Source organism: Sorghum bicolor, chromosome 3 (assembly GCF_000003195.3).
Source record: "Sorghum bicolor cultivar BTx623 chromosome 3, Sorghum_bicolor_NCBIv3, whole genome shotgun sequence".
NCBI classification, from domain to species: Eukaryota; Viridiplantae; Streptophyta; class Magnoliopsida; order Poales; family Poaceae; genus Sorghum; species Sorghum bicolor.
The window spans coordinates 56465633-56536985 of NC_012872.2; the positions used below are offsets into that span (position 1 = coordinate 56465633).

Here is a 71353-nt window from a genome sequence, read left to right on the forward strand (position 1 = left end):
TGTCTGGTGGCTGGCAAGTTTTTTCTTGCGTGGAGTCCATGGAGTTTATGTTCCGAAAAGACTTGTAGATTGCTTTCTCTATGTTCCTTGCCTCTTTCTGACTTCCATGAACAGTGATCACCCCGTGCAAAGCCGGGATTTTCATGCACAGGTATCCCATATGAGCAGCCGCATTGAACCTGTTCAAGAACCCCCGCCCGAATATGGCATTATATGGGCAATGTAGGTCTACCACGTCGAAGGTGATATATTCTGTTCTTGCGTTTTCCAAAGTGCCAAAGGACACAGGTAAGGCGACCTTACCCAGAGCGTGTATCTGCTTTCCTCCGAATCCGATCAAAGGTGATTCCGAAGGTTGGAGCTGGCTTCTGCTGAGCTTCATCTGGTCGAAGGTTCCGGCGAATATTATGTCTGCGGAACTTCCTGAGTCTATTAGGATCCTGCTAACTCCCCAACCCGCAATATTCGTTGTTATGACCATTGCATCCGTATGTGGGTAGCTTTCCAACCTTAGATCTTCCTCGGTGAAGGTTATTGGGGTTCTGGACCAATCGGTGCAGCGGACCGGTCCCTGAACTGCAACATTATTGACGAGTCGAAGGTGATCCTTCTTCTGCTTCTTTGTCTGGAACTCCATCGAGGACCCTCCAGCTATTGGCAAGATCATCCCAATCTTGGGCAGCGGTGTATGGGGGCCGATCTGGTTGTCGGGATGGGGTTCTGGTTTTGGGTGAGTTGGAGCTTGGATTAGCTGTAGTTGGTTTGGTGGAGGAGGTAGCGTTTGTTGGTGGGGTTGCGGGGTTTCAATGTATGTAATCTGAGGGGGTCGTGGAGGAGCATAGGTTGGTTGCAGGTTATGCTCTGCGGGCTGCTGCACTGGGCGCCAAGCTGGTAGGAAGCTGGGGTAATAAGCGGAGGCTAGGGTGCTGGGCTGAATTGGGGCTGGGTGCTGCTGGCCCGATCCTCCGACATATGAGTGGTAGAAGGTCTGTGGGAATGTGTGATTCACCTCCCGAGGTTGCGCGACTAGCGGCGGAGGTTGCGGAGCCGACCTGCTCTTGATCCTTTCCTGAGTTTCTTTGGTGTCTGGGCAATCTCTAGTGGAGTGACCCTTCTCCTCCCCATGAAAGAAACAATATTGCTTCCGCTGCCGCTGCTTCTGATTCTTTTGCCATCCTCTATTCTGACCTCCTCCTCCGACTTGATTGGGTCCGCGTTCTGAGTTTCGCGGTTCAGCTGGTGGGCGGCTATGCCCCGGCTTGTCGTTCCTTGGTTGCTCAATGTTCATCATCTGCCCACTAGCCTCTCGCTGTGGGCGGCGCTCATCTTGGCTAAGGTTCTTCTTCTGCGAGTTCCTGTCGTTGCCCTGCTTCTTCTGAGAGTTCTCCTCCTCCAACCTCTTGCGGAAGTCGTTGTCTGACTTGCAGTACTTCTCGAACTCGTGGTACAGCTCGTGCATGGACGCTGGCTTTTCTCTGGCCAAGTGAGCTACAAAGGGCCCTATGCGAAGGCCCTTAATAGCAGCCTCTATGGCAACCTCCTCTGGCACGCCGGGTTCTCTCGGAAGAAGCAGGAAAGAAATACCTTTCAAAAAAGTAAAGTGGGCACACTTCACCAGGAAAGAAATCTTTTTTAATTTAGAGCACCATGCATTCTTCGAACAACCTGCTTCTTCGATGTCAATGTTGATCAACTGTCTTTTGAGTTGGTCAAAATACCGTTGCAACTGTTCGGGCAACTTTTCTGAAGACGTCAAGCCTCACTGATCGAAGAAGCTCAAGACGGCGTGTTACATCACAATACATGGTGCTCGGGGACTAACTGTGGGGGTATAAACCCCTATACCCTTACGGCTAGACTTGGGCCAGGAGGCTTGGCCCATTACGAGACGAGTTCAAGGCTTGATTCGACAGCTTGGAGTTTTGCGCAAGGAAACAAGATGTGGAGATCAAGTAGGATTCTAGTCGGTTAGAATAGGAATTGATATCGAATTATCCATGGCAATTGTAACCGACTAGGATTAGTTTCTAGATCTGTAACCCTGCCCTCCAGACTATATAAGGAGGGGCAAGGGACCCCCCTAGGGCAGATTATCTCTCAACACAAATCAATACAATCAGACGCAGGACGTAGGTATTACGCCAACTCGGCGGCCGAACCTGGATAAAAAGCTTGTCCGTGTCTTGCGTCACCATCGAGTTCGTAGTTTGCGCACCGTCTACCGATAAACTACTACCGTGGGTATACCCCAAGGTAGACTGCCGACCAGCTTTCGTCGACAGTGGCGCGCCAGGTAGGGGGTGTGCGTGCAACTTTTCCGACGAACAAGATGGCCATCATCCCCGACTTCGCGGCCATGGTGGGCGGCTTCACGTTCACCGTCAGCTTCAACAGCTTCACCACCACGACCGCGAAGGAGGCGTAGATCCAATCTGTGTCGATCACTTCTTCACCGACGTCGGCTGGAGCTCCAACCACGCTGGCTACGGCTTCGACCACACCAGCAACGTCTCCGACCACGCCGACAACGCGTCGCCGCTTCTCTGCTACAAAGGGAGGCAGATCGACGACACCGACCTGCTCCGGCTATCAACCAAGTTGTTTGGCCTACTTGCTCTGACCACGAGTCGCAATAATAATCACCGCGAAGAACGGCGCTACGACAACCGCGACCACCGTCACGACAACAAGTCCAAAAGCTCGAGGGCCACACAATTTTATCGTCACCGACCAGACTTTCGTCCAAAGATAAGTGCACTTCTAATATTTTATTTATTTTTGGCATAATATTTTTTATCCTTCAAAACAACTTTTTGGTTAGCCGACTAGTTTTTTCTCCTACACGAGCTTTCCAGAGCCGGTACTGTCTCCGACTCCTCCCTACACGTGCACGAGATCCGCCCTCTGCGTTCCGGGTGGTCGGCAGTAGCTCTCTGGCGAGGCTGGCAATTCCACGCGTGTCTAGGTTCCGCACCTCATGCTGATTGTTGGCTAGACCAGAGCTGGTACAAGCTCTAGGACGAATTAACTACTCGTGCTAATTTTATAACAAAAAATCTAAAACTTATCTTAGTACTGATTTTCTATCTAAAGGTTATTTATACATCATGTACTACCAATTCTTTATATTTATTTTTCAGGGGTTTGGCCCAGTCGACAAGCTACGCTCGGGAACTCGTCGACTATTCCCTACGCTGTGCCCGGGGACTGCTCCGACCACCGAGCACGTTTACGTTCCCAACCACGCTCGGGGACTTGTCGACTACTCTCTATGCTGTGCTCGAAGACTGTGCCGACCACCGAGCACGTTTACGTTCCCAACCACGCTCGGGGACTTGTCCACCGGTCCCTACGCCGTGCTCGGGGACTGTGCCGACCACCGAGCACTATACGCTCGGGGACTGGTCGACCAGCTCATCAATTTATGAACTTGGGGACTGCACCGACCACAGAGCAATTGATGCTCGGGGACTGGTCGCCCAGTCCATCAGCTCGGAACTTCAAGGACTGCACCGACCACCGAGCACTCGACGCTCGGGGACTGGTCGCCCAGTCTATTAGCTCGGAGCTTCAAGGACTGCACCGACCACCGAGCACTCGACGCTCGGGGACTGGTCGATTAGTCTATTCAATTGCAGACGGACTGGTAAATTCAATTTTTTAGACCTTGCTACAAGGCTCATACTTCGCCTTCCAGCAAGCTCGGGGACTACATCGGTACGATGCATCTGGCGATGCATCTCAGTTACAGAATTTCTTTGAGGACTTTTATTTTGACCCTGGCACCACGTGCCTACGTCACCTACTACCAGGCTCGGGGACTAAGTGGGCACACTTCACCTTGCGGTGAATATGCTTGCTTTTTTGATGTTTATACCTTTCAAAAAAGTAAAGTGGGCACACTTCACCAGGAAAGAAATCTTTTTTAATTTAGAGCACCATGCATTCTTCGAACAACCTGCTTCTTCGATGTCAATGTTGATCAACTGTCTTTTGAGTTGGTCAAAATACCGTTGCAACTGTTCGGGCAACTTTTCTGAAGACGTCAAGCCTCACTGATCGAAGAAGCTCAAGACGGCGTGTTACATCACAATACATGGTGCTCGGGGACTAACTGTGGGGGTATAAACCCCTATACCCTTACGGCTAGACTTGGGCCAGGAGGCTTGGCCCATTACGAGACGAGTTCAAGGCTTGATTCGACAGCTTGGAGTTTTGCGCAAGGAAACAAGATGTGGAGATCAAGCAGGATTCTAGTCGGTTAGAATAGGAATTGATATCGAATTATCCATGGCAATTGTAACCGACTAGGATTAGTTTCTAGATCTGTAACCCTGCCCTCCAGACTATATAAGGAGGGGCAAGGGACCCCCCTAGGGCAGATTATCTCTCAACACAAATCAATACAATCAGACGCAGGACGTAGGTATTACGCCAACTCGGCGGCCGAACCTGGATAAAAAGCTTGTCCGTGTCTTGCGTCACCATCGAGTTCGTAGTTTGCGCACCGTCTACCGATAAACTACTACCGTGGGTATACCCCAAGGTAGACTGCCGACCAGCTTTCGTCGACAGTTTCATTCCCCCAGCTGAAGCCACGGCCGCCTCAAAACTCATCAAGAATTGGCGGGGGTCTGTCTTTTCGTTGAACCTGGGGAGCGTGATCAGCTTGTAGGTAGTCGGCCAGGGTGAGGTATGCAATCCTTCGGACAGAGGGGAACGAAGGTCCAATGTGCTCCGCAGCGTGCCACCGTAGTTTGCCGGCTGCACATTTACTGCTGGACTGGCGCTGGGTAGAACAACGGGCTAGATCGTCGGCTGAGGTGGAGGTTGCATGCTAAGGATCTCTGCTTGCAAGATTGAGAGCTGCTGCCTGATCTCAGTTGCTTGCGCTGCTGCCAGCGCTGCCTTCTGGCTGGCGGCGTAGGCGGCAGCGATCCGGCCTCGCTCTTGCTGGAGGTTCTGCAGCTGCGCTTGCAGTAGCTGGAGCTCTTGCGTGGCCGTGGGTTGCGCCGGCCCCGCGGTGGGAGGAGGTTCCTGGCCGGCCTCTTGCTGCACATTCTCCGGCTGCTCGTCCTCAGGGCCCTCCTCCTCCGTGGTCGCATACGTACTCCGCACGGCCCTCCTCAGCCTTCCTCTTCTGGAAGACTCCGTTCGAGGTCTTGTGGTGCTTGATCTCTTTTCAGCCATCGTGGGTAATCCTTCGAGCCCCACGGTGGGCGCCAATGTTGGGAAAATGCGCACTGCACTCCCCAGCAACACAGTGAAGTGAGAACCTTCTCACTCGGTGCCGTGAGAGGCTGAACAGTAACAAATAGTGGGCTCAACAGTAGGTGAATACAATGAATGCTCTCTCTCCATTAATGACGGTATCGCGCCCCTTAAATAGGACTCGGAAACCGACCTAATGACATTTACAGAAATGCCCCGTGACGGTGGGGGAATATCCCGGCATATTCTCCTACTATAGTCTACTGGTCCTAAGTCATCCGTGTAATTCCACATTACAAACCCTACCTATGTCTCCCGTTTAGGGCTTCAGCTGCCCGGAGGCTTGGATCCTCCACCCGATCGCAGATCCTTCGACGCTTTTGTGTCGAAGGTTCCTCAGCTTGGCCTGACCGGAGGTTCCCTGGCCCGGCCACTCTGGAAGTTCCTCAGTCTGCTCCGTCACCGATCCTTCGACGCTTTTGTGTCGGAGGTTCCTCGTCTCGGCCGCGTTCCTCGTCATCCTTGGACTTGGGAGGATCGGAGGTTCCTCTCTTTCTTTGCTTGCGGGCCTCCGCCTGCGTCTCAGTCCCTGCGCACACTTAGCATGATAAGACGAGTCGTCAACGTTAGTCTTTCTCAGGAACCTTCGCACATATTCGCACGAAGGTTCCCTGGGTGAAGGATATCCTTCGACGCTTCCAGGGGGAAGGATATAGCCATTCCCCAACAATCCCAGAGCAGCAGGTTAGCAGTTACTTAACAAGCAGTCACTTTGTAGCTATAGTGTGATGAAAGATAAAAGCTTTTGAACGCACTCTAGGACGACGACACTGGACCAAATAAGGTACATAAGCATGATAATTAAGCGTTAGACGAAACATCAGGGCCGATCTCTCAGAAACGACCAATGGGTCGGCCGGTAACAAACCAGTAACAGTTGTTCAGCGCCCAAAATATAATGGAACCTCAGGAATGGTACACTTTTTATTGTCTGTCCTGTTGAGAAGCCAAACACTTTTAATTTTAACCAAATATATAAAAAACATTAATATTTATATATAGTATATATAATTAGTATCACTAGATAGATCGTTAAACTTATTTTTTTATAATAAACAAACTTACTTAGAGATACAAATGTTGCTAATACTTTTTATAAATTTAATTAAATTTATAAAAATATAACTGACATGGATAAATAGCAACATTTATTTTGGGATGGAGGGATATGCTGACACCGGTCTTAAGTGCACCGTTCACAGATGATCACATGCATGAAAGAATCTTAAGCACGCCGATTTATTTATATAAGGTCAGTAGTAATACACAGTAGGTACGTCATTCGGATTATGAATTGACGGGCTGCATTATATATTGATCGTGATCACCAGACCCCCGCACCCAGAAATTTATATATTCCGCTCCAAAAAAGTCGTATCTTGCGCCTATCCTCGCACGCTTTTGCACCCCAGGAAAAACGAAACATAAATAAATCAAAAGGGAGCTGCTGGCTGGGACTGGGAGCTTGACAGACCTGCTTCTGAAAAGCTCAAACCCTCCTCACTTCCACGCCTCTCCTTCCCTTTCCACACTTAGCTCCCCAGCAGACTCCCCCACTCCCCATGTCTTCTGGTGGAGGAGGAAGCAGTGGCGGAGGAGGAGATCACCATGGCGTCTACCACCAGCATGGCCACGGCCACCTCGCCCGTGCCGATGCCGGCGCCGAGTACGTGTTCCACAGCAACGACATGGAGAGCTTCTTCTTCAATCAGCCGGCGGCGTCGGCGGGCGTCGATGGATCAGGCAGCAGAACTACTGGCGCCGCCGACGAGCTCATGCCGCCCTACTCCAGCATCACGGACTACCTGCAGGGGTTCCTGCAGGACCCCTCCGGGCTAGCTCGGCACCTCGACGCGCCGTGTCTTCCCGCGGAGGACGCCCCGCTCAAGCACGAGCTGTCTGTCGATGTGAGCCACGACAGCCAGGGCACCAGCGGCGCGCCCGGAGGAGAAGGGGCGGCGATGCACACGCCGAACTCGTCGGTGTCTCTCTCGTCAAGCGACCGGGAGGGGGAGGGCGGCCAGCAGCCTCGTCGGTGCAAGAAGGGCAGGCCCAAGGCGGAGGATGCGGAGGGGGATGAGAAAGAGCAGGAAGATGGGGAGAATTCCTCCAAAGCGTACGTTCTCGATCTTTAGTTTAATGCTACTAATCTGTGTGTTCAACTGTTCATCATCTCGAATTGTATTTGCATCTCTCTTCATCAGGTTCAGGAGTGCTTCTCTATGCTCTCTCTCTCTCTTGGTGGGGGGGGGGGGATCAGGAGTGTTTCTCTTCTTGGTGCATGATCGATAGATCTAGTCCTACTGTTACCTAAATGAACAAAAATTTTCCTAGTTAATTAGGTTTATATGTCTATATGTATACTACACGGTGTAAACATTAGGGTTTGTTGCGATTGCTTCTCTAGGGTTCTTAGATCATCAAGAATTCAGATCGATCCACACCAGCTCCAGATTCATAGTACTATAGCTTAGCTACGCTCTAGCTTTCCCTCTTCTTTAACTTCTCTTTCCGTTCCTTTTTTGGTCCCGTTTCCAGTATGACTTTCTAGATCATTTGGTACTATATCCAATTCAATTTGGCAACGTACTCTCCAGAAGAGATCTTCCTTTAAATTAAAAAAATAAACAATTTGTGTGCTGCAGCTTCAATTTTTGACCAACTAGTAGCTATATCTCTGAAGAGAAAATACAAAGATTTCTTTTCCCCTTTTTTAGAATAGATTTTAATTAAAGATCATAAATGATATGTACCGAAAGCACCAAACAGACACCACAGATCTAGAGTATCTTGTGAAAAACACAATCTGGATATGACGTGCTCGATCCCAACTCCGAATAGCTCGCTAGCTAATCTATACTCGCGCTACACGCACGTCACTATATATAGACTACTACAGCACTTGTGTTCGAATAATTGGCGCTAATAGTCCACGTGACATGAAATATCTACTTCATCTAGCTCCAGCTAACTAGCATTTAGTTCATATCATCGCACTGGATTGGCTTCTGATATATATATATATATATATGCATATATGTATTCTCATAACAGGAACAAATCCAAGAAGAAGGCTGAGAAGAGGCAGAGGCAGCCTCGCGTTGCCTTCCTCACCAAGAGCGAGGTGGATCACCTTGAGGACGGCTACCGGTGGCGCAAATACGGCCAGAAGGCCGTCAAGAACAGTCCTTACCCAAGGTCTGTATACTTTTCTTTTTTCTCATGACAGTTTCACTTGTTCTTGGTTCCCCCATCTATGGTCATTATAATTGCATGCTAGCTATCACACATCTATATCTAGCTATCGTATATGCTAATTATAGGAGCAAGTAAACAAGGTACCTAATGCTTTCTACAACTTGTATGTAAATTCTCACCAAGATCGAGTATATACATGATGCATGTACCTTATTAGAACTTGTCATATATATTCAAATCCGATCTCCGGCCAAACAATGCATGCAGGAGCTACTACCGTTGCACGACGCCCAAGTGCGGCGTGAAGAAGCGCGTGGAGCGGTCGTACCAGGACCCATCGACGGTGATCACGACGTACGAGGGGCAGCACACGCACCACAGCCCCGCCAGCCTCCGCGCCGGCGGCGCGCATCTCTTCATGTCAAACGCGCACGGCGGGCTGCCGCCGCACCTGATGCCGTCCAGCTTCGGCCGCCCGGACCTGATGAGCATGATGCACCCCGCCATGGGCGCAAACCCTAGCATGTTCCTGCCAAGTATGCCTCCTCCTCACATGTCAACACCATCTCCTGCTCCTCCTCTTCAGCAGCACCACTTCACTGACTACGCCCTCTTGCAAGACCTGTTCCCTTCCACAATGCCCAACAACCCATAACTAACTGCTACACAATTAGCTAGCCTAGATCGACGGCATGAGATGCTGTCGAAATACTGCGCCAAATGTGATCACCTGATCGATGTGATGACCTTGTGCTTGGGCCTGGTCTAATGGAGAGGGAACAACAGTTATCATTGATTATTAATCTGCTTCCATCTTAAACTTTTGTTTCATTTCTTCCCCTTCCGAACTCTCCGCTGCGCGGATTGCCTGGGAGGTACTAGAGATGGAACGGAGTACTTTATAACTATATCACTAGAGCGGCAACATTTATTTATGTACGCCTCTAGACTTCTTGTACATGCATGTACTAGTGTATATCATGTGTTCCTCATTGACTCATTTGGGAGAAAAAAATTAATGAAGGAGTATTTCATTTCTCTAGTTCCCGTTTGAAATTAAAGAATATGCATGCCCCCCTTTAATTTAAAGAACTCAGAAGAGATGTCACCTCCACTTCTGCTTGTTTTCCTACCATGGGTGCTTGTTGGATGGATGCATGTGTACAGGCATGGTGCTTCTTTTGTCCATGTGTAATGTTGGTTTATATATAAGGTCCCATTTGAAATGCATATTTTTTTTTTCATGTTTTCTGCATTTTCTTGTGAAAATAAACTGATTTTAGCATGATATTTGAAATTCTTACATTCCAAAAGGCTCTAAAAAGGAATTCCGTGCTTTGGTGTACGCCGTATAGCGATCCAAGCATTTTTTTAGACTAGACCAAGCAAATTCGTTCATGGATTTTTTGTTGTTTCAGTGGTAGGGCAACTGAGAAAATACTTTGGTTATTGTCGTTGGGATTGATGGTCTCAGCCTCCATGTCTTATTTATCTATGCTAGCTGTGACCTTTCTCATACAGTATGAGAGAGGCTGTGATTTTAATTGATTTTGTTTGGTACATTCCTATCTCAATGCAAGTACATCAACAATATGTTGAGGTGTCGCTGTGAATTTTTATTACAAATCATGCTAGCTGTATCCTGTTATAACTGTATTGAATGAATAGTTAATTTGTGTTCCCCCAGTTTATACAAATTTATGATGCCCTAAATTCTATTTCGTGCATATTCAAGCACAGGGGGACAGGTTTGTAAAGAATTGAAAGTACTGGCCAGTTTCGTACATGCATTATATTTTCCTCTAGTCAAATTAAAATATATATAGTTGGTACCTTTTGATCTAGTAGAATAATAGTAGATCCAAACATGCATGTAGTCATTGTATATTATTTGTACATGTACTCATTGTATATGGTGTTAGTTTGCTCTTTATCACTCTCTAGTAGACGCATATAGTCATAATTTCATTTTAAATAGTACTCAATTAACACATTCACAATTGTTGACGGCGCTGGCTTATAATCCAATGTATATGTGTGCGACCACACTTTTGAATTGTGTGGACCAGGGTGAAAAAAGGTTCAAAATTTCGTTGAAATCTCTTTCAAATTCCATGTAATTTTGAAGGTGGCTGAAACAAAAAAAAATCCGCAATTTTGTATTATAACAACACACATTTATCTTTGTTGTAAATATATACCTACAAACTCAAATTTTCTATATTGTTTGTGTTGCACTTTCTTCTACTCAATAGATGTGTAGTCATAAATCATGTTAATATTTTGTTTAGAACTTTTTTTAAAAAAAATCATACTTCATATTTAAGTCTCTAAAAAAATTGGTGAAATTGGACTGAATTTACGTCAAGTTTTGGGGTAACTGAAAAAATTGTAATACTGAAATTGAAAACCCTACTATGGACGATTGCCGTCTTGGATCGGAGTACACATGCATGCATAATAATAAGTTACAGACGCACAATTTCTCTGGAAGCCAATATACTTATATACAGTATGTCTTATCTCTCTCCCTCTTCCATGGTAAAGTTTAGTTGCACCTTTTTTCTGTTTCAGTTTTCCTCTTTGGTGTACCTGCTGAATTCCATAGTTTTTGGTAGCCGTCAACACTCAAGTGCCATGTCCTTTGATTCCCTCTGCCGTCATTTTTGACCAACAACCCCCCTCCCCCCCCCCCCCCCCCTCCTCCTCTACGTACACACACCCCTGACCCTGAAAGCTAGGGTACAAATTAGGTAGTCTATGCATCCAATTGACCATGTGTTGATGATGAAAGAGCGGAATTGTAGGTAGGTAGCCTAGGGAAATTGACAAAGAAAAATAAGTCAATCCAGCGTTTATTTTAAAATGTTTGATGAAAGTTTGAAAACAATATTATATCATCGTCTCGACCACACACATACAACAACCATGGAGGCATGGAAACACACATACATGTTCCAACTGAAGACATATATTCAAAGCAAGCGAGAAAACTACTGGTAGCTTGTGCGTAATTAATTATCATCATATATTGAACACCACAACTACAGTGTATTTGGCAAAATTGTTTGTCTAGTAGCGGAATCATGTGCAAAGTGCGCGTGTTCTAATATAAAATATCAGGTCCAACATGTATGTTTTCGATTAAACGCACACACGCCTTCTAAACGTTGTGACGATTATGAGTCCACACACGGGCCAGGTATCTTATACGTACCCAGCTAATCTCATAATTTAACTGTTGCGAGCGTTGAAGCCATCCCGTTTAGACTGCTAATTTTTTTGTAAGCTACAAGCCTGCAATAGCTAGATGAAGATGGCTAATAGTATTTTACTATTTATATAAGGTGGTTGACTAGTCAAAATTAGTGATATATAAGCTGGACTGTAGAAACTTGATTATTTAGACCGGCTAGAGTTTTTTTTTCAGCAGCTAATAACTTCTTCACGCATACGTCATTATGTATGGCCTTCATAAGCTGTACTTGACATTATCAGCGTTGCCGGCCCATGCTGATATGATTGCAGGTAGGGCCGCCGTGATGGTAATACTATTAATGTAAATGCAAAGAGTATGAAGGATTCATCAATATGTACGCTCTAATTAGTAAACATGATTGTTATATAGTGTAGTCATTGGCCACACTCATCTGTATACGACGGATCGGATGGCCAGAGAAGAACGGTTCTTTTTGTCTTTTTTTTTTTCTCGAGACAGATGCTCGCCCGTGTTCAGCTAAAACTAAAGACTAACGCGGCATTTTATTGAGATCCTAGGGGCACGGTTTCGTTTCGCCCCAAATTATATATATATAATGTGAACATTACTAGATACATCATAGAAGATCACATATATACTAAGAGTATCTCCAACGGTTTGGCATTCTTGTTTTGCATTTGTGTTTTTTTGCCAAAAAGCTAAAAATCACCCCTCCAACGGTACGGTTTTGTAAACAGAGTTGTCATTTTAGTAAACTTGGCATTTGAGAGGCTCCCCTTGGCATATTTGTCAGTTGGGTTTTGGCTTGGCAAACACGTCCGCCCGGTTTTCCTGCATCGATCCCGCGCGTGTCCAGGTCTCTTTGGCGTCGTTTACTTCGTCGCTGGGCCTCCTCGCGCCAAATAGAGTTCGCGCCACCATTGTGTTGCCACGAATGAACAGAAGGATCGAGTCAAGGAAGATATCATGGCATCATTCCTGGCCTCTTCGCGTCGATCTCGAGCGACGCGACACCTGATATACATCGACACGAGCAGTGCATCGACGCAGCTGACCGATCTCCATCGATCAAAGCCCGGTACGTCCCTCCCTGTAGATCTCCTTTGACGCGATGATGTGGTAGCTACTCAAGGAATACCTTCCTGTAGGGTTCATGGCAGTGCCATGTGACATGTAGGGTTCATGGTAGTGCAGTATGTAGAGTTCATGGTAGCGTAGTAGTTCTGCAGCACTCGAGGATTGGCAAGGGCCTGCTTGATCATTAGTGTCACCTCCACGCGTGCGAAGGAGAAGACGCACGAAGAAAAGTTGCGCGCGCGGCAGAAACGCGCGAAAGGATTCGGCCGGGTCCACTTTAGGTAATTGTCAAGTAAAAAAATACTAAACCTTTGAAGATGGCCTATTTTTTTCCTTTGCATTTTGAATTGAGAGTTGACAAACAACAATAAATGCCAAACCAAAATTGCCAAACCATTAGAGATGCTCTAAGTGAACATTAGTAATACACCATAGAACATCACTACATACATTATAGAACATCACATATATATTAAGCGAACATCACTAATAGAACACCACATGTGTACTGAAGTGGACATCACTAATACACCGTAGAACATCACATGTATACTGCGAGAATATCCTATATATATTACGCAGACATCGCAAAATAAATCACAAAATATTACATGTATACCACATGAACATAAAAAAAGCATCACAGAACATCAAAATGTATATCACGTGAACACAAAGGCATAAAAACATCGCATATATGTTTACTACATAAACATAAAAAATAACATAGAATATCACAAAAAAATATAAAAAAAGAGTAGTAAAAAAGTATAAAAAATAAAAATAATAAACACATAAAACAAAAAAAAATAAATAAACCTAAAAGATAAAAAAACATGAATCAAAGAAAAATAATTAAAAAAGAAAACAAATAAATAAAAATAAAATGATAAAAACATAATTAACAAATGATGAATATATAGAACAAATAAAATAAATGATTAACTTAAATAAAACTGAAAAAGGAAATTAAAAAGAATGAAAGATTAAAATAAGAATGAAAACATAGAATACTCAAAAGGAAAAGAAAAAGTAGAATAAATAGAAGCAAGGAAAAACAATAAAAAATCAAAAGAAAAAGAAAAAGTAAATAGGAAAAGAATAAGAAAAGAAAAGGTAATACAATAAAAATAAAAACATAGAAAACAAAAAAGAATAAAATAAAAAATAAATAGAAGCAATGAAAAAACAATAAAGAGAAAAAAAGATAGGGAAGAGAAAACAAATGCAGAAAGAAAATTGAAAAAAAAGAAAGAATACATATTAAACAAAAGTAAAAAAATTGAAGCATGGAAAGAATAGTAAGAAAAAGAAAAGGAAAAAAGAAAAGAAAAGAATAATAAAAAGTTGCACAAAACAAAAAGAAAATAAAAACAAAAATAAATGAAGCATGGAACGAAAAAGAAAAGTAAAAAAAGAAAAGAAAGTAAATGAGAAGAATAAGAAAAAAAAAGAGAAGCTTACGTACCTGACGCCTGGCTCGTCGCTTCCCAAGTAGGTCGTCGCTTGCATGGAGCGGGAATTGCCTCGCGCTCACGTTGTGGGTTAGGCGGGAATCATCGGACCATGGCTTCTGTCCGATCGCTCGGACGGACGGGTTAGATTTTGACCAGATACATCACGAAGCATTTCAGCGTGAGGAAAAACAAATTCGAGTGGCTAGATTGCAACGCAATACGGAGTATGCTACGACTATGCGCCGAACGATTAGCGTGCCATTTTGATGCTGCTATCAGCATCCAGCTACCACGGCCGGTGGTTGCCGACTTTTTTCAATGTGACACGGAAATTTAGGTCTCGAAAAGAAAGTTTTTAGGTACTGTAATAAATTTGTAACTATAATAATTAATATTTAATTATAAATTAATTAAACTTAAAAAATTTGTCTTGTAAAATATATATAAACTGTATAATTAGTTATTTTTAATTTATATTTATTATTTCATATATGTGTTTAAATATTTAATGTGATGAGTAAAAAGTTTTTAGACGACAAATAGATGTCCGTGGAAATGAAGCTACGATCGTCAGGCGTCAATCCATCAGTCATTCTGTCCACAAAATCGATGGGTCAGGTCATGTGTCACCGACGACGACGACGGTACCTGGAACCACAAAAAGCTGATGTGGTTTTCGTTAGCGAGCGGTCAAACGGCGCGTGCGAACGCACTGCTCGGGATTCCCGGCCGGCCGGACGAAATCTCGGGACGGAAGTAAAAGGTCTAGTTTTACGCCTTGTTTACTTCAAAAAATTTTTGCAAAATAGGAATAATAACACTTTCGTTTGTATTTAACAAATATTGTCCAATTATGGACTAACTAGACTCAAAAGATTCGTCTTTTCAATTTCGACCAAACTGTGTAATTAGTTTTTATTTTCATCTATATTTAATACTTCATACATATGTCTAAAGATTCGATGTGATGGGGAATTTGAAAAATTTTGCAAATTTTTTGGGGAACTAAACCAGGCTTTAGTTCCTAAGCGAAATTTTTTCGCGACACTGTAGCACTTTCGTTTGTTTGTGGTAATTATTGTCCAATCATAGACTAAGTAGACTTAAAAGATTCGTCTCGTAAATTTCAACCAAACTGTGCAATTAGTTTTTATTTTCGTTTATATTTAATACTTTATGCATATGTCTAAAGATTCGATGTGACGGGGAATCTTGAAAAGTTTTTGGATTTTGGATGGAAGTAAACAAGGCCTTAGTTCGCAAAAATTTTCAAGATTCCCAGTCACATCGAATCTTGTGGCAAATGCATGAAGCATTAAATATAGACGAAAACAGAAACTAATTACACAGTTTGCCTGTAAATCGTGAGATGAATTTTTTGACCCTATTTAGTCTATGATTGGACAATATTTGCCACAAACAAACGAAAATGCTACAGTAGCGATATGCAAAAAAATTTTGCGAACTGAACTAGGCCTTAATGGTCTATTGTGACGCTGGCATGGCAAGAACGCTAAGTGAGTGCAATAATGGCACGGTGAAAGTGATTATATTGTGCGGGTAGATTTTACGTGAACAAATGCCAGAGTAAAGGCCTGTTGGTAGGGCTCCATCTCGGCTTCACGTTCTCCGGAGAAGCTCTACTAAATATAATATTTATAGGAAAAAATGTTTTTCAGTGAAAAACAGAGATGCTATAGTTATTTTGGAGATGCTATACCAAACATCCACCACAGAATAATATGTCTGCTGTACAATAAAGTTAGAATCTGTCTACTCAAAACTCGAGTAATTTAGAGGCAACCAACACCCGAGTGACAAAAGGCTTCAAAACACTCGATTGGACAAGAAAAGAAAAATCGAGTGATCTGAATGCAAGCATCACACGAATTCCAATACCACAGGGTCCACATCCAAACGGCCTATTATATACAACAAAAGACATACAGATAGCCATATTACAAATAAATTCTATGAAATCCAAAATAAAAGAAATCCAAATATAAAAGATCAAAGTTAAAGATAGGCAAATTACAAATAATTTCTATGAAGTGCAAATTAAAAGAAATTCAAATATACCAGATCAAAAATACAGATAGCAAGATTACAAAAAAAAAACTCAAAAATCTTTTAACATGAATTTCCAATAAAAAACAAAAAAGTTACAAATGACAAATTTCTAGAATTGAGCACATTACAAATAATTTACATGAATACAAAATTAAATTTACACTAACAAAAGCAGTGTAAAAATAGAACAACATAGTTGTAAATTTAACTCTGCAAGTATCTAGTTCAATAAAGAAGACAAGGCCCAAAATACAAAAAATAAATAAAAAATAGAAGCAAAAAATTATATAAAAAGGCTTTAAGGCCCAACTACAAGCCCAACATCGAAGTAAACAAATAAAAGACAAAACTGGAATAACAAAAAGGCCAACACAAACCAGGCATACTAAATCATGTTTTAAATCTAGAAGTAACTGGCCCAATAAAAAAAGACAAAGGCCCAGAATATAAAAAAATAAAAAATTAAAGCCCAAGATAAAAATAAAAAAAGACTTTAAGGCCCAACTAGAAGCCCAACAACGAAGTAAACAGACAAAGAAAAATACAGATCAAAGTTAAAGATAGCCAAATTACAAATAATTTCTATGAAGTGCAAATTAAAAGAAATTCAAATATACCAGATCAAAAATACAGATAGCAAGATTAAAAAAAATTCAAAAAACTTTTAACATGAATTTCCAATAAAAAACAAAAAAAGTTACAAATGACAAATTTCCAGAATTGAGCACATTACAAATAATTTACATGAATACAAAATAAAATTTACACTAACAAAAGCAGTGTAAATATAGAACAACATAGTTGTAAATTTAAGTCTGCAAGTATCTAGTCCAATAAAGAAGACAAGGCCCAAATACAAAAAAGAAATAAACAGGAAGACAAGGCCCAAAATACAAAAAAGAAATAAACAGGAAGACTTTAAGGCCCAACTAGAAGCCCAACAACGAAGTAAACAGACAAAGGACAAAACTGGAAACACAAAAAGGCCAGCACACACCAACTTAACCTACAAGAAACCTCCCCCCTACCCCCTACAGCCGTCAACAAACCAGATCGAAGAAGAAACAACAACACAAACGTCAAAGATGGATGACGAGGACAATCCACAACATCAAGATCAAACAAATGGAGGAACACAAGAAGAGAGGGAAATCCAAGTAAGTTGAATTACTTATGTGAGCAAAATCCTTCTAAGCATGGCACTGAGAATATAGATCTAGATCATCTGCAACTCATGGAGTGGAAATAAAAGCATGCCAATCACTGCTACAACTGCATTCAAATAAAATAAATAAAAATACATTAGCATAGACATCATCAAATAGAACTTATATAGTAGCAGAGAAAAATTACATCATGAATCTGATTTTCATGAACTATGATCTAACAAGAATTTAAAACATATTTGACAGGAAAAACAACAGATGACAAGCTACAGAATCAATGAAAAGGGCAAAGAGCAAGTACACACAACAGACACTATTGGCATGATAGTGAACTCAGAATACTATTGGCAAGGAAGCTACACAGATCTGATGATGGAACAAATAAGGAGCTCCCAAGAAGATCACATCAACACAGCAAGTTACCAGGTAATATTATATAGAATAGTTCAAGTTACACAACAAAGAAACTAATATTACACATAGACCAATCATGTAAAAACTCTAATACCTAAATGTAAATAATATTTGAATGAATGTTATACTGACTAAAATAACAATTGCAGGTACCACAAGGAACATACACATCATTGCTACTAGGTAACTTGAACATAGAGGTAAAATAGCTAAATGAAAACATATTAGATACTAATTTTACATACTACTTATAATCACTAACTCATACTGACATTTGCAGGAACTGGAGATGCAGAATTTATATGCAACAAGGCAACAAACAACAGGAAGTAACCTAATATCATACATGGAAGAAAGACAGGTACAAAAACCAACCTAAAAACATATTTATAAAAACACATACCTTGTTAATCTTACTCATGCATAACCATGATCATCAGGTATATTCAGAAAACTTAGGAAGCTTCAATGACTTTGTTAATTGGGACTATGAAGAACATGGAGCAGACCAACAGGTAAGACAACTAGAACAAAATAAGATTCTTTAAAGATAGATGAACAACAAGGAAATGATATACTTACCTACTTGATATAGGCATCGGAGCATACATGCCTGCAAAGGGAAACAATCTCATCAAACAACTACGATTGGAGATCAGATATTTTCAAAAATTTAAACATTGCACAGGTAAGCATAGTAAGTAACAAATTAATAGGGATAATAAAACAAATGAAGATTATATACATAATGCTAACATAAAATTAATATGGATACATGTAGGAACAAGAACATAGTACTACAACACAAAGTACTATGACAAGAATGGAAGAACTAAATGTATCAATAGGAGGAACATCAAAATCAGGACACCAATCAAACTCAAGTGAAACAGATGCCAGAGAGGGACAGGCCAATGGAAACACAGATGAGAATGACTCAGAACGTATACTCACAGAAGAGGAGATTGATGCATAACAACAAGCAGCAAGGGAAGGGAACAATGCAGATACAAATAGCCAATACACACCTCAAATGGGAATGGTGTTTGACAGCCGAGAAGATGCACATCATTTCTTCCACTTCTATGGATTTCTAGCAGGATTTCAGGTAGTAATCACGCACACAAGCAGAACTACATCAAGGAAGAGGCAAAATGAGATCTTCAAGGTAGAGATGAAATGTCAGTATTATGGAAAGGCTCCAAAGAAGAAAAAGAAGGGAGATGATGAACCAGAAATAGAAGTAGAGGAAAACAACAAAGAAAAGGGACCTAAGAGGAAAACAAATGTCCAGGTCAAGACAGACTGCCCAGTGGTCATGGTAGTGAAAGAGGAAAATGGAAAATGGAGAATCATAAGATTGGAACTAGATCACAATCATCCACTACATCCAGGCAACAGGGAACAACTATTCAGTGGGCACAAATATATGACTGAAATGGAGAAAGCAATAATCAGAACACTAAATGACAACAATATACCAACAAGACAAATGATCTCCATATTATCCTATTTGAGGGGAGGTGTCACAACACTGCCATACAAAAAGAAAGATGTGGCCAATTTCAGAACTAAACTAAACAGAGTCATCACAGGGTCAGATATGAAGGAGGCACTAAACTACTTCACAAAAAAGAAAACTAAGGACCCAAGCTTCTTCTACAAATTCGATGTAGATGAACATCTCAGAGTCAAAAACATATTCTAGAGGGATGCAGAATCACTAAAGTACTATGCACAATACGGAGATTGTGTCAGCTTTGACACAACCTACATGACAAATAGATACAACCTTCCTTTCGCCCCATTTGTTGGAGTCACAGGTCATGGACATACCTGTTTGTTTGGTTGTGCATTCATCTGCGATGAAACTATTGAGACTTTCAAATGGCTATTTGAAGCTTTCATTGAATCAATGGGTGGAAAACATCCTGCAACCATAATTACTGATCAAGATGCAGCAATGAAATCAGCTATACAACAGATATTGACAGGGACAAAGCACAGAAATTGCCTATTCCACATAAAAACAAAATGCTATAACAAGAACTTGAAATGCTTTGCAAGCAATGAAGGCTTACCAGAGGAGTTTGAGGACATTGTAGGGAACTCATTAAGAGTACAAGAGTTTGAAAACCTATGGACAAAGATGATTGCAGATTACAAATTAGAAGCAAACAAGTATTTCAACAAGATGTGGGAAATGAGAGAGAGATTTATACCAGTCTACTTCAAGGATGATTTCTTTCCTTTTTTACAGACCACAGCAAGAAGTGAGAGCACCAATGCAAGGTTCAAGAACAATGTAGGACCTACATACAGCATCACAAGCTTCTTGAATGAATACGAGAGAATAGTAGATGCTATTAACATAGCTAAAAATAGAGAAGACAATACAAACACACAGAAGACACCAAAACAGATGGAATTTGGCTACAACATAGAACTACAGGCAATGGAGATGTACAACAGAAACATATTCAGCAAGTTCATGAATGAGCTAAGAGCAACACCAAGACTAAGTTATAAAGAACTAGAACCACAAGGACACTACGAAGTCTGGGAGAAGAAAAATCAAGTTCATAGCAGGCATAGAACAAGGAAATACATAGTTGTAACTGACCTGACAGGAGGCAGAGATGACTATAGCTGTATATGCAGCAAATTCAGCAAGGATGGAATCCTTTGCTCCCACATCCTAAAAATAATGGTAGAAACAGAAGTACCAAAGATTCCAGAGAAATATATAATTGAGAGGTGGAGGAAGAAAGAAAAGAGATGAACCAGAAAATATTGACAACAAGCACAGAAACAAATGACATTCTCAGGTTCAACATCCTATCAAGAGAAGCAGCACAGTTAACTTCTAAAGGAGCTAAAAAGGATGATGCAATGCAATATCTACTTGAGGAGTTCAAAAGAATCGAGAAAAACCTTGAGAACATTTTGTCATCAACAAATACAGAACCTACTGAGATAACAGCAACAGCTCCACCACCTGCACAAGAAAATGAGAACACAAATGAAAGTCAGCTTGAGTACAGGCAACCTTCAGAGGATGAATCAAATATACAAGACCCACTTACCATAAAGAAAAAAGGGAGACCAGAGAAACCAAAAAGATGGAAGGCAATGGTGGAGCAAGAAAGGGAAAAAACAAAAGCAAAAGCAAAGAAAAAGGCTAAAAAGGCAGAAACATCAAGTAAGAATCTAAACTGATTCAAACTCAATAGATTTCAAAGAACTACAATAGCATTCTAACTCTACAAATTGCAGGTCCAAATGCGAAAAGCAAGAAGAAGATGAGAACAACAACATCAATATAGAAAGCTGAAGAAGGTAGAGCAACGCAAAGAAGGAAGGCAAAACATACTCAAAAAGAGAGAGAAGAGAAGAATGATTTAGGACCATATTATATATCATATTGTACCAGCAAACATTACAGTTTCGAGATCATCCGCAACAACCATTACTATTTATGAGTTCTATACTATTATCTACATATCGGTAGTGACATCACAAATGTCAGGAACATTTCTACAACTAGATATTATTTTTGAGACATTATATTTCAAGATCATCTGCAACAACCATTACTATTATGAGTTCTATACTATTATCTACATATACATCACAAATGTCAGGAATATTTCTACAAGTAGATACTATTTTTCTAAACATTCACAGTGGCATCTTCATTCTTCAGGACGAGAGACAGCAACCTCTATGCATCCTCACCATCCTGTCAAATTCATTAAAAATATGAACATAGAATTATTAGAAATAATAATATAAAACAACTAAACAAGCCAAAAACTAAAAAATACAAAATCTGACCTCAAACTTATAATTAGTAACCAAATCCTTGCGTCCAGTATTCTTTGAAGAAAAAACAAGTTCATTAGCAAGCTTGATCCTTAAATTTGGGATGTCACTATCCTTGAATAGAGAGATAAGACAAGAACGAGGAGATTTCCAATACTCTAGAAACATCATAACATACACTCCAGAATCAGACCTACAAAAAGAAAAATAGAAAACAGATAATAAATTAAAAGCCCAAAACAATATAAGAATCAAAAAAACAATAAGAAACTAAGATAGCATGAAGAAACCTTACAATTTATAAGCAGGCTGCCGAGGGACATATGGATAAACCAATTTATACATATCAAGTCCAATATCAACCATTTCTAACTTCTTCCATCAATACTTGAAATGGGGAATCTAAAACAAAAAAAAAATTACAGCAAAAATAAACATAGAAAAATAATGAAAACTAAAATAACAAATGAATAAGTCAGAAAACCATACCAATTTATCCCTCACATCAACCTGGTATTCATCTTGAAGCCGATAATATGAATCCAGAAAAACAAAAGACTGATCCTTTATATCAACAATAAAAACGAACCAGTGCTCATCATAGAAGCAAGGGAATATCAACTAATATAGAGAAAAAAAATAATCAGATTAAAATATACTATTATCACACAATCATATACTATGATAATAATAGATAGACAGAAAATAATATAACAATACCAGGTTAGAACGATCAAGGGGCCTAGCCTTAGAGGAACGAGTGAAAGCTCTGGACAATATATCTTCACTTGCAATATCAACATCTTTTAGTAGTTGTTCCTAAAAACATAAGAGAATAAAGGAGCACAACAAAATTAAGCATGCTACCAGATAATAATACTCAATCTCAAAAAACTTACAGATAACCTAACGAACACCAACACTTACACCAATATTAGAGAAGAAAAAAATGGCATTTAGATGTTTCAGGATGACCACCAGGCTGGGAATATAGATGATAGCAGAATGCAGCCATGACAAAATTATTCACAACACCACCAGGCTTCAAAGATTCCCTAAGAGACCAGAAAGTGCAACGAACAGCTCCAAACAGAATAGCATCTTCACTGCATCACAAAAAGTAATGAAAGCCTTAAAAAGAGCAATACTGCATACAAAAATAAATAATAAATAATAACATGAATACATACCCACTTTGACGAGACATAGCCAAATTACATATAGCCTTATAATTCAGAATCTGAGACTTATTCACTCTAAATTTGGCCCTTTCAATCTCAAACTCATCGCCCATAGCACGACTAGGAAAAACAGTCCGCCTAGGACCATGTAGAGGTAGCTTACCACCAGTAGAAGACTGGGTCAAATTCAAACTAGATTTAGTAGAAGAATCAGCAAATTTATTTCGTTTCAGAGATGGATAACCAGAAATGTTCAACTCAGATTTACGAGGGGAATCTAAATGAACAATTGATTTCTGAACTTTAGAATTATAAACTTCTTCTGATTTATTGCGCAATAAACGAAGCTTCTGAGAAAGACTTCTTGAACCAACAATAGTAACCTCTGGAGAAGAAATCTACACTCACAAAAAAATTAAAAGCTGAAATTAATAGAAAAATAAAGAAGATTCTATGGCATAATAAGGAACCAATAGAAAAATACTAACATTTAATGGGGTAGCAACAGAACATCCAGCCTTAGATGAAGAATGCATCTTCGAAGCACTAAACAACTTCTTTGACAAAATAGGAGTAATGAGAGGAGACTCATCATGAGAAAAAGGAAGAGTCTGCATGATAATAGGAGTCTAAGAAAAAACAAGAGTCAAAAACATAATAATAATGATAATCACATACTAATTATTAGAAGAACTAATCAAAAACAAATTTTGAAACAAACACTTACTCCACTATATTGATCAGCAGAATTAAACCGATTGACTTCACCATGATTATCATTTTTCTTCACATTTTCCTTCACAACATATTTGACATCATCAACAACACACGCAGGAACAGACTTAGAGGATGTCACAAAAGAATGACCACAATGGACACTTTTATGAGAAGTGTCATGCAGTTGAGAAACAAGTACTTCAGGAGCACCTAGATGAAAATATATAATAATATATCAAAACAGGAAAAATAAACAATACAACAGAGTAAAAAGATAATAAACTCACGCTTCAAAGATGGACCAAGAACATCTGAAACAGGTGCAGTTACAACTTTAGCTCCAATGGGAAAAATATCTGATAATTAAAAGAAAAATATAATAAATATGAGATTTATTAAAAAAACAAAAGCAAAATGGGGGGACATAGAAACCACAAAAACATACTACCATCCTCTGTCAAAGAAGCAGCTACATTAACTTTATCAGCATTAGCCTACAATTTAAATATATATTATAAAAAGGAACAATCTAGAAACTAAGTAAAATACAAATAAAAAACAACTTATACCTGATGTACATGACTTCCACTAATACCATTACTATTTTCCGGTGCACTAGGCATCTCAGTAGATGGAACAGGGGGATCAATTGAACTTTCATAATCAGCAAACTCCTTCAAAACTTTAACAACCAATTCCTGTGACTTTTGTTTATAAGAATAAACATGATTCATCAATGTAGAGAACAGCTTCTTCAGATCATCAGGAAGACAGGAATAGGAGGAACACAAGCCTTGCAGTGATCTTCAATCACATTTAGAACACTAGATTTCAAGCTATCAGGCACATCACAACCACAAGCTTCTTCAAGTTTAGTTAGGAAATCATCAATATCAGAATTATCAGGAACTGATTCTGGGCGACGATTGAAAGCCTATTTAAAAAATGACCATCAGAATGCAAAAAATAAAATTGATAAAACAAAATGATAAACTAAAAAAACTAAACATATAGCAATATTTCTCACAAATAACTAACTAGACCTGAACATTAAAAATAATAGAGCTAAATCTGAATAGTTATGAAAAAAAGACAAATACATGTTGATCCATTATAAACAGACAACAAAACTTATTCTGCACTTACTAGAAACCAGAGAATAGAACTTATTAATTATGCAAATCCAAAAATACAATCCTTAGAAGCTAAGGCTGTAGTACTTCAAAACACGTCAAAAAAGCAAAAAGCACTACCATACCTTTTGATAGCAAGTCTTGTCAAAATCAATAAGCGGCCTCATTCCATATTGAGAAGGAGATTTTAGATCAAGATCAGAATAATCTTTGATCATGCTCTGCTTCCAAACTCCGATTCGAGGAAACGAACAACTCACTTGGCGACGAGAGAAATCAACATGATCCAAATACATACCTACCAGGACATAAATAAATGAAAATAGCAGGGGATAAAAAAATTAAAAGAAATCAATTCAAAAAATAACAAGTAACTTACAGCAAGATAAAACATACAACCACCAAGAGTTACAGAAGATTTGTGAACATCTTTCTTCCCTTTGTCGAAGTTCTTGACACCATGAAGCATCCAGCGTAAAACAAACCCAGACCAGTCATAAGACCTCAAATGCTCAATATCTTCAAATACACCAAGATACCGGGGGCTAGGAACAAGGTTAGAGTTCGGACAGAGGAAACAATGCAGAGCAACAACCAAGAAACAAACTATCACTTCTTCTTCACTAAGACTCTCAGCTCTCAATTTATCAACAAAGAAAGATATTTGAGGCAAAGATGTCTTCCCAATCTTAGACAAAATAGTAGCTTTTCCAGCAGAGTAATTTGAAGGAAAAGATGTACCACCAAGTGGAATACCAAGCACAAGATTAACTGAATCAGTTGTCAATGATATAACTTTTCCATTAACAATAAGATCACCAGACTTCACTTCAACATGAGACGCCAACCACTTGGAAAACTTCTTAGGAACAAAACACTTGTCAAAAAGCAGAAGTGATCCAAATCCATATCGCCTAACAATAGCCTTCTTCTCTTCAGACATAAAACCAATAACACCAGCAAACTTACTGACAGACTGCCTAGTAAATCCATCAGAGGAGTGGGAAGAAGATTTCTCTTTCTTAGACTATCAAAAAAAAAACTAATTCATACACAGCTAAAATAACAAAAAAAATATACATGACAAACATGAAAACTGAAAATAACCTGAGCCTCCAAAGCCAATTCGAATTGACACTTTAACTTCTTCATTTTCTGGAACTGAATAAAAAAAACTTTAGACTAAATAGAGAATAGCAAACATGGAAAAAACAGAAGAAAAATACTAATACATACATCCTTCATACAACGTCGATACAATGCTCTGTTGAAACTCCTAGAACCTGAACCACCCGAGGAAGAATCCTATAAAAAAGTAAATAATTACAAAAATCATTAGAGTAAATAAGCAAGAAAAAGAAACAAGATAAAAAAGAGACTTACATCAGACAAGATTTCATCATCAGAATTTTCTTGGACACCAGGAACTTCAACATCAAAAGCTTGAGAACACATGATATCATCACTTTCAGATCCATCTAATTCAATGAAATCATCTTCTGAAGAACAATCAACAACAGCACGTCTTTTCCTACTTCTAGTCTCCATCTACATCAAAAACAATTCAAGTATTACTAAGAATGAACCATGGGCATAATCATCTTCAATAAGATCAAAACAAATATTCAAAGAAATTAAAAAAAGGAGAATCAACTCCTAGTAGACAATAATAGACAAAGAGAAATAACAAAACAATCAACACCAGCACAACTTTAACTACTTCTAGTCTCCATCTACATCAAAAACAATTCAGGGGCATAATCATCTTGAAAAGATTAAAACAACCATTTAGCTTATAGAGCAAAACACCAATAAAAAAACTAAACCAAAAGAATTCATAGAGCAAAACATTTATACAGAGTACACATTAGTTAGATGAATATAATTCTAGAACTCACATGACAAGCAAATAACAACTATAAAAAATATGAACTAAATGTTCCAACCAAAATAGTATTATCGAGTTGGGCAAGACCCAAGATCAATGGAAAATTGAACTTAAAACAACCATTTAGCTTAAATAGATCTAGCACAGAAGACCCAAGACACATGCTGACCTGAATTGAAAATTGAACTTGAAGCACTAGATATGTATTAGATAAGTTGAAACTGGTTCTCTAGATCATGAAATGGACGTGCACATACTACAAGATTTGAGTTTATGCTAACCTGCTTTACCTGCACAGAACAAAAACCAAAGTGAGCTGCAACCACTTCTCCTTATAGAAATTGTTGAAAAGAATATGCAGTTGGGCACAACTGAGCATTAGAGGAAAATATAACAACATACAGAAAATAATAAGACTGAAATAAACACTAAAAGAGACAACAAAATGAAACATAAAAATTGAGCTATTCCTGAAAAAAGAGAAATACTAAAGATAAACTAAATACTTAAACTAGAAAACTAAATACTGATACTGCAAAGCTGAATCTAGAAGACTAATAACTTAAGAACTCAAGCTCCTAATACTTTAACAGGTATGATTCTATACTGAACACTGAAAGACTGAACCTGAACCTAAGATCTCTCAGAAGTCTAGTTCAGATCTCACATGAATGATTGAGCTCACAGTAAGAAAAAATCAAAGGATTCAACAGGACTCTATTTTTACTCAAAAAATATGAACAACAGCTAACATATAAAATAAAGAAATAAAAAGCAAAAATAGAAACACTAAATCGACAACACCAAAATCATTTGCCGCATCCTACATCCTGCACAATCAAATCAAAACAAAACAAAAATGATGCACATCAGAAACAAGCAGTAAAGTGAAGCTGTCGGCCAGCTAGCCAATAAAGTTTATCACTAGCAGTAAAGGCGAAGCTGCCAGCCAGCTAGCTAATAACGTTTCTCACTACTGACACTACTAGGATCCTCCGACTCTGCTAGCTCATACAAGGAAGATGCAGAGGTGATCCAGGAGCATCCACAGGCACGGCTCACGATGGGCCAGCTTTCAATGATGCCGCTGCTAGATACAAGGATAGATTGAATGATTTGCGACAAATACAAAGGACCAGATCAGAAAAAAAACTACGGGCATATCAGAACTCAGCAATCATGAGGGAAATCCCAAATCAAACTTAAATCACAACAAGGGACCATAAAAACGATCAGGATCTAACACCTAACAAGAGGCTACAACAGATCTACAAGGCAAAAACGAGAAATCAGAAGAGATAACATAAACCCTAGCTCATCGCCACGCAGTCGCCTCGAATCGCCTCTGCCACCAGAGAGAAAGAGGAGAGAGAAGGAACGGACAGAAATGAAGCGGCGGACGCGTCCAGAGCAATGAAACGAAGACAATAAAAGGCGCGATTCCCCAAATTGCAAATAAAAGAAACTGACATGTGGGACCCGCTCCGATAGCATCACACGAACGAACCAGATCCAACCAGGACAGCATCCGACGGCAGAAAAAATCGAGTGACGCATCCATCAGAATCGCTCGAGTGAGAGACAGATTTTCCGTAAAGTTAGCATGCAAAATTAGACACCTAAACAAACTAAGGCCTTGTTTAGTTCCAAATTTTTTTGAGAAATGGGTACTGTAGCACTTTCATTTGTATGTGACAAATATTGTCCAATTATAGACTAACTAGTCTTAAGAGATTCGTCTCGCAAATTACAGGCAAATTGTGTAATTAGCTTTTATTTTCATCTATATTTAATGTTTCATACATGTTTCCAAAGATTCGATGTGACAGATAATTTTGAAAAATTTTGGGTTTTAGAGAAGAACTAAACAAGGCCTAACTATAAGATGTTTTGGGACGGAGAGAGTACTTCCTTCATTCTAAATTATAAAATATTTTAATTTTAGATACATTATTTTTTACTATGTATCTAGATATAATATATATCTAAAGTGTATAGTTAAAACTGGTCCCTAAACTTGTTCGGATGTGTTATCACGGTCCCTAAACTTGCAAAACGATCGCTTAGGTACCTAAACTTGCTTGACTGTGTCATCCTAGTCCCTAAACTTAAAAATCTCCCATATAGGTTCTCAAACTTGTTCAATTGTGTCATCCTGAAAACTTGTTTTTAAGTCTCATCTGGATCAAAACAGGGCGAATCTAAAAACTCTATATAGGAAAATAATTTATAACTTTTTCATATGTACTCAAATAAAGATAAACTTTATATCAAATTTGTAGTCAGCAATGCGTTCTATAACTTTGTAGTTGAAAAGTTTTTAAATTGAAATCTTTTGGAGTCCCAAAATATTTTTTTTGAAAGTTTTTAGATCTAGAAATTTAAAATTAAATTTTGCGACACTAAATGACTTTAAATAAAAAACATTTCAACTACAAAGTTGTAGATCGCATTGAGGCCTACAACTTTGATATAAAGTTTGTCTTCATTCGAGATCATATGAAAAAGTTATGAATTATTTTTTGATATAGAGTTTTTAGATCGCTTTGTTTTGAGCCACATGAGACTCAAAATCAAGTTTAGGGAATAGGATAACACAACTGAATAAATTTGAGAACTTAAACAGACGATTTCTAAGTTTAGGAACTGGGATGACACGGCTAAACAAGTTTAGGGACTAAGATGATACAGACGAATTCGAGAACCTAAACGATCGATTGACGAGTTTAGAGACCGGAATGACACGGCAATACAAGTCTAGGGATCTGTGGTGGACTTTACTCTATAAAAAAATTAAAAATGTTGGAATGGAGAGAGAGTATATAGTAGGAGTACGAGTGTAAAATCGCCCCAAGTTTTCAGGAAGACTGGTGCTAGCTATATTTCACAATCATCAGAAGAGGAAAAGGAGGAGGGCAGGATATCTCGCACAAACCTTTCCAGGATAATGTGGTCGGGCGCGATGTTTCTTGGAAGATGCTTGAACATCTATAAGCACATGTTGAAAATAGAGACCCTTGCAGCAACTACCAATTACTGCCAAACATCATTTTGCTGGGTTGTGTCTTTAGACAGCGACTCTTTGATTGTTACCGTTTTGTATTTTTTCCCTTTTTTGAGAGGAAAAGGTCTGAACATTTCTAGCTTGGTGAAGCCTCCCTTTCAAGTTTCAACTTTTCTTTTAATTATTCGTTCAACAAATATTTTTTTGGACGCTTGTCAGGTCATCATTATAGAAAACCACACCATCGAAGCACAAAGTTACCCTGTCACTGTTAGTAGGATCTGCCTGTACAATCTTCACATGCAGTCATGTGGCCCCATTATCTAGCGACTGGAACCGAGTTATTTTGTTTCTCCATACTAGATATGACGTACCGACAAAAGTTCATACTTCATACTGCCATAGCCTAGAATCAAACATAGAACGCATGAGATTCCTTTGGGTCTGTGACCCCATTTCAAAAGGAAACATAGGAATTCTTCCATTGAGTTTTTTTGGACGCATCACAGACAAAAGTACAGACATTTATAATGAGAACGCATTCATGATTCAGGCCTTGTTTAGTTCATAAAAAAAATTGGTTTTTGACTACTGTAGTACTTTCGTTTTTATTTGACAAACATTGTCCAATCACGGAGTAACTAGGCTTAAAAGATTAATCTCATAAATTACAAGTAAACTGTGCAATTAGTTTTTATTTTCGTCTATATTTAATGCTCCATGCATACGACCAAAGATTCGATGTGACGATGAATCTTGAAAATTTTTGCGAACTAAACAAAGCCTCAATTTTTATTACCAGCAGAGGAATAAACAGACGTGAGTTTCATAAAAAAAACTTGGTTTACTATGTGAGCTAATCCGGCAAGTGTCCTAATCTTGGCAAGTATCACACGTGCGTAAACCCTACCTCTATGAGCACCTCCGAAGAATTGTATCGGCAGATTTTGAAATTCGCAAAGTCATCACTGTGGACGGAGACATCGCCTACTAAAAAATATAGAGTCGTTAAATCCTAAAATAAATCTAAATACAAGCACATGCCAAGTCAAAAACTTGAAAGAGAAGCATTTTTCTGACCACTCTATCAAACAGAGCCCCCCCCCCCCCCCCCCCTCCATTATATCCAAAAAGGAATATGTAAAAATAATCAGGCTAATTCTTGCGACACAAAGCGGGCCTTGGTCAGCTAAACTAAATTATATAGCAACAAAATTATCAAATTGTAAAGACTGATATGTGGGCTTTCCGTAGTCCAGACCATGGGCTTTGGGCCGTCCAACTGAGCAAAACCCTGAAGACTGAAGAGACTGCACAGCTAAATTGGGCCTTCCTAAAAGAAAAAAAAGGTCTAGGTTTATTGTCTCAAAAGAAGAAGAAAACAAGAAGGAAGAGACTTACACTGGGTCTATGGAAAAAGGCTAAAATAACCACGAACAATCGGAACAGCTGTGTCAATGCTCTGTTCATTGCCCCTGAATTCACGATGATGACTGATCGGTGTCTAGAAGAAGATGGCCTTGAAAGCATTACCTGGTGTGCTGGTGACGAGGGGACACAAGGCGTGACCGGCTCCGACGCTATTTGGCCCAACTCAACTTCATTAGTGAAGTTCCATGAGTAACTTTTTAGGTGAAGTTAAACTATTTTGAAAAAACTGTTTATCAAAATAGCTTCATGCATAGATGAGAGAGACAAATAAGGGAGAGAGTTAGAATAAACTACTTTTTTCAGCATGTTTTCGTAAGAGGAGAAAAACAATTTCACTCATGAAACTGTTTTAGAAATGAGTGTTTGACAAAAAAAAAAGATCATGAAACTATCGTGAGTTATACCAAACAAACGCTTAGTTTGCCCACATGGCCTGACCAACAAAAATAAACCAGGGCGGCCTAAGCCTGTTGTGTGCAACGCAAGTTTTTTTTCCCGAAAGGCTGCATTGCAAGGTTAGAAACACCATTGCTTTAGCCTAGCATAATTGGCCTTTGCAAAAGATTGCACGCCCATACCAATGCTTGATGCTCTTTCACAGCTTTCAAGCTTTCGCGAAAAGCATATCGAATAAATCAAGCACAGAAGCCACGGTATCTCGTGGACACCATAATCAGAATCATCTCCATGCTTAACCAAAAGTGAGCACTATCATCACCAATAAATCCAAAGCAAATAGAGGGAGACAGATTCTTCTTCAATCTTCACACGATTCACAAAGCCAAAGCTCGGCATCATTTCCTACCATACTTTACAACGGTAATACCCTGTTCTGCACAGTATATCAAAGCAAGCATGCACAATAATTTAAGTCCTGAAGACGGGGTCCAGAAAAGGTAGACGGCAGTAACCTTCAGCAAAGTACAGTTACTTGGGGGTGTGCCCACTAAGGCAAGGCTGATCGTAGCACAGGTGGAGTTCCAAGTCACAAATGGCAAAAGGTAAGCCAGACAACATGATGGCAGCAGCATCCAAAGCTTCGCCGCACGATCACCATGACGAGCAGGGACACCAGAAATCAAGCATCAGAATCCCACAAACTGTCTTTTGAGGCCTGCTGAAAGTAGCAAAAGCAGGATACCTTGCTTCCCTTCCATACCCAGAAAAAGCCAATTCAGTAATAATGATGATAATGGCCAAACTGAAGTCCATATATATACATATACACATGCAGTCTTGGATCCTTAAGATTTTGTTTATACCACCATGTTGATGGCTTCTAAATACTCGAGTCCTCCATGCCAAGTTTCTTTGACTCCATCTTGAGGAACTTCAGATATCTAACAGCTTCCTCCAGGACAGAAGAAGTATCCAGTTGATCTCCACCAGGGATTATCCCCTTAAGAACTGTGGCCACGTTCCTGATCTTCTCATGAGTAACATTTTCCAAGGATCCAGAGCAAACTGAACTGTTTCCAGAAACTTGACTAATTGTCTTAAATCTGGGCAGTGAAGATGATTCAGAAGGACCACTTTCCAAGGGATCCGGAGTACGCCCGGTACTCACAACATCATCTTCATCGCTGTCATCATTAGAGCTGAGCAGTGCATCGATTTCTTCTGTATCCTCCTTGAAAGATGAGGACTGTTCTTCAAGATTGCCATTGTCTTGGCCTGAACTTCTACAAACCACCTCACCATGGCATTGGAGCAAATCGATGTTTGCGGGGTTCAGATTGTTCACCAAGGCTGGATGATACATGATGCATCCTTTTTCATCAGTGTGATCAAAGATGATGAAATTTCTGGGGCATACCTTGGAAGGTTGGAGCTCAAATGCATCAAGTGGGCTTCGGATGTGAGGGCTTGTGATGCCCGAAGGGACTGCTAAGGCAGGTGAAACAGGAACGCTGTGGTTGCACTGACCACCCAAAAGTCCATTTGCCATACAATTATCTGCTTCATATCCATAAGCAAAGGAGGAATTTCCAGCTAAAGATGTTGGATCCCTCTGCATGGGTAGATGGCCGAATTGGACCCAGGCACACTAATGTATGTGGTGCAGTGAACTGCCCAAAACAACCAGAATTCTAAAATGCGATTGCAGCTTGCAACAGAAGACTAAATATGTCCTACCGCGAAGTAGCCATCACCATGACTGCACTGCTTTGTTGTTGCAAATTTCTATTAACACCGAACCTATATAGCAGACTGAAAAACAAAACCCTGGTCCTGTTTTTAGACTACGTCACAGGCTTAAGCAATTGACGGAAGTACTCAGCCTGCAACAACAAGGTTCAGAAAGAGTAATCAAATAACCAAGGACATGGATAATTTTAAAACAACATGTAAAATGGATTTTGAGTTATATATATTTTATACAGATACAGATTACTTGAACATTTGCAAGTAGCATATCTACATACTGTTGTATTAAAGGTAAAATACGTTGTGTGTTAATATCTTTATCAATAGAAACACCGCAACTAGAAACGGAACCAAGAAATACTGACTAAAAACATTGTCTTGTGCAATACTGCAATTCAGGGAAATCACATTTCTTTTTATGTTCTACGACAAATAAATCTCATTGACTCTGGGTATTCCATAAAATACATTTCAGAACCAACTTATTTAGCTATCCATAACTAAATGATTTTCAATGGGACCCATCAGTATTGATGGATGATTCTTTTAACTGCTATACGAAGATTATCATGATGGACCAAAACAAATTATCTAAACTTAGCCGTTGAAAGACTATATTATATTATATTTTCTATTTCAGAACATGTATGCTTTATTTTGGAAACAGAAACAAAATAAATAGCTCACCTGGCACACTTCAATAAGCTGGTAACAAGCAAAGATCCTAACATTCATTACTATTCTTCCCACTTCCTTCACAACACGAAATCTCTTGAGCTCAACCTTCACATACATTCTCAATCTTTTCACACTTGAGTAGTCAAGAATAGAGAACCACTAGAAGAAAAAGTATTCTTGTGGAGATGTAGCCACCTTACCTGTAATGTGAGCCAAACAGGTCAGAGTGCATTTTTACACTAGGGAATATTCAGATGAAGACCATAAGAACTGCAATTTGGAGAAGAAGTGCCATACACAATAACACGGAAGAATACAACAAGACAGATGGACTTTCGGCTACTAGGATACGACGAGTACAGGGGCGTCCACGGCATACTGTTCCTCAATGCTCAACTTCTGTTCTATCCCTTGTGAACTGTGAATCTGTTGTTAACATTCAGAAGCAGCAGCAGAGAAGTGAGAAGCTCATATAACTGTATATGATCATATATAACACCAGTCACTGGAAATCCCCAAGTATGACATTTGCTACACAATTCATACATATTGACACTAACCAAACAAAAAATTTAAATAAAAGACCCGCCTGAACTTCAAGAGAAAAACTATTGAGAAAAGATGAATAACCACTTTCAGATCCCCAAGAGTACAATTTTAGACATTAGTGAGAACCTAGTAAAGGACATGCGTGTACACATGCACACTCAATAATTTTTGCCAAAAATATCGAAATTATTAGGCATGTATACACTTAGGATATCAGATCCGAATACAAATAGGCAAATAGCTTAAGCTAGTCCAGGTGCTCAGTTTCGCGCGGCAGGAATGGAAGAGAAGGGATGCGCATACCTCGTGGGTGCCCGTCGCCGGCGAAGGATCCGAGAAGACCTAGTCACCTTGTGCAGGACGGCGGCAGCAGTCACCCAGTTTCTCACGAGAGGCAGAGCGCGCGCACGCGGCGTGTACGGTGAACGGGAGAAGAAAAGCAGGGCTGTTTGGTTAAAGATCATCTCCAGCGCGGCAGCGCAGGCAGTAGCTCTTATAAATACCATAAAGGGAGATAATTGCTATTATATGATTTTAATCATGTGGCTTCTCGTATTAAAAAAAATCGTGTGGCTTCTCTATTCTATAATTCTTAAATGTTATTTTCGCTAAAATATAACTCTAATCATATAAACTTTGTAATATATATGATTTCGATTTTTTAATCTATTTTCTCATTTAAATACATGTATTTATTTCTAAAGTGACCCTTATACTCTTTTCACCGTGTGCCGAGCACCTGAAACCCTACGTCCTATTAAAACCCTACTGCTAAAACATATCAAATTAAGAAGAAAAAAACCCTACGTGCTGAAACATAATGACCGAACTGTGATAATAAAGACGCAGCGGAATAATCAAAATTAACAAACTAATTTTTTAGGAGCATATCACCAAACACTTTATGTATGTGATTTAAAAAGAACTCCTAAAAATAAATCTGTCATACCAAAACAATAAGACCTCCTATAAAAGACGGAGGGACACACAACATAACTTACCTCCTCCATCTATTCTTCCAATTTTATCTAAAAACAAAATTATTCTTCCAAGGCCTTGTTTAGTTTTTAAAAAAAATTATAAAATTTTAATTTTTTTAGATCCCCGTCGTATCAAATCTTACGGTATATGTATAAAACATTAAATATAGATAAAAAAATAACTAATTGCACAGTTTGTCTGTAATTTGCGAGACGAATCTTTTGAGTCTAGTTAGTCTATGATTGGACTTGTGTTTTATTGTACTTTGATAAGCTGCTATGTACATGTCCATCTGAATTATAGATCTAAATTGTCTTTTTTTTCTTTTTTTTTAAACTGTGAACTATGCTGCTATCTGCTATTTGTCTTGGAAAAACAACTAAGTCTCATGTGTTGAAGGGTTGGATCTGTTTTGAGTCACTAGGTCTGATTTGAGCCTTGTTTAGTTCCAAAAGTTTTTACAAAATTAACATTGTAGCACTTTCGTTTGTATTTGACAAATATTATCTAATCTTGGATTAACTAGGCTCAAAAGATTCGTCTCGCAAATTACAAGCAAACTGTACAATTAGTTACTTTTTTATCTATATTTAATGTTTTATGCATGTATCACAAGATTCGATGTGACAAAAAATCTAAAAATTTAAAATTTTACATTTTTTCTGGGAAACTAAATAAAGCCTTGGAGGAATGGACGAAGAAGGTAAGTTACCTTGTTGCTAAAGACGAGTCACTGGTCCCTGTTCCTCCGTGCCTCTAGTTCGGTTGTGCTTGCACTATGCCACATTGTAATTAAAAAAACTTTTCAATATTTCCTATATATCATATCAAATCTTATAGTGCATGCATAAAATATTAAATAAAAATAAAAATAAAAAGTAATTATATAGTTTGTCTATATTTATGAGACGATTTTTTTAGGTTTAGTTAGTTTATAGTTGGATAATAATTGTCAAATACAAACGGAGTGGTATAGTGTTAAATCTAAAGAAAGATTTGGATCTAAACCAGCGGCACTTATAAGGCTCCGCTCCTCCTGCCACTAGAGACGAGCACGAGGAGTTAGGTTATAGGTGTTCCGGCTAGCTCCATTACATGCTTCTACAGTGAAGAAGCCGGTGCCGGTTAGAGCCCCTCCAAACACATGCTAAGTTCTGGCACCCCATGAAGCAACATACGTTTCTGACCAAACAGTGAAGACAACGATGATCAGACAAGAGCGGGCATAAGCTTCAGTGAGTGCAACATCACTACACCAAGCCCCTCTCTCAAAGTTTTTTTTTTCAAAATGCGCTAACTCCAAAGAGTATCTGATGAACAAACACTTAGCACTGAGTTAGCATTTTGAAAACATTTTAAAAAAAAATTCTCAAGCTTCCTTGCCATGTCACTAAACCTAACACATATGCATTGTTAGTTCTTGCCAATGACACTAGATAACCATATTAGCAAAATAACTCTACTCTTTATTAACAACTTCCTAGAACCATAGAGTTTTCTAACTCACCAAAAAGTATTAGGAGGAATAAATAAGACTATCTTCAATAATTTTCAGTAATTCACTCCTAAAAAATAGAAGATAATTTTAAGTTAGAAATTATATACTATTTCTAAATTATTCTAATAATTACTTTTATATATTTTTCTCTCTCTTATACATTTGCATTAAGAACCCTTTTTTATTTTTTATTCTTTTTCACGTTCTTTCACCTTGGATTGGCATACCGATACGCATGTCTTCCACAAGTGGATATATGCGCTTGTTCGTTGGTTTCTTTCTAAATGCCAAAAGATTCAAATGTGGGATACTCTTGGAGATGTGTTTTTTCTATTCTTGCCAAAAATTTGAAATTGAGAGGCTTGAAGATGCTCTTAGGTAATACATATTTACACCGTACAATAGGCATACAAAAACAAAATATTCTCACTTTTCTTGCCTTTATGAGAAACATGAGACCTTTTTTTAAGCAATATGGCAAAACTTTATTCATTCAAGATAGTTACATCGTTTATCAAAGAAACTTGAATAAAGCTAGAGGCTCATTGACCCAAGTATAATTTTGTTTATATTGTCGAGCTCTTTTAGCTAAATTATAAGCCACCTGATTCGCCTCCCTGCTACAATGTTCAATCAATATATCCTAGAAATCACTCTATATAATATTGCAGTCATCATCTATTGCAGCTGCCGAATTTGCTGAGAAGTCTCTATCCTTCATAATTTGTATCACGTCCATATAATCTGATTGGATGATTAATCGGTTGCATCCTATATGCTGCGCTAACATTAATTCCTCTTGCAGCGCATAAGCCTCTGCCATCGGTGCATCAACAAGATGTGGCACAAAACTATGGGCTGCTGCTAGAACACCACCCGAGTAGTCTCTTATAATAGAACCAACACTGCCACACCCACCATTTTCATCAAAGCCAGTATCAACGTTCACCATAACTTTACTGTCTAGAGGTTTCTTCCATCCCCTGCCTTATAATTAATATTGAGCTTTTCTTCATCGCTAGCTTATAGTTCTTGGTTAGTGTCGCAATGGCCATGGCGGACTTTGACGGTCGCTGGATAGTTTCTCCATGGACCCGTTGTCGATGTTCCCATCATATATACCAGGTGGTTGTGATGACTAACTCTGCAAATCCCACCTCAAGGTTATGGATTTGATCATCCCTTGTGAGAATTTCCTCAAGAATTACAGAACCCGATCTGTCAGTTATAATTAGGTGTTGTATTTTCTCTTCAATTTCCAACGAACGCCACACTTGTCTCACTCGTTGACATGTAAAAAATCATGTGTTTAATATCTTTAGCTCCATCCTGACAAACTAGACAACCACCTGAATCATCAATATGTCGATTTGCTAGAGTGGCACGGCATGGCAACAAGCCTTTGATTGCCCGCCACCCAAAGATCTTAATCTTTGCAGGTGTTTTCAACTTCCATAAGCACTTCCAAAGCCGATTTCTTGATGCAGTACTGGCTGGCACTTAGATACTTCTCGCTCCAAATTTATATTTCCATTGATAATGGTAAGCTGATTTCACCGAGAACAAACCACTACTGTTATAATGCCAAGCTACCAAGTCTTCCCTACCAGAGCGGATAATGCAACATGGATGTGACTACGGAAAACATAATGTAAGCAATCAAATACAATTTGATCAAACACGGTTTGCCTACAGGACAAATAACATTATCTATGTTTAGTTGTTTACGATGACTTGAGTTAGGCTGACTAAGATCTAACGCGGATTGAGACTAGTATAAACAAACCAATTACAACCGTAGAACACAGTGACACGTAGCACTATGAGCGAGTAGGGAGAGGCGTGAATGCGTGATGCAGGGGAGACGAGGCTGAGTGTACTTAGGTTAGTGCTCTGCCGGCTTCCAGCTACCTCCATGTGACCTAGGTGGATGATTACCTTTTTCTAGGTGGATGATTACCTTTTCTTTTACCTCATCTTCTTTTTCTACAAGTGTTACTGCTTTTGTAACTTTAGCGTGTTTCCGCTTGTTGTGTTTTGTGGGTGTGATCAGGGTTTCCTTGCATTTGAATATTATCAAGACTAACACTCTTATGGTAAATTCCTCGTGTAGTATTATAAAATTGCACGCTCTCTTATTTGCTCAAGACTAATACTACTGTTTTGACTTTTTCTTACCTAAACTACCTTTTAGCTTTCCATCTATATAGAGACTAACACTAATGTCATGTATTGTATGTCGACAAAATGGGCTCAAAACCAGATTTATTCAGTTACAAATGACCTCTCTTTTTTTATCATATACTACGTCTGTCCAAGAAAAACAATAATTTTAGTAGTACCAAAGAACTCAAATTATCTTAAGTTTGACCATATTTATATAGAAAGTATCAATATTTATGATATCAAATAAGTATAATTAAATTTGTGATAGAATATATTGTCATCGTATACTCCCTCCGTCCTAAAATACAATGCATTGTGGCTATTTTTAGATAAAATAAGAGAGTGGGTAATAGATGCATGTACCCCTCGCTTGAAATCAGATCCTATTTCACATGATTAAAGGGTGCAATGTAAGTTTCTATATAGAAAATATTGTAAGCACTCAATTATTTTTATTTTCTGTATTTTTATTTAAGTAAACATTAACTTCTTGTCCTCCGAATGCACTATATTTGGAGACACCTCTCAAATACCAGAATGCATTCTATTCCAAAATAGAGGGAGTACCTATTTGGTTACTTAAATACTGATATTCCTTTTTCTATGAACTTAATCAAATTTAGGTGATTTGATTAAGGATAGAAATGGAATTGCACTGTTTTCAAGACAGAGGTATTACAGTTGTATGCTTTTGAAATGAATTGGCTGGTACATACAATTTAATTATATCAATAGATCTTCCAGTAGGGGGTAAAACCCCTGTTTCATAACAAAAAATTAGATCTAAATAACACGAGTTTTAATCCTAGTTAATGCAGTTTAATAAATAAAACCACATTCCATTCCCGTTCAAAACAGATGGAGTGTAGGTGTTAGCAGCACAGTAAAGATATCAAAATTACGCTTCCCATGTGTAAAAAAGCTGCTAAGTCAAACCATCTTTAAGTTTGATCAAATTAATGTATAGCGCAAAAGCATCAATATTTGGTACTCACAAGTATGGTATTCGATCATGAATATATTTTCTTAGTATATACCTAATTGATGTCAACATACAAGATAGTTTGACTTGATAAAACCAGAGTCATATATTTTTTAGAAGGGAGGTAGTATTTTAGATTATTACACAAGTACCAGAATTTGGTATTTGCTGTTCTGATCTTTCTTGTATCACCTCACCTATTATAGATTAGGTGATATCTCCGGTGTGCCTTAATTAGAGTTTGGTAAAAAAAAGAAAGCATTTTATATGATTTATTTATACTCCCCTGAATTGCGATCATCCGGCAATATATAGCTCTGTTTGGTATAGCTTACAACACCTTCACGAGCTGTTGTGAGCTGTTTTTTTTTTTTTGCCAAACACTTGTTTTTAAAACAGCTTCATGAGTGAGCTGTTTTTCTTCTCCTCTTATAAAAACATGAGTGAGATGAAACTGAAAAAAGTAGCTTATAGCAGCTCTCTCCCTCATTTCTTTCTCCCATCTATGCAAGAAGTAGTTGGTGAAGCTATTTTACCAAATATTTTTTCCGAAATAGCTTAGCTTCATTTAGGAAGTTGTTCATGAAGCTATTTTCTAAAAGAACAACTTCATTAGTGAAGTTAAGCTGTGCCAAACAGCGGCTATATAGGATAGTAGAACGTCATAGAGAGGCAGTTGACACGACCTATGCGTCCATGATCTTTCTTGTTAATGGGGGGATGATCGGCGTGCAAGCTTTGCTGCCTCCGGGGGGCCAACGTTTCCTTGTGGAGAGTGACATGGTACCTAACTTGTATATTTCCCCGTCGCGATCCGGTGTTGTTGACTCCTCGCGCGCGCGATCCTTCCTTCCCCTTGGCCTGCCCACGTCGTCGATCGCGCAGTGCGCCCGCACCATGCGTCCCCGCGCGCGCGAGCGCGACGCCACCTTTTCGATTCCGTCGGCCGGCATGCAACGGGAGGAACTGCGGTGTGGCACCATCCAGGTTGCTGTCAGCAACAGCGGAACACACGCCGGCCGGCTGGACGGACGAGCAGACTGCAGACAACGCACGCGGCACGCCTGCAGGTCAGTCAGGTCAGACAGCAGTGTGACACGCGCGAGCTAGAGTCCAGAGGCATGCATCCTTTGATAATACGGAGCTGGTTTGCTTCTCTGAGTAATCTGGAGCATATGATTAGTTTTTTTGACGCTTGACGAATCATTCGAAGGGACACCGGAGACACTACTGGGTGCCTGGCCATGGAACCAGATGGATATGGATGCATGGATGGCGTGCGGTGATTGATTAGTCTGCGGTCTGCACGACCATTATTTCAGCTTCGGTGAATCGGTGTAGTTTGATGCGACACGCTTGTGTTGACCCGGAGCCATCCGTTTGGAGATCCAGCAGTGACCACCGAAAGTACATATGGGTTCTGTAGCAGCGAAACCAGCACAGTGGAAAAGGAAGGAAGGGGACACAAAATAAAGGGTCAGGTGCTTGTATGTCTTTTCTGCTGCTGTTGTTGTGAATTGTGATGATTGAGAATGAGAATTGAGATTGAGATGGAGTGCGTACATATGTTCGTGCGCAATACAGCCATTTTTGTTGTCGATCGACAGTAGCAACAGAACTCGGAGCGCTTGAGGCAATTTGTGTTCACATGGGCCGGAATGTTTAGATAGCAACGGAATTAGCAGCGCTCGATGCATTTTGTGCTCATGGGCTGGCACGACGACGGAGTATGGACATCTCACATCTGGCCCGACAGCAGGAACGGTGGGCCTGGTCTAGCTCGAACTCCAGAGTCCAGACTTGCCTATTAGCGCGTGAGACTTTCTCAAAAAAAAAAAAAAAGCCTCCATTCTTGTCTTGTAGTCTTACCCTTGTACTATCTATATCTATAAAACTAATCATCACTTCATATTCTATTTCAACATAGAAGACATCTATATCTCTTATAAAGCTAATCGGCACTACATGTTCTATTTCAATAGAGAAGACATTCACATCATCTTTTATTAATAACCATGTCATGCCCTAACTTCCAACATCTTAATGCAAGCTTTCCACGTTATCTCAAATTCTATCTCAACATGTAAAACATTTACTTCTTACTAATTGGCATGTCATGTCACTAACTTCCAACCTCTTAATATAAGCTATTCATATCATCTCAAACTCTATCTCAATATGCAAGACATTCACATCATATTCGAATAACTGCTCGCATCATCTCTTACTAATAAACATGTCATGCCACTAATTTTTAACCTTAAGCAAGTTATCCATATTATCTCTACTTAATTTTGTTTTTTTTTTAATATCCACAGCAATGTGCAAAGCATCTTCTAGTTTATTAAGGCCTTGTTTAGTTCACAAAAATTTTCAAGATTCTCCGTCACATCGAATCTTTGGTCGCATGCATGGAGCATTAAATATAAACGAAAATAAAAACTAACTGCACAGTTTACCTGTAATTTCTGAGATGAATCTTTTGAGCCTAGTTACTCCGTGATTGGACAATGTTTGTCAAATAAAAATGAAATGCTACAGTAGCCAAAAACAAAAAATTTTGACAACTAAACAAGGCCTAAATTAAAGGTGGAGTATTCCACTGAATCCTTCTAGACTACGACATATATGTAACTTGCAAGTTGCAACGACTCCACTAGCATGACTATTCTGTGTTGCAGCTAGTCCCCAAGAGTTGATGGTTGGATACAAAGTCATAAGCAACAAACATAAACAAAAAACATTACATAGACTGTCAAGCTATCAAAGGGTTCGATTCGACAAGGACACCAAAATTATGCCATGAACGTCCAGACAAATTCCCGAAAGCAGCAATCAATCACAGGCGACCTAAAGTTAAGCATTTCGCTCTGCTATTATATTTGCTTCTGCTTCCCTTCCCACAGCCGCCACGGCACAAACCGAGCAAACGGCAAAGCCATGGTTGGCGGCGTGGCGCTGCTCCGCGAGGCCTCCCCATCCCCATGGAGCGTGCTCGCCGGGGTGGCGGCGGCGCTGGTCCTGTGGTGGGCGGCGCAGGTGCTGGAGTACGCCTGGTGGGCTCCCCGGCGAATGGAGCGGGCCCTCAGGGCGCAGGGCCTGAGGGGCACCCGGTACCGCTTCCTGTGGGGTGACCTCAAGGAGGAAAGCCGGCTAACGGCGGCAGCCCTGGCCAGGCCCGTGCGCACGGACCGGCCCCACGACGTCTTCCCGCGTGTTTCGCCTCTCCTTCACCGTGTCGTCCAGGAGCATGGTATGCATTTTAAGCTGCAATTCAATCCGTCTGAAGTGCCAAAGCTGTCATGCTGCTGAAATGAAACAAACTGAAAAGTGCAGGCAAACTCTCGTTCACGTGGTTCGGGACGACCCCAAGAATTACAATCACTGACCCTCAGCTTGCCAGGGAAGTTATGTCGAACAAAGATGGATGCTTCTTGAAAACAAAGATAACCACTCGTGTCACGAAGCTTCTATTTGGTGGGGTTGCGATTCTTGACGCCGAAAAATGGGCCAAGCATAGGAGGATTCTGAATCCGGCCTTTCATACAGAGAAGCTCAAGGTTCTTTTTTTTGGCTTCTTTACTGAAATACCTTGGGGGCAATCTTTGATTTGCGATGTTTAGTTTGACACCATTGTGCTGATGATAATTTCCAAACGTAAGTTTGGTAAGAGGTGCTAATGCTGGTTGGTTTGCTATGTCATATATGCCTTTGTTATGCTTAAAATGGAGAAATCATGTTAGTACGATGGTCACTTATAATTAATACTGCTAGAGAAAAAGGATGGTCAATTGATCTAGTTATTTGCAGAAACAGCTTATATATGCGCTAGCTGCCTGCCTAGTATTATACTAACTGTTAGTAAAGTTTTTCCGGAGTTAGGTTTGTTGGAATTTTCTGGTCAAGTAACAATTATCTTGGAAATGGATGCAGGGGATGTTGCCAGCGTTCACTGCAGCTTGCAGCGATCTAATTTGCAGATGGGAGAACTTAGTTGCTGATTCTGTCGGATCAAAAGAGCTGGACATATGGTCTGAATTCCAAAGTTTATCAGGGGATGTAATATCAAGAGCTGTTTTCGGTGTTAGCTACCAAGAAGGCAGACGAATTTTCCGACTTCAAGCTGAACAAGTTGTTCGCGTTACCAATGCTTTCAAGACAAATCACATCCCAGGATTCTCGTATATAACTCTACTACTCCATAACGCTTATTACTATCTCACATTTATCCTGTAGACATTTCTAGTAATCCTTAGATCTCACATTTACCTTTCTCATCTGACAGTCTTTTACCAACAGAAAACAACAGAAGGATGAAGGCTATCGATAGGGAGACCAAGACGATCCTAAGGGGAATAATAGAGAAGAGACATGAGGCCATGAAGAACGGTGAACCCACCACCACCAGAGATGACTTGCTCGGCATGCTATTAGAGTCAAATATGAATTACACAGATTCAGACGGAAAATCCAGCCGTGGGATTACCCTAGAAGAAGTGATCGAAGAATGCAAGCTGTTCTACTTTGCAGGAACAGAGACTACCGCTGTCCTGCTGACATGGACAATAGTAGTCTTAAGCATGCATCCGGAGTGGCAAGATCAAGCCAGGGATGAAGTTTTGGAAGTCTTTGGGCAAAACAACCCAGATTTGAGCGGTGTTAGCCGTCTAAAAGTTGTAAGTGTTAGCTCGAGTAATTGAAAATGAAATATTTCACTGTGCAGATGGTTTTGTTTCGTTTTGAGATCTCCACCATGCCAATATACTATCTTAGCTAAGCATTTTTTGTTGTTGTTGTCTGATTGATCTTGAACTTTTGCAACAGGTGACGATGGTGTTGTATGAGGTGCTACGTCTTTATCCTCCGGCGCTGTTTATTAACCGCCGGACTTACAAGCAGACAGAGCTTGGAGGTGTCATGTACCCACCGGATGTCATGGTTATGGTGCCCATCATGTTCATCCATCGAGACCCTGACCTCTGGGGGGATGACGCCGGCGAGTTCAACCCGAGGAGGTTCGCCGACGGCGTGTCCAAGGCGTGCAGCGACCCGGGCGCCTTCATTCCCTTCAGCTGGGGACCGCGCATCTGCATCGGCCAGAACTTCGCGCTGCTGGAGGCAAAGTTGGCCATCAGCATGATCTTGCAGCGCTTCGCGTTTGAGCTCTCTCCGGCGTATGTTCACGCGCCCTACAACGTCCTCACGCTCCACCCGCAGCACGGCGTTCTGGTTCGGCTACGCCAACTCTGACCAAGACCATCTTTTCAGTACCTCTTTATAAAGGAAGTGCATTTTGTACAATGCAAGTGACAGAGATAATGGCAATTGTACTTATGTCTTGTGTAAAGAAGCGTCTTCTTTGATTATCAGACTCAGCACTCAATAACATTTTCCCCTCTTTGCAAATTTTGTATTTGATAATTAGCGATCACTACTACACACCCGCCCATTAACAACGGTTCTAAACTGGACATCACTGTTGGACATGAAATTGATAGTGAGCAAGTGGTTGTCGTAGCAACCACTATCACTGACGCACGAATCCAAAACCGTACCAGCAGTCATAAACACGTATAAGTGTAGGCTCTAGGCTAAAACCGATAGTATTACTGTGTTAGATCGAGATACCTTCACTACTTGTTCAAGCAGCTATTAGTTGACTACCTTCATAGACAAAAGCCGTGTGAAATTTGAGTGGATGTATTTTAAGAAAATGCAAACACATGGTGGATATGTGCCAACGTGAGTTGATGAGTGATAGTCAAGGGTAAGGGAACTTTGCTTTAGTGTCTGAGACTAACCATTATGTTAATTGGTATTATGCAACATGTCTTTTGTCTTGTGATGTGTAAGTGTGAAGCATTGAGATGGCCGACAATAATGAAGAAGATCAAGCGACTTCATGCCAATGGACCGAGAGTGGTAAAAGATGGATGTGGAGGCTTAGACCAAGGGGCAAAAGGGCCGGAGGACAGACCGTGGGTGGTTGGCACAATTGGGGACATCGATGAGCAAGTGTACATATGGAGATGATGTAGAGGTGTTGATCAAGCGACTTCATGCCAATGGACCGAGAGTGGTAAAAGATGGATGTGGAGGCTTATACCAAGGGGCAAAAGGGCCGGAGGACAGACTGTGGGTGGTTGGCACAATTGGGGACATCGACGAGTAAATGTACATATGGAGATGATGTAGAGGTGTTGATCAAGTCAAGCAGGAGCCTGAGAAATTGATGATCAGGTGGTTAAGAACAAGTGGTGACACATGTCGAGATCATAGAGGAAGTGTAGCGGATATGCGACTCCAACTGGGTTTGGTGGTTTCAACCTCCAAACTGTGGGCAGTAGGTTTGCCAGGTTTAGGCGTAGAAACAACCTAGGGGGAGGATCTTGGAGCTGCACGTGAAATCACTGGAGAGCTTGGGTCATGGTGAAACATCTTCGTGAAGGGATCGTGGTTGTCTGGTGTTCAGAAATCAATTTGGACCTATTTTGCCCTTAGGTTTAAGTGGTTTAGGGAAGTATCTAAGGGCAATCTTAGAATGTATAACATGCTCTATAAATAAATAAGAGTTTATGGCTGCTCCAAGACAACACTTCTCCCATATCTACTATACCTAAATAGGAGAAACCTACAATCTTATTTTCCTGCTATTTGGTGAAGCCACGTCATCAAGGGTCCTACCACTACAAGTAGCATCAGCTAGACCCGCTTCTCTCCCACGTCTGCCTACTCACAAACGCACTTCTGCCTGTTTGCCTTGCCTTCCTGCTGTCCTTGCTGCGCACTATGCATGTACTCCTTTACTGTTGCAACCTATGGAGTACAGAGCCCACAAATATACATTTGAGCATCTGGCTGAAGTGCAAAAACAATGAACCAAGCAGTCACTTCTGCCTGTCGGTCTCCTTCAGTCTGCCCAGCTTCCCCCACCTATATGAATCTTCGCTATGGCAAATGGGCAAGATGCTCATCATGCAGCCATCCTAAAGCCCGAAGGGTAGCTCACTAGCCGCAACAAGCATACTACAATGATAGACTTCACGGCCTCCTACTCAGTGACGTCTAGCTACGTCACTAGCTAGCAGGTTTACATAGAGTTCATTATATTGCTATTAGCTTAATCAAATTAATAATTAGTAGTTTAGAATTCTATACTTATTGCTTTCAAACTTAGGTAGTATAATAATTTTTCTTCTTATTCTACCCTTTCCAGTCATCAGGTCATTTCGTATTTTTCTGACCCCAATGATTCCTCTCAAAAGAAGTTCACAACATATTCTGATATTATTAGATGTGCTTAACACATTTTTACCAAATAAGGATAATCACGTGATCCCGACTATTTTCTTCTTGCTACTAGTTAAGCTCCAGCAGGTGACACTGACCAAAGAACACAATTTCATACACTACTTTTTACTCACCTCCTACTTTCAGAAAGAATGATTTATATTGCTTCATTAGTTATTCAATATTCATAATGGATTGCTGCAAGAATTATAGCTTGCTCAAGGGTATTTGGGTGCTTTTCTCTTATGTCTCATACACCATTTTGTATCAAGAGATAAATACTTTTAATTCAAAATGTTTACAGTCATGTTCCTTAGTTAGTGAAGTTGGATCATCAACTTTCATGAATGGAGATTTGAAGACAAAATCAGGAAGATCCATTACTTACTGAAGATGACACTACAAATTATCATTGCACCCAACTTCAGTATTTTAGTGTTGGCAGCATATACATTCATAGTTTCCAAATAGTTAGTATATACCTCACAAGCTTTCACAATTATTGTCATGTCTGTTAATGCAACCATGTGTGATGATGTCGCTGCCACATGCGTCGAATTTATGAACATAACACTTCGTTTTGTAATTGACCTGGATGAAGTTTCTACATCTGTTTCTTGAAACAGTGAACCACAGTTATCTAAAAATTTCTCTCAGTGCCACCGCTACTCTATATCATCATGGTGGATGCTACATATGATTTTTCAAATTTCATGAATCCCCTTCTCCTTAGACAACACTATAAATTCCTGTAGCGATACGGGGGTATCAGCTAGTAGTCATTTAGTTTAGGCTAGCCAGAGCATTCAATGTCTAGAATGTCAGTTGCAGAGACGGGTGACTGCCATGAGCAACCAATTTTCATCTATAAGTGGATGGATGAAGGGAGAGGGCTAGACCTTATTGATGTAAATTTTTTCATGAGTATTCAATCAAGTTGACAAGATTTTAAGAATTAATTTGTCCCTTTCTATTTCTAATCTCCAATTTTTGTGATTTTGGTTGTCACATTGAGCCTTTCTTGTGATTTCTTGATTCTGAGTTCTTGTGGTTGTTTAGGTTGGTTCTAAATGTGTAATGACCTCTAAGAAACATCTCTGGACATTGGATTTGGTAGATTACTCGCGAGCATAAAGATTTGGAATTTTGAAAAAAGTTAGGAAACTAAAAGTGCAAAGATGGATTCAATAAGAATTTAGATTGAGACCTTTTATAATGGTTGGAATTGCTTCCTTATCGTCTTCTATCGCATCCTCAAAATAGCTATTTTTATCAATTTAATTTGTAAATGGGTAATACAGTCATTGCACATGGACTCACACACTCCCCCACCCGCCCCACCACACATGACACGCCAAACTCGCCGGTCTCCTAATTGCACTCTCTCTCTCCATGGGTGGCGCCAGGGGTATTCCCTTGTATGCCATGGAATACCCAAGATTTTGGAAACAAACACAAATACATATATGTATAGTATTGTATACTATAAGTATAACCTATATAGTTGCTACATGTTGCAAATCTGGCCCAAAGCCCAACAGAAAGTAGTGATTTTTAGCTCAATCAACAAAGTAAAGAAAAAAAAGATGGCAACGTTTTCTGGCTACCGCTCCTAGTCTCCCAACTCACATCGCATTGCACGGCTCCGCATCGCACCAACTCCCGACCCTAGCTCCTGACTTCGGCGACCGGTGGGCAGTGACGACTGGCGAGCCCAGCACTCCGGCAGCCAGCGATGTCCACGGTTTCGGTTTCGGCCTCCGGCTTGCTGCTTGAAGCAAGGTGAGCATGTAACACCCAAAAATTTCCAACTTTTGAAATAGGTGAAAAATGATTTAATTTTTTTTTGTATTTTTGTGCTCATGAAACATAGGAAAATAATATTTTCTGTAAAATAAAACTTATCATAGAACTTAGTAACTTGAATGTGCATTCATGCTGGAGAATTTATTTTGTTGTACTGAGTGATTTGATCCCAAAATACAAAATGAATCAAACTGATTTTAAGATGGTTTTCAAATTTTGTTTTGAAATAGGCTTAAAAAAACAGAATAAAAGAAAAGGGAAAATTCCCCCACTGCTTTCGGCCGCAGGCCCCAAACCCGCAGCAGCTTGGCCCAGCCCCGCGCCCTCTCCCTTTTCCCCTTCTTTCTCTATGTATGACGACTGGGCCCAACCCTTTTCTCTCCCTGACCGCCGGACCCCACCTGTCAGCCTTCTCTTTTCTTCTTCCCCGGAACGAAATCAATCCGGACTCGATCGGAAGGAGATCCGATCCCGGTTTCCTCGGGGTTGCTCCTTTCCGCGCGTATCTGATCCTATAAAGCTGCTAGCAACAACCCCGCGTGTTGTTTTTTTATCTTCGCCGCAAAAACCGTGCCCTAGAACCTCCTGCTGCCCTAGACCAAAAGCCGAGCAAGCCGCCGCGCGCCGCGAGCTCCTCCCGTCGTTCTTCAGCCCCAGCAAAGCACCTCCTCGAGTTCGCGGTGAGCTCCTCGTTCCGATGGTGTTTTCCTTTCGCGAAACGGTGCTCGGAATCGAGAAGCCCGTCGTCGCCGGCGAGCTTCCTTCGGCCGGCAATGGAAGCCACCGCACCGGAGCAGGAGCCGGCCGGCCGCTGGCCACTGGCCCCCTGGACGCGTCCAAACCGTCGGATCAATCTTGGACGGCCAGGATTAAAACATACCCCTTCGCTGCGTATTTTCGTTAAGAGTCCCTAGAGATTTCGCTATTCAACCCGCAGTCCCTAGCGCCCTGAGTAAAATACGTTTTCTAATGCCAAAGGCGTATTCCTGGCCGGTTAATGGAAAAATGCGCTTTCTGCTATTTACAAGATTGCCACTGATTTTGTTTTGCTCCTAAAATATTCATTTTAACTCCGTTTTTGTCCATTCAAATTTCGTTAGATCCGTAGTTACATGCTCTACATGTTAGAAATATTAATTTACTGTTTTGAAACTTTTTAATTCTGCAGTAGCATTTAATTAATTACTTCTCTATAGGAAATCTTAGAAAATTAATATCTTTCACGTTTTAATTCCGATTTTCGTGAACTTTACGTTTGTGTGATCGTAGCGCTGCGTAGAATATTTTCATAAACTTTTATCTTTGATTTCTCACTGTTGGTGTAATGTTCTAATTATACCTTGTTTGCTTTGTGTATGATTGTCTCCATTGGATTGCGTGTTGTTGATTGATGTTTGGGAATAGACGGTGAGCCGTACGTTGGTGATCAAGACCAAGCATTTGAAGACCAGCAGGCTCAGGAGAGCTTTGATCAAGGCAAGTATAACTTGGGAATATTCTTGTTACCTATACACAATTAATACAATATTGATCATATGCATGTGTCCACCTTGATGACCTTAGCAAAATCATAGATGATTGTTATCCTGAATTCCTTGTTACCTATTTTGGATATGCATTTGGGTAGTTCTTGCTAGTGCTTGATTATAATCCATGATCTTGTAACATGAATGTTTGGATAAACAATAAACAATAAAATAAGCTTTCTAGCAACTTGAATATAAAGGGTGGAAAGAACTCTGGCTTTTGCTAGATTGATCTTGACCCTCCATAAGGACTTATCCCTTGGCAAAAGCTGGGACAACTCGTACAACCATGAGGGCTATATGGCTCTGGCTTTAGTCAAGTATGAGTAACTTTTCTAGCTCGTTAGCGGTTACCCGTCGTGGCGCAATTGGGGAATAGCAGACCCTGGATTCCTGCGGGTGAATCACATGGACTGACTAATGAAACCAAGCGGCCCTAACTTGTTAGACGAACCTTTGAAAGACTTCATAGTGAACCCTGCCGACCTTCCTTGGAAGTGGGTTAAGAGGCTGATCACCTCGGGCGAAAGGGTAAATCATGACTCATGGGTAAAGATGTACAACCTCTGCAGAGTGTTAAATCTGGTATACTAGCTGTGCCCACGGATACGGGCGGCCCGGAAAACTGACGGAATAGATGGACACTGATGAACATGAATAATGATGATAAATGATGGTTTATTATGTTGTTTATATGTGTTATTCTTAATTCTTGTATACATTGATCATGTGGTTATGGGATTTATTATGCTACCTTGACATTTGCTATCCAATGATTAAACATGCTATCAACTATTAAAAGCTAAATGCAGTCAAACCAGTGTCAGCTATTTGAGCCCCATGAACCCCTGGTTATACTTGTTGAGTACGATATGTGCTCACTCTTGCAATTTCCCCCACACTTCAGGAGATGTTAGGCTTGTGATCAACCATTCAGTTGGATCCTGTGGAGAGAAGTTAATACCCGAAGTTTAGAGTTGTCTATCCGCGGTTTGATGCTAAAGGTTATCTCTTTTATATTATGTACGCTATATATTTATGCATTGTCTTTTGATATTACCCCTTATTTGTAGCTATATGTGAGATTTGACTTCTAAAACTCACATATGGTGCATATCTGGTTTTGTCCTTAAAATCGGGTATGACAAACATACACTAGCACATTTGCATCGAAATTATTAAAGAAAATGGCACTATGACACTATGTTCAGATCTTGTACGTCACTTAAGCCTTGTTTAGTTCTCTACACGAATTTTGTTTTGGCGATGTTTTCGTTTGTATTTGATATTTATTGTCTAACCATAGACTAACTAGACTTAAAAGATTTATATCATAAATTACAGATAAATTGTGCAATTAGTTATTTTTATCTATATTTAATACTTCATGCATGTGCTGCAAAATTCGATGTGATAAAAAATGTTAAAATGTTTTTAATTTTTGGTGGAACTAAACAAAGCTTTGTTACTATTGCACATTTGCATCAAAAATTTTTATACTCGGAATACCTAACCATAAAATCCTAGCTCCGCAACTGTCTCTCTCTCCGTCCTCGCCGCTGACCTCGCACGGGCGTTGCGCCAGCCAAGGGTTCACCCAGTCACCCCACACCAACAAGAACTTTCTTCGTCCTCTTGCCCTTGTCCTCTGGCCAACAGTTATCTATAGGGCGCCGTGGCCACCACTGCGTCGTCGTGCCTCCATGTCCACCTATAGGTGGATTTGGAAGGGGACCAACACACGGATGATGCCCGACGGATGACAGATGTCCAGCGGGGCTCTGACTGTTTATCTAACTATAAATAAAATGTTTATCTAACTATACTACTTGAATTATTCATCACAACTACTCAAGAAAATATTCATCTAACTATAGTACTTGAATTATCCACTCCAACTATACTACTCAAAACATATTTTGGGAATTATGTATTTACTCTTTTACCCTTCATTAAAAAAAAACTGCAAAAAGGAATTACCACTCCTCTCTTTTGGATCATAATCCCTTCAATTTTGGAGGTGATGTGACGCATATGGGTCCATCGACTATAAACACACCTATCGCCTCCCATCGCCTTAACCCCATCTTCTCTCATCGTTTTCTCATGTTCTGGCCCACCAGCCATAGACACACATATCGTCTCTCCAACCATTGTAAAAAAAATTGGATTTTAATATATATGTTGATTCTAAGGGTTTCAAGGGTTGATATTTTGGGAAAAGTTTATAAACATCATTAGAATCATATCTACAAAATTTGAGCTTAATTGGACTTCATTTGCACCAATTTGAGCTGTTTTGTGCGTTCCTTGTCTCCCAACTTCGTTCTTTGCTATGTTGCTTTCGTTTGTATTCTAGTGTGATTTTTGAATGTTTATAAGCCCATCCAGTTACCAGTTGGTTAGTATGAACTCAATTTGGAGATATTGGAGCTTTTGAGAGCTTCGGGGTTGTTTTGCGACAGAGACAAGTTTTTCTCGCTCGGTGAAGAATTTTAAATTAGCTCTCGTTCAGCCTGCTCGGTCCTTCAGCAAATAAACCTAATCAGTTAACTACCTTTAAATGAAGTAGCAGGCGAGGAGAGGGGGTAAATGGAGTCAATTAAAATTTATCACAAGTTCAAAACAAACTTGGTCTATGTCCCAAACTTCCCAAAAATTACTTTTTTCTAACAAAATCAAATCCTCGTAGTCATGACAAGGTTATAAGACTTGGAAAAGTTAACTTGTGGAGTGCTTGTGATATTGCAATCATGTGGAGATGATTCATTTGAATCTGATTTTTGTATGGGTTAAAAATTATATGAATGCAATTGTATGTTTTGCATACTTTATGGGCTGCATTTTTTGTGGCTGAAAAAAAATGTATGGGCTGGAATAAATTTATGGGCTGAACTATGCAGACTGAAAATATTATACGGGCTAAAATATTTGGGCTGAAAAAACATATAGATTCAATTTTGTGGGGTGAAAATTTTGTACAGGTTGAAACTGTGTGCGCTGAAAAAAATGGGCCAAATAAAAAAATGAAAATGAAACAATACGCCAGAAATATCGACCCAAAAAATCTTGTGGCCCATGAAGAGGCCGCCTGCTATGTGAGGTTTAGCAGGCCAAGACTTATTTTGTGACGTTTTTTTCCTGCCATGTCATGTTTTGATCCTACATGACATTTTCCCATGTAGAAAGGCTTAAGATTTTATGACGATAAACCAAACTCATAAACCTATATGACACTAAAACCCATTGTCATAAGCTTGTGACACTGAACGTACAAACGTCACATGATCACTTTGTGACACAGGTTTTTTGACGTTTGAATTTTTGTCAACTGAATGTCAAAAACCTTAAGTTGTGATATTTATTCTATATATTTTGACATAAAAAGTATGTCAAGAAAACCATAGGTTTCTTGTAGTGGTTCTAGGAAGCTCAAATGATCAAGCAGAAGTAAGAGTAAACCAAGAAAACACCTCAGAAACACAAAAAAAAAACAAATTTTGAGCTCAATTAGAGTTTGTTTTATCAAGTTTCGACATTTTCTTCTTTGGTTCAGTCTGCTGAAAGCAATCAGTGCATTACTTCTGTGTTTGACCAAAAAAATACTACATCTGTCTAGAAAAAATAGTAATTTTAGTAGTACGAAATAAGTCAATTATCTACATGTCTCCTCAATGTCAGCCGCCTGAGCTCTTAGGCGACGAGTTCAGAGCACTGGATACTGCTTTGCTGCTAAGCTGACCAAAGCAAATAGAAAGCGGATGACCAGTAGTTAGCAAACGTCACCTGAATCTTTGGGAAAAAAAACCAGGCGCCTGTGAAGTAGCAATTCCCATATTTATATAAAAGGTATCAATATTTATGATACCATGCAAATAAGTATTAATTAGATTTGTGATAGAATATATTTTGTATATACCAATTTGGTTACATAAATATTGATACTCCTTTTTCTATCAACTTAGTCAAATTTAGGTGGTTTGACTAAGGATAGAAATATATAATTACATTGTTTTCAAGACAAAGGCAGTACATTTGTACGCTTCTGAAATGAATTGGCTGGTACATATAACACGAGTTTTAATGCTAGCAAATGCAGTTTAATTAATAAATATAAAGATGAGTGCAGGAGTTAGCAGGAAAGTAAAGATATCAAAGTAAGAGAAAATTACTATTTTAGGACCCCAAATATGTGGCTTTGCTAAAATAGGGTTTCTAATGTTGACATAGCTTATACGACATCCGAAACGTTTGCAATTTATTTTCCATGACATTTGGTGTATTAAGTCTATTTTCTCATCTAAATACATGTATTTCTCTTCTCTTTTGACTCTTTTACCCTTATGTCATCTGGTACGGGAATTTGTATTGACTCATCTACCCGAGAGGCCACCGCTTGATTCATCTCCTGTGTTGTCGCATGAGTCCACCCTAGCGAGGCCGCCGGTCACTGGGCGTCGCCCGTCCTGGTGCATGCGCACGTGCCCCTCCTGGTGCATGCTGCCGCCTTCCTGGTGCATGTCTTTCGATCTGGGGCACCTGCACGCCGCCTCTCCTTCCCTTCCCTGCCTTGTGCCAATGGTGGATGGAGAGCCTCCGCCTGGTGTTGACGGAGCTAGCGATCTTGATGCCCTGGACGCGGCTCCCGGTGGTCTGGAAGCACCGTCGGGTGCCCTAGGCGCTTAGTCTGCAGGTTCCGTGGCCATGGCAGCCAGCCAGTAATGGCAGCTAGCGGCAGGCCATGGCAGCCAGCCAGCCCAGTGAACGAGACTGAATGTCCGATAAAATTTCCTTAGGTAATCAACGTAAAGGGTAAAAGAGTCAAAAAAGAAGAGAAATACATGTATATGTCCGATAAAATTTAAAAAAGTCAAAAGAGAAGAGAAATACATGTATTTAGATGAGAAAGGAGACTTAATACACTAAATATGATGAAAAACAAAGTGCAAATGTTTTGGATATCGTTTAAGCCATGTCAACGGTAGGAATCCTATTTTAGCAAAGCCATATGTTTGAGAGTCCTAGGATAACAATTTTCTCTCAAAGTAACGCTACCCCTGTTTAAAAAGTTGCTAAGTCAAACCATCTTTTAAGTGTGATCAAATTTATAGCACAAAAGTATCAATATTTGTATAGTATTATTAAGTACGATCAAATTTATTGTCATGAATATGATTTTTTATTAAATATTTTTACAATGGTTGGAGAGACGATGAGAAGCGATTGATGTGTCTATGATCGGTGGACCTAGAACATGAAAAACGATGAGAGACGATGAAAAACGATAGTGGGTCATAGACGTCACATCACCTAACGCTCGAGAGCAATTTGTGTTCACATGGGCCGGAATGTCAGCATAGCACTCGGTGCATTTTGTGCTCATGGGCCAGCACGATGACGGAGTATGGTGATCTCACATCTGGGTCGACAACAGGACCGGCAGACCTGGTCCACTTTGCACTCGAGACTAGCCAATTAGCGTGCGAAACTTTATCAAAAAAAAAAGAGAGATGCCTCCATTTCTTTTCTTATAGTCTTGCATTTAATAAAGCCAGAAGATACTTTGCACGTTGCTACAAAGATTGTAAAAAATTAAAAATGAAATTAAGCAGAGATGACATGGATACCTTGTATTAAGAGATTAAAAGTTAGTGACATGACATGTATTAGTGGAAGATGACGTGAATGTCTTACATGTTGAGATAGAAGTTGAGATGATGCAGATAGCTTGTATTAAGATGTTTGGAAGTTAGTGGCATGACATGGCAATTAGTGGAAGATGACGTGGATGTATTACATATTGAGACAGAACTTGAGATGACGTGGATAACTTGCATTAAAATATTGGAAGTTAGTGATATGACATGACATGACAATTAGTGGAAGATGACGTAGATGTATTGCATGTTGAGATAGAACTTGAGATGGAGTGGATAACTTGCATTAAAATATTAGAAGTTAGTGATATGACATGGATATTAGTGGAAAATGATGTGGATGTCTTACACGTTAAGATAGAACATGTGGTAGAGGTTATCTTTATAAGAGATATAAATATGACAAAGACTGACTGCTATCTAAGGGTTCGATTCCACATGGACACCAATATTATTTCATGAATGTCACTCTACTGATGCTGATACTAATTTGTTGTGAGAGAAAAACATTATATATGATTTAAAAATAGTGCTAATAAATTCGAGCGAACCGAGACATATTGTTGCCGCTTCCCTTTCCACAACCCGCCACTAAGTACAATCTAGCAAAGCCATGGTCAGCTGCGTGGTGCTGCTCCACGAGACCTCCCCATGGAGCGTGCTCGGTGGTGCGGCGGCAATGTTGGCCCTGTGGTGGGCAATGCAGGCGCTGGAGTGGGCCTGGTGGACTCCTCGGCGAATAGAGCGAACCCTCAGGGCGCAGGGCCTAAGGGGCACCCGGTACCGCTTCCTGTGGGGCGACCTCAAGGAGGAGAGCCGGCTAACAGCGACAGCCCTGGCGAAGCCCGTGCACACGGACCGGCCCCATGACATCTTCCCACGTGTTTCCCCTCTCCTTCATCGTGCCGTCGAGGAGCATGGTACACATGCATTTCAAGCTGCAATCCAATCATTCTGTTCAAGTGACCAAAACTGTCATTCATCGGTTCCTTTAAAAAATTAGTATTGAGGAAATTCGGTTCTAGTACTTTCGGTTCGGTTTAGATATTTACTAAAAAAATACTAAATTGATCGCATAAACATGTAATAGTAGGTTCAAAACCTAATTTTGACATAATTTGTAAATGATTTCATAGAGGATAATAATGTCAAATATATACATATACAAGTCCATAGGATTATATAAGTTCTACCACATATGAAAAAAATAGACTAAAATAGTCCAAACTCAGCACATTTTGGTAAATTTGGTTCTCTAGGATAAAGTACCGAATTTACCTCAGTTCTTGAAAATTAAAAACCAAATAAGGTAAAAAAATTCGATTTCAATATTTTTGGTTTAGTTCTCGGTTCTCGATATTTTGTCCCAAGGGTTAGTCACGCTGGTGAAACAAACAAACTGAAAAGTGCAGGCAAACTCTCGTTCACGTGGTTCGGGACGACCCCAAGAATTGCAATCGCCGACCCTCAGCTGGCCCGGGAAGTTATGTCGAACAAAGATGGCTACTTCGTGAAAACAAAGATAACCACTCGTGTCACGAAGCTTCTATTTGCTGGGGTTGCGATTCTTGACGCCGAGAAATGGGCCAAGCATAGGAAGATTCTGAATCCGGCCTTTCATGCTGAGAAGCTCAAGGTTTTTTTTCTCCTTTACTACTGAAATACATTGGGGCAATCTTTGATTTCCGATGTTTAGTTTGACACCATTGCACTGATGATAATTTCCAAACGTAAGTTTAGTAAGAGACGCTAATGCTGTTGGTTTGTTATGTCATATATGCCCTGTTAATGTTAAAATGGAGAAATCATGTAGTATGATGGTGGTCACTTATAATTAATACTTCTAGAGAAAAAGGAAACTCGATTGATCTAGTTATTTGCAGAAACAGCTTATATTTGTGCTAAGCGGCCTACTCCTTAGCACTGATAAAGCCTTATGTTTTATCACAAATGTTGCGCTACTATACTAAACACTAAGCCGCTACTATACTAAACACTAAGCCAGGTCATAATAGAAGAAGGAAGATCGATTTATTTCCATTAGTTAGGTTTCTTGGAAATTTCTAATTATCTTACTTAGAAATGGATGCAGGGGATGTTGCCGGCGTTCTCTGCAGCTTGCAGCGATCTAATTTGTAGATGGGACAACTTAGTTGCTGATTCTGTCGGAACAAAAGAGCTGGATGTATGGCCTGAATTCCAAAATTTATCAGGGGATGTCATATCAAGAGCTGTTTTCGGTGTTAGCTACCAAGAAGGCAGGCGAATTTTCCGACTTCAAGCTGAACAAGTTGTTCGCGTTACCAATGCTTTCAAGACAAATCACATCCCAGGATTCTCGTATATCACTTTACTACTCCATAATGCTTATTCAGTACTATCTACGAATGTTTTATTCCTGAATCTAAAAATCTCACATTTACCTTTCTCATCTGACAGTCTTTTACCGACAGAAAACAACAGAAGGATGAAGGCTATCGATTGGGAGATCAAGACGATCCTAAGGGGAATAATAGAGAAGAGACATGAGGCCATGAAGAACGGTGAACCCAACAAAGATGACTTGCTCGGCATGCTATTAGAGTCAAACATGAATTATACAGATTCAGACGGAAAATCCAGCCGTGGGATTACCCTAGAAGAAGTGATCGAAGAATGCAAGCTGTTCTACTTTGGAGGAACGGAGAGTACCGCGGTCCTGCTGACATGGACAGTAGTAGTCCTAAGCATGCATCCCGAGTGGCAAGATCAAGCCAGGGATGAGGTTTTGGAAGTCTTTGGGCAAAACAACCCAGATTTCAGTGGTGTTAGTCGTCTAAAAGTTGTAAGTCTTAGTGCGATTAATTTGAAAAGGAATTATTTCACAGGGCAGATGTGATTCTGTTTCGTTCTGAGATCTCCATGCCACAATATATTCTATCCTATCTAAGCATTATTTTTTGTTTGTACTTTGCAACAGGTGACCATGGTGCTGTATGAGGTGCTACGCCTTTATCCTCCGGCGTTGTTTATTAACCGTCGGACGCACAAGCAGACAGAGCTTGGAGGCGTCACGTACCCACCGGATGTCATGGTTCTGGTGCCCATCATGTTCATCCACCGGGACCCTGCCCTCTGGGGGACTGACGCCGGCGAGTTCAACCCGAGGAGGTTCGCCGAGGGCGTGTCCAAGGCGTGCAGCGACCCGGGCGCCTTCATCCCCTTCAGCTGGGGACCGCGCATCTGCATCGCCCAGAACTTCGCGCTGCTGGAGGCTAAGTTGGCCATCAGCATGATCTTGCAGCGCTTCGCATTTGAGCTGTCTCCGGCGTACGTTCACGCGCCCTGCAACGTCCTCACGCTCCACCCACAGCACGACGTTCTGATTAGGCTACACCGACTCTAATAGAAGACCATTTTTTTGGTACCTCTTTATAAAGGAATTGCATTTTGCACAATGCAGGTGTCAGAGATAATGACAATCATACTAATATCTTGTGTAAAAGATTCGCTTGAGCTTATGTCTTCGCTTGAGCTTATCTACCGAATCTGTCAACCATTGAGCAGTGTTTTTATCTCGTATAAGTATCACCAGTCACCACTACATATCCACCCATTACCACCGGTTATAAAACTGGACAGCACTGTTGGACTTGAAATCGATAGTGGGCAAGTGGTTGTGGTAGCAACCACTGTCATTGTCATTGACGCACGGATCCAAAACCAGCAGTCATGCATATAAACACATATAAGCGCCGGCTCTAGGCTAAAAGTAGTATTACTGTGTTATAGATACTTTCGCTAATTGTTCAAGCAGCTATCAGTTGACTACCTTCATAGAAAAAACCCATGTAAAGTTTAAGTGAATGTATTTAAGAAAATGAAACTAATCAGTTGACTACCTTTGAAGGACCGAGATGACTAGAGAGGGTAAATGAAAGCTGATTAAAATTTGTCAAAAAAAAACTTGGCCTATATGTTCCAAACTTCAAAAAAAATCCTCTCTTCTATCAAAATCAAATCCTCGTGGTCATGACATGGTTATAGGACTTAAAAAAATGCTAGGAAGCTCAAATGATCAAGCGGAAGCAAGAGCAGATCAAGGAAACACCTTGGAAACCCTAGAAAATGAAATTAAGCAAGTAGATAGCTGAAGTTATGCGTTCGAACAGGAAGTTACGCACGGACTACTTTCAGCAGATTGAACCGAAGAACAAAGGTCAAAACTTGATCGACCAAAGTCCGATTGAGCTGAAATTTTGCACACACCTTCTCTAGGATGTTTTGAAGGTGTTGAAAAATTTTTACCACCAAAAGATGAAAGCTTGGACAGCAACTCGAAAAACACGCTCTTAGATCAAAGTTTTCACAGTTTTCTTGAAATGGAGGGGATGTTCATGGGAAATCTATTTGAGGCAAACCCTAGCCATGTTCCCAAGACCTCATAGCACCCAAGAAATGTTCAAAACAATGTTAGAAATCAACATACTTTTATTGGGCCTAGTAACCAAATAGTCATGGGCCACAGGTACCAAGCAGCAAGGTACAAAAGAGCACAGGTTGGTTTGGGAGCATGTGTCAAACGATCAGACGACCATTTCGATGCAGCGAGCTTTGGCTCGAGGCGAGATATACTCAATTTTTTCCCTTCACCCCTTCTTCTTCTTCTTCTTCTTCTTCTTCTTCTTCTTCTTCTTCTTCTTCTTCTTCTTCTTCCTCCTCCTCCTCCTCCTCCTCCTCTAATCTACCAATCTCCTTGTCCCTAGATATTTCCTTAAACTAGTTGGACTATTGTATTCCCGTTGAATGAAGCAAGTAATTTGGTTCATTACATCCATTATCATATTCAATTCGATCTAGGGAGCCACAACAACATTGTGTGAGGAGTTCGACTGCCACCATGACGACAAAGGAGATGTTGGCCATGATTCTAGCAAAGCTAGAGGAGATGACACAACACCATTGAGCCACTGATGCCTTTGTCGCCTCCCTCGACCTCCATCCCTTCACAAACTTCGACACCACCGTAGGACATAGATCTAGACATCTAATCGGGCGTTGACCGCCTCACCCGCCTCCTCGACTCACTCTTACATGACATCGTCTCTCACCTCCCCTCTCCATCAAGAACCCCACACACATGGTAGTGCTCTCCCACTACTGGAGCCTCATCTGGCATGTTGCCCTGCTCCTCGTCGACCATGCCAACCTGACCATCCTTCACCTTAACTCCAATCGATTCTGCAACCTTGTGCCCAAGTCATTTGATAGGCTACTGGAGCAGATCCACCTATAGCAGAAGCGTTGTGCCCTCCTGTTACGCCTAGTCCACTCGCTTCTCGCCCTCGACGACTTCCACTGCTACCTCTTTTCCCACAACCTCAACTGCCCAAGCTTAGGCGCCTCAACTTCTGCTCTATAGGCTGTCTTCTAGCCTGGGACCTGACACGCAAGGTTGTGATGTACCTTTTTGCCATGTAGTGTGGGGCATGGGTCATCTATGACGCCGACGTGGCTTACTAGCCCCTTCCGCGACCTCTACTCCTAGCCAGGACATGGCTCTTGACTTAATCTGGCGTCACCAAGCTCCACGTCACCTTACCCACCAGGTGTTCGACACTAAGCTTATACTAGAATGCATGTGTTCCAATGATGCTTGACACACCAACACAAAGACATCACTCATACTGCCATGGTTGCGAGACATTACTACATGTTTGGTGTTCATATTTAGTCATTCAGATCACTGCATGGCCTCCATGGTTGTTTGCAAGGATGTTTAGGACTTGGTTCTTTTGGTCTCTTCAATGTCACTTTTGCACCCTCTAGATATATGAAGTTCTAGCTACAAGTCATGCATGGATAGCAGCTACATGCTCACATTTGATTCAGGCATCATGTTATTATGAACATGCATAGTCATGTTTCATTTTTTATGTCTAGCAGCAAATGGTGGTCATTTTCAATGTTCACGAGCAAATTTTCCCTAATAATTACTCCCTCCATACTAGAAATACATGACGTTTAGGACATGATTGTGCTTACCAAGGAGTCATTAATTAGTGGGTAATCTTCCGGTTTTGCTCTTATTAAATTGAGGCGCGGGTGTACTTAGACATGAAACATTATTTGTTCTAATGGTTATCGGGGCTGGTGTCAAGGCGCTCGTGGGCGAGGGCGGGGGTTTGATTCCTGTGGCCTACGCCTTTTTTACATGGCCATGATTTTGTATGGCGCAGGTTTCGCTGCTGGCGCGTGCGGCACTCTGGATCGAGGCGGAAGACAGAAGGGCGGCACTCTGGAACGAGGCTGCGTGGATCGAGGCGGAAGACAAAAGGGGCAGGGGCAGGGGCAGCGCAGTCCATCTGAAGTCTTCTAAGCCTACAAAGTCATTCTTGGCGAAACTAGGGAGAAAGTCCAGAACATCACTTAATCAAGTAGAGAGGGAGTACTCGCTTCGTATAGAAAAAATGAGGTTTAGGACAACATTTAGCATACCAAGGAGTGATTAATTAGGATAGAGTTTTTCTTGTTTGCCCTATTAAATACTGCTTCACGTGTGTCTCATACGAGAAAGTTTTCTAGATCAACGGCCTGAGCGTGTTTGTACTTGCTTGGCGCGTTTGTGCCTGCTCATTTTTTTAAAACTTTTTTTCAGAGTGGTGCTCATTTAGAATAAGACCAGTCTCAGTGGAGAGTTTCATGACGTAATTTTCAAGATTATCATGTCATGTGAAATGAAATGAAACTTGGATGAAACACTCACTCTCAATGGAGAGTTTCATTTTATAGTTTCATAGGCATTTACTTCCAAAACTCATAGAGAGTTGGTAATCGTGCCAAGAGATTTTCAACTAGATGAAACTCATTTCTTCTCTCTCTTCTTAAATACACTGTCATGTCATAAAAAAAGCCTATACAGTAACCTATTTAATTTAATATAAATAAAAACTCACATGCAACTTGACCGACGTTTGGCGATAGGCAAGCGGCCACGGCTCGGATGGGAGTTGAGGAGAATTGGCTGCGGTGTGGACCGGTCCTGTCATCAGACCGACGTTTGGCGATAGGCAAGCGGCCACGGCTCGGATGGGAGTTGAGGAGAATTGGCTGCGGTGTGGACCGGTCCTGTCAATGCACGGTGCATGCATCGAAGGGCGTTCAGATTAGCACCGTTGGGGCCAAAACGTCATTCTTTACAATCTTGCGTATAGGAGTCAGGACGTCTTGTTTATACGAAGGGAGTATAGGGTGCATGCAAGGGATAATTGACAAATCCAAGAGATATCCTTAAAAAAGAGAGAGATGAGGATACATGTCTTTAAATCTATCTGAAAATTTTTGAAACTTATTTATTACTAGTAATATGCCCGTGCGTTGCTACGGGATAGCTAATTTTTTAAACTAAAAACACATGGATCACATAATAAGACAACAATAATGTGAAATTAAACAGTGATATTAAAGAACAAATCAAAGTTGAAGTTTGTTGAATTCTAATGAATTGAATTTGTCCGATTGTTTGTTGTCTAAATATAATAAGAATTATTAGAAGGAATTTGATATATATATATAGATACATATATATATATATATATTTGTCTAAGCTGACAACACATGAATTTTAAAGTTTTCTAATACATTTAATGATATCTAGGACTCCAGCAGACATGTTGTCTTCACATTCGTTTTCCTTGTACGTTAGTAGTTGTCGCAACATTTGTTTTCTGAGTTCATATTCATCCTGCACAATGATTATTGCAAGGAAAGATAATAGGCAGCGAAAGAAGAAAGAGAAGAAACATACACAAAAACGGTAAAGAAAAAAATATAGACAATGCTATATTATTTTTGAAGAATCAGGAGGAGCCAGTGGCTCCTACTGCGAAACAATATATATATATAAAATAAAAGACAAGTTTACAGAAGAGTAAAATGAAGAAAAGAAAAAAAACAAAAACAAGCCTAAAACAGCTAAGAAGCTACAAAGGAGGATCAGGGTACATCAAAAGAAAGAAAGAAAGCCCATGGAGTTACAAATTCGCACTGATCCATGTTTCTAAGAGGGGGGTAATTCTTGATTTAGTTCTGTGGAGAAGCAATACTATCTCAGAGGTGAAAATCCTTTTGCAATTAGGAACTGAGGGGACTTCATTTCTGAAGATAACATTGTTTCTGATCATCCAGATGGCCCAGCACCAGATGATGAAGATATCCAGGGAGAATTCCACTTGCAGTTTAGATTTCCAGGCCTGAAAGATCTGTGAGATTGTCAGGTGATTAATATAGGTGAAGCCCATTGTGCTCCAGCAATCTTTGGCGAATGGACAATAGAAGAGTAGGTGCATGACAGTTTCTTCAGGGGGGTGCTGACATAACACATATTGGTATGTTTCCAGGAACATTCCTCTTCTTCTTATCATATTTCTGGTGCTTAATCTATCTCTGAGGGCAAGCCAGAAGAAAATTTTATGCTTTCCTTGGCATGAGGTTTTCCAGAGCCATTTAAAGATTGGTGCAGGCTGAGCATGACCAGTTAAGGCAATGTAAGCCCTTGAGGATGAAAATTGTGGAGATGAAGGGTCGAGATGGCGGACTAGAGGGGGGGGTGAATAGTCCTTTCTAAAAATTATTACGCCGGCTAACCGAAAACAAATGCGGAATTAAATCTATCGGCCTAGCCAAGACTACTCCCCTCTATCTAAGTTCTCTAGCACCTTGAAAAGATCCTAAACAAGCAAGCAAGGTGCTACCTTAGCAAGAGCTCACCTAACCAATTCTAGGAGCAAGGTCACACAAACCTATGCAACTAGTACTTTGCAAACCGGGGGAGCTCCTACTCAAACTAGTGAGGCAAAGCGCACAAAGCCTAAGCTCACTAGCAAGCTCAATAACAAGGCAACTAATGCCAAATTAGAGAGCACAACTTACTTAGCTACACAAACTAAGCAATGTGACTAACAAGGTTACACAAACCAAATTAGTCACGCAAGGGGACTACTTCTAGCTACACAAGCAAGAAGGTAACTAGCAAGCTACACAAGCTAACTAATTACAAGAGCAACTACACAAGCACAAATATAAGAAAGTAAGAACAAGCTTGTGTTAGGGACTTGCAAACCAACGGGAAGAACAATGTTGACACGATGATTTTCTCCCGAGGTTCACTTGGTTTCCACCAAGCTACGTCCCCGTTGAGACAAGCTCCAAGGTTGCCGCCGGTCCTCTTGCTAGTGGTGACCCGCAAGTCACACTCTCCCACGTGGAGTGCTTACCACAAGCTCTAGCACTTGACCAGGCCGGACCACTTGTTGCTCTTCACGTCTCGCTCAACTAGAGTTGCTCTTCGCGATCCCCGCGGGGTGAGCACCGTACCCCTCACAATCTCTTCTCCGGAGCACCGCACAATCTCCTTGCGTGCTTCGACGGAGTCACAAGCCACCAAGCCGTCTAGGAGGTGGCAACCTCCAAGAGTAACAAGCACCACCGGCTTGCAACACGAACACCTAGTGCCACTCGATGCAATCTCTCAATGCAACGCACTAGAATCGCTCACTCGCTATTGATTCGCACTCTTGCAAGCACAAGTGAGTTAGAGGCTTTCCTAGCACTCCCCAAGCATGGACACTAAGTCCCAAGGGTGCTCAGCACCGGCCAAGGCCGGCCACCACTCCTATTTATAGCCCCAAGGGCTAAACTAGCCGTTGCCCCTTCACTGGGCAAAACACGTGGGCACCGGACGCTCACAGGGAGCCACCGGACGCTCAACTCCCAGCGTCCGGTGCTCAGGCGTCGGCCACGTGTCACTAGCCGTTTGAAAACGACCGTTGCCGCCAACGGCTACCACGCGCTTGCGCCTGACACAGCACCACCGGACGCTCTGCAAGTCCACACCGGACGGTCCGGTGCTCACCGGACTCGTGCGCAGAGAGGGTGTCAAACTCGCGACCTCACCGGACGGTCCGGTGCTCACCGGACTCGTGCGCAGAGAGGGTTGCAAAAACCCCTCACACCGGACGCTTACCACCGGACGCTCTCAGAGTGCGTCCGGTGCTTAACCCTAGCAGGGTCAAGCACACCGGACGCTGAGGCCAGCGTCCGGTGCCTCCGCACTCAGCGTCCGGTGAGTGTTTCTCAGAGAGAAAACACTCCCGCGACTTCTCCAAATTTCCCACCGGTGCAATAGAAAAAATGCTCTTAATTTTCTCAAAAGCGCCGAATCCCGCCTCGCAAGCTCGGCGGGAGGGAGAGAGAAACCCACACCTCTCTCAACCCTAGGAACTCCACCTCCTTTGCAAAAGTGTGCCAACACCAAGAAGTGTACACCACCAAGTGCAAGTGTGTTAGCATTTTCACAAACATTTTCCCAAAGGAGTTAGCCTCTCAAACTTGCCACACCACTCGATCCTAACACGTATGCAAAGTTAGATCGCTCAAGTGGCACTAGATGACCGATATGCAAACAAGTTTGCCCCTCTTGATAGTACGGCCATCTATCATAAATCCGGTCATAAACTTCTCTACATACCTATGACCGGTGAAATGGAAAAGCCCTAGGTTATACCTTTGCCTTGCGCTTTCCTTCCAACTCCTCCAATGTTGATGCAACACATGCACCAATCAATCACCAAATGATATGATCCACTTCATATCATCACGTGACCGTATTGGTTCATCGATCTTGACCTCATTTGCTCTTCACCATTGCCTCGGTCCATCGGCGCCAAGTCTTGCTCAAGCTTCACCGTCACGCGGTCCCTCGCTTCAAAGCCTTCGACTTGCCCTTCACTCTTGCAACCGGTCCATCGAGCCAAGCCTCATCTTGGTCTTCTCCACCTTGGTCACATGACTCCATGTCATGTCTCATATGCAATGAGCTCCTCCATCATCATATCATCACCTGTGGACTAATCTCCTGTGTATCTCACATAAACACTATTAGTCCACCTAAGTTGTCACTCAATTACCAAAACCAAACAAGGACCTTTCAGGAGACCCCAGATATAATTCTGGCTGTCATTAAATGGCTCCCCCTTTTTAAATGGCTGACCCCCAGATATATATTCCAGCTGTCATTGCTAACACACATTGTGGAGACCCCAGATATAATTCCAGCTGTCATTGCTATATTATTATATTGGCTATTGGATAGATACGAATTGAATTTTATGGCTGGCAAGAAGACGGAAACGGGATAATAGGCAGCGAGAGAAGAAAGAGAAGGAACATACACAGAAACAGTAAAGAAAAAAATATAGACAATGCTATATTATTATATTGGCTACTGGATAGATACGGATTGAAATTCATGGCTGGCAAGGAGACGGAAACGGGTGCCGTGGCTGGCAAAGAGACGGAAACAATAAACTAGAAAAAAGGGCTGATGTGGCGGATAGAAACAAGGGGGTGGAGTGAAATTTTGCCTCATTATTAGGTATAGATATAGATTATGGGATGATGGAGTACTATTAAATTAATTAAAAATATAACTTTTTGTAGTTAACATAGTTTTTAGATAAAGGATACAAATATCCGGCTTCATCTACCCAAGGGTAGAATCAGTCCAATTATTACAGAGTTCGAATGTGGGAACAGATAAAGTCTTGGTTGAATGAAATACAACCAAAACATGGCTAAAGGAAGCGAAAAATCTTGACTAAGCGAAGCCAACAAATCTCTACGATTGCCAACCAGTTGATTCGAAGAATTCTAAGGCCGATGTCTCTAGGAATTGTGCTACAGAGATCAGCTGATCCTTGAGGTCATCATGCCGCTGCAATTTTGCCCATTGGCGTAGCCAATGTGTGCCCCGGAACAGAACCTGCAAAAAAGATTTTGGTTTGTATTTGTCAAAAACTATCTCGTTTCTTGTTAGCCATATAGCCCACATGAGTGCTGCAGCTGCGGTTAACAACAATGTATTATACTTTTTACTCCCCTGCTTTGACCAATGAACAAACAAATCATTGATATTTTGGGGCGGTGGAATAGCGAAAAGTATGTGTATAGAGCGCCATAAAAATTTAGCGTATGAGCAATTAAAAAAGAGGTGCTGGGTTGTTTCTAAGGAATGGCAGACAGAACATGTTTTATCCCCGTGCCAATTCCTTCTTGCCAAGTTATCCTTGGTTAAAATCACCCCCCCCTTTTTAAATACCACATGAAAATTTTTATTTTCAGTGGTAGTTTTGTTTGCCAAATATCTTGTGGCACTCTCACCCCATTGTTAATTAATGCAGCATACATAAACTTGACTGTGAAAATCCCAGACACACTTAAACCCCAGACAAAAACATCCCTTTCCAGTGATAAATTTAGATGTTGTAAAGAAGCAACAATCCGATTCCAGTTTGTTAAATTCGTCCCCACTAAATTCCTTCGGAAAGAAATATTTAGTATGGGTGTACTCAACACTGTTGCAATCGAGTCTTGTTTTCTTCTTACAGTATTAAACAACGATGGGAATTTCTCTTTAAGAGGTTTATTGCCCAGCCAAGTATCTAACCAAAATCTCGTTTGTGATCCATCCTTGATATTAAAGCGTCCTAAATGGAGGAAAGTATCTTTAGCATTCAAGAGGCTTTTCTAGAAATGCGAGTCCGTTGATTTCTTTTCACAGCTTCCTAGGGTCTTATTTTTAATATATTTATTCCGTAACAATTCCTGCCACATCCCTTCCTCGTTTAGCAACCTGAACAACCACTTGGAAAGCAAGCATTTGTTTTGGATTTCTAAGTTTTGAATACCTAGACCACCTTGGTCTTTCGGTTGACACATAATTTCCCATTGCACCAATCTGTACTTTCTTTTATGTTGTTCATTTTGCCAATAAAACCGAGATCTGAAACAATCTAATTTTTGTGGAACTCCTTTTGGTAGCTCAAAAAAGGACATCATAAACATCGGTGTAACACCCGGCCCAGGGCTTAATAGGATTAATAGGAGACTGATACCAACAAGTTGCAACTTCTTTTCCGGAAGCCCATCTCCAAAGAACTCTAAAGTTAAGCGTGCTTGGCCTGGAGAAATTTAGGGATGGATGACCGACCGGGAAATACTTCTCGAGTGCACATGAGTGAGGACAAAGTGTGCAGAAAAGACTAGTGTTGGTCTGTGGGGGCTGACTATGTCCTAGAAAAACTGCCAGATGTAAGCGGGCCCGGCCTCGTGGAGGCGGGACGTTACAAAATGGTATCAGAGCCGACTCTCGCGGTTTCACGAGCGCGTGTGTCGCAGTTGCGTAGGCATGGTGTGCATGGCTGGTGTGGACCCAGAGTGGTCACACAGCATGCCACATGCGCTGGCACTGGATGCACGGACGTGGCCAAGAGGAGACGTTCCTGGCTTGGGGTTGATCGACGAGGACGTCGATCTCTTAAGGGGGTGAGTATGTAACACCCGGCCCAGGGCTTAATAGGATTAATAGGAGACTCATACCAACAAGTTGCAACTTCTTTTCCGGAAGCCCATCTCCAAAGAACTCTAAATTTAAGCGTGCTTGGCCTGGAGAAATTTAGGGATGGATGACCGACCGGTTAGTACTTCTCGGGTGCACATGAGTGAGGACAAAGTGTGCAGAAAAGACTAGTGTTGGTCTGTGGGGGCTGACTATGTCCTAGAAAAGCTGCCAGATGTAAGCGGGCCCGGCCTCGTGGAGGCGGGACGTTACAACGTGGTGAACAAGAGTGCTTCAGTGATCAAGATCAGTACTTGGACAACTAGCAAGATTAGCAAGAGCAATTGGATTAAGGCAAGTATAGCATTTGGGTTTTATTTCTGTGACCATGATCATGTGACTAGATTAATGTTAAGTAATAAATAATAAAAATGACTTTTTAGCCATTTGATGATTTATCTGTAAGTGATAACCGGGACAACAGTGCAACCATGAGGGCTATAATGGCTCTGGCTTTAGCTCAGTATGGAGACCTTTTCTAGCTTGCTAGAGGTTACCCGAAAGGGCGCTAGAGGGGCTGAACCGACACGGGTATAGTGCGAGCCTCTGTCCCTATGTGTATAGGCTGCGCGTCATTGTGCCATTCGGAAGGGGGTATCTATATCTGCTCGCAAAGGAAACCTTGCGGCCCTAACATGTTAGACGAACTCTTGAAAGGCTTCATAGTGATCCCTGCCGACCTTCCTTGGTAGTGGGTTAAGAGGCTGATCACCTCGGGCGAAAGGGTAAATCATGACTCATGGGTAAAGATGTACAACCTCTACAGAGTGTTAAAAACTGGTATACTAGCCGTGCTCACGGTCAAGAGCGGCCTTGGGGATTCTTGCATCGACGATGATGATTCTTGTGTGTTATATATGTTCATTATTTATTATTTAATGCTCTACATTATTTATGTCACATTGATCATGAGATTGTGGGAGCTATACAATCTAGTTGCTATACTTATGGAGTTTGACATGGACTCACTCTTGCTATTTTCCCCAAACCTCAGGAGAAGTTTAGGCTTGTGATCAACCAGTCAGTTGGATCCTGTAGAGAGAAGTTAATACCCGGAGTTTGGAGTTGTCTATCCGCTGTTTGCTATCAAAGGTTATCTCTTTTATATTATGTACGTTATATAATTTATGCATTGTCTTTTGATATACCCCTTATTTGTAGCTATATGTGAGATTTGGCTTCTAAGACTCACATATGCTGCATATCTGGTTTTGTTCTTAAAATCGGGTATTACAATCGGTAAGCTAGACAGCACCGAGTTTATAAGAACCAGACGACCACCCACTGTTAACATTTTTCCTTTCCATCCACAAAGTCGTTTCTCAATTCTCTCTTCAATATGCTTCCAATCTTTATTTAAAAGTTTTCTAAAGTGCATAGGTAAGCCCAAATAACGGAAGGGGAATTTGCCAACAGCACATCCGAACAATTGCGAATAAAACTCCTCGTGATCTTTTGCTTTACCGAAACAAAAGATTTCACTTTTGTGGAAATTAATCTTTAAGCCAGATAGTTTTTCAAAGGTACTGAGAACCAGTTTCATATTGACAGCCTTATCAACATCATGACTCGTAAAGATTACTGT

General features: G+C 40.6%; 6 protein-coding genes across 9 annotated transcripts; 3 read left to right on the plus strand and 3 right to left on the minus strand.

Moving 5' to 3' along the window:
• On the plus strand, positions 6657-9511 carry LOC8084860 (probable WRKY transcription factor 71). Its single transcript, XM_002455942.2, has 3 exons — positions 6657-7387; positions 8326-8469; positions 8737-9511. The coding sequence occupies exons 1-3, from the start codon at positions 6834-6836 to the stop codon at positions 9122-9124; spliced, it is 1086 nt and encodes a 361-aa protein (XP_002455987.1). The 5' UTR covers positions 6657-6833; the 3' UTR covers positions 9125-9511.
• On the minus strand, positions 22158-25008 carry LOC8084862. Its single transcript, XM_021456022.1, has 10 exons — positions 24855-25008; positions 24166-24530; positions 24045-24090; positions 23884-23952; positions 23607-23806; positions 23368-23508; positions 22889-23277; positions 22626-22804; positions 22419-22517; positions 22158-22319 (listed from the first exon to the last, which is right to left on the minus strand). The coding sequence occupies exons 2-8, from the start codon at positions 24328-24330 to the stop codon at positions 22633-22635; spliced, it is 1182 nt and encodes a 393-aa protein (XP_021311697.1). The 5' UTR covers positions 24331-24530; positions 24855-25008; the 3' UTR covers positions 22158-22319; positions 22419-22517; positions 22626-22632.
• LOC110433728 lies at positions 24351-27683 on the minus strand. The gene is made up of 6 exons (XM_021456250.1): positions 26787-27683; positions 26113-26277; positions 25966-26034; positions 25837-25890; positions 25109-25756; positions 24351-24530 (listed from the first exon to the last, which is right to left on the minus strand). Exons 2-6 carry the CDS (start codon positions 26275-26277, stop codon positions 24351-24353), a joined length of 1116 nt encoding a protein of 371 aa, XP_021311925.1. The 5' UTR covers positions 26787-27683.
• On the minus strand, positions 31744-34885 carry LOC8054916 (transcription factor bHLH144). Its single transcript, XM_021455586.1, has 4 exons — positions 34731-34885; positions 34176-34304; positions 33888-34078; positions 31744-33334 (listed from the first exon to the last, which is right to left on the minus strand). Exon 4 carries the CDS (start codon positions 33067-33069, stop codon positions 32332-32334), a length of 738 nt encoding a protein of 245 aa, XP_021311261.1. The 5' UTR covers positions 33070-33334; positions 33888-34078; positions 34176-34304; positions 34731-34885; the 3' UTR covers positions 31744-32331.
• On the plus strand, positions 42824-45460 carry LOC8054917 (cytochrome P450 72A11). Its single transcript, XM_021455394.1, has 5 exons — positions 42824-43307; positions 43391-43614; positions 43988-44235; positions 44340-44730; positions 44879-45460. The coding sequence occupies exons 1-5, from the start codon at positions 42857-42859 to the stop codon at positions 45302-45304; spliced, it is 1740 nt and encodes a 579-aa protein (XP_021311069.1). The 5' UTR covers positions 42824-42856; the 3' UTR covers positions 45305-45460.
• Positions 56757-59910, plus strand: LOC8084863 (cytochrome P450 72A11). 4 transcript variants are annotated; one of them, XM_021455912.1, is made up of 5 exons: positions 56757-57253; positions 57746-57969; positions 58414-58673; positions 58773-59157; positions 59293-59910. In XM_021455912.1, the coding sequence occupies exons 1-5, from the start codon at positions 56947-56949 to the stop codon at positions 59716-59718; spliced, it is 1602 nt and encodes a 533-aa protein (XP_021311587.1). In that variant the 5' UTR covers positions 56757-56946; the 3' UTR covers positions 59719-59910. The 4 variants fall into 4 exon arrangements, with proteins under 4 accessions (XP_021311587.1, XP_021311589.1, XP_021311586.1 ...); XM_021455914.1 differs by having other exon boundaries at positions 58426-58673; XM_021455911.1 differs by having other exon boundaries at positions 58414-59157.

What these genes read in the sequence shown, in the direction of transcription:
- LOC110433728 (XM_021456250.1), bottom strand. Translation starts at nt 26,277, where the DNA reads ATGGAGACTAGAAGTAGGAAAAGACGTGCTGTTGTTGATTGTTCTTCA. An exon ending in ATGATGAAATCTTGTCTGAT is followed by an intron (nt 26,035 to 26,112) that starts GTAAGTCTCTTT and finishes ACTTTTTTATAG; the next exon opens with GATTCTTCCTCGGGTGGTTC. An exon ending in AATTGGCTTTGGAGGCTCAG is followed by an intron (nt 25,757 to 25,836) that starts GTTATTTTCAGT and finishes TTTTTTTGATAG; the next exon opens with TCTAAGAAAGAGAAATCTTC.
- LOC8054916 (XM_021455586.1), bottom strand. Translation starts at nt 33,069, where the DNA reads ATGCAGAGGGATCCAACATCTTTAGCTGGAAATTCCTCCTTTGCTTAT.
- LOC8084860 (XM_002455942.2), top strand. Translation starts at nt 6,834, where the DNA reads ATGTCTTCTGGTGGAGGAGGAAGCAGTGGCGGAGGAGGAGATCACCAT. An exon ending in GGGGAGAATTCCTCCAAAGC is followed by an intron (nt 7,388 to 8,325) that starts GTACGTTCTCGA and finishes TTCTCATAACAG; the next exon opens with GAACAAATCCAAGAAGAAGG. An exon ending in AAGAACAGTCCTTACCCAAG is followed by an intron (nt 8,470 to 8,736) that starts GTCTGTATACTT and finishes CAATGCATGCAG; the next exon opens with GAGCTACTACCGTTGCACGA.
- LOC8084863 (XM_021455911.1), top strand. Translation starts at nt 56,947, where the DNA reads ATGGTCAGCTGCGTGGTGCTGCTCCACGAGACCTCCCCATGGAGCGTG. An exon ending in TTCATGCTGAGAAGCTCAAG is followed by an intron (nt 57,970 to 58,413) that starts GTTTTTTTTCTC and finishes TATCTTACTTAG; the next exon opens with AAATGGATGCAGGGGATGTT. An exon ending in GTGTTAGTCGTCTAAAAGTT is followed by an intron (nt 59,158 to 59,292) that starts GTAAGTCTTAGT and finishes ACTTTGCAACAG; the next exon opens with GTGACCATGGTGCTGTATGA.
- LOC8054917 (XM_021455394.1), top strand. Translation starts at nt 42,857, where the DNA reads ATGAACGTCCAGACAAATTCCCGAAAGCAGCAATCAATCACAGGCGAC. An exon ending in CCGTGTCGTCCAGGAGCATG is followed by an intron (nt 43,308 to 43,390) that starts GTATGCATTTTA and finishes TGAAAAGTGCAG; the next exon opens with GCAAACTCTCGTTCACGTGG. An exon ending in AATCACATCCCAGGATTCTC is followed by an intron (nt 44,236 to 44,339) that starts GTATATAACTCT and finishes CTCATCTGACAG; the next exon opens with TCTTTTACCAACAGAAAACA.
- LOC8084862 (XM_021456022.1), bottom strand. Translation starts at nt 24,330, where the DNA reads ATGAATCATGTTTATTCTTATAAACAAAAGTCACAGGAATTGGTTGTT. An exon ending in TGCTTCTTTGACAGAGGATG is followed by an intron (nt 23,953 to 24,044) that starts GTAGTATGTTTT and finishes TTTAATTATCAG; the next exon opens with ATATTTTTCCCATTGGAGCT. An exon ending in GCTATGTCTCGTCAAAGTGG is followed by an intron (nt 22,805 to 22,888) that starts GTATGTATTCAT and finishes TTTGTGATGCAG; the next exon opens with TGAAGATGCTATTCTGTTTG.